General features: G+C 35.3%; 2 protein-coding genes across 2 annotated transcripts; both read right to left on the minus strand.

The window, feature by feature from the left end:
* Positions 1–31,109: 31,109 nt before the first annotated feature.
* On the minus strand, positions 31,110–31,915 carry LOC124542729. The gene has a single exon (XM_047120639.1). The coding sequence runs from the start codon at positions 31,913–31,915 to the stop codon at positions 31,130–31,132; it is 786 nt and encodes a 261-aa protein (XP_046976595.1). The 3' UTR covers positions 31,110–31,129.
* Positions 31,916–46,616: 14,701 nt separating this feature from the next.
* Positions 46,617–47,724, minus strand: LOC124542673. Its single transcript, XM_047120598.1, has one exon. It carries the CDS (start codon positions 47,550–47,552, stop codon positions 46,782–46,784), a length of 771 nt encoding a protein of 256 aa, XP_046976554.1. The 5' UTR covers positions 47,553–47,724; the 3' UTR covers positions 46,617–46,781.
* Between the last annotated feature and the right edge of the window lie 24,365 nt (positions 47,725–72,089).

The raw sequence follows: 72,089 nt of genomic DNA on the forward strand, positions 1-72,089 counted from the left end.
TCATAGTCGAATATTATAATCAACTAGCTACCCACCCCGGCTTCGCACGGGTGCAATACTGATACTAAATATACTACAGAATTTGTTTATATACGACATCACATCGCAAACTTCTAAAATTATCAGTGTTTCTTTACTATATTGTTCATGTTTTATATACACAAACCTTCCCCTTGAATCACACTATCTTTTAAAAAAAACCGCATCAAAATCCGTTGCGTAGATTTAAAGATATAGGGACAGAGAAAGCGACTTTGTTTTATACTATGTAGTGATGGAACTCCTATACGGCTCGCAGTTAGGGTGCGATATGGGGCAGAATTTCTTACTATCTTTAATCAAATTTTGTGTATGTGATGTGATGTCATATGATGTACAAAATATAGTTGGTCTTTTTCAAAGTTTTTTTGCTGAGTTCGATTACAGCTCTTTCGAGGGATCCTTGTAGTTTACGCCGCGTGACGTATTAAATCCGCATTTTCGAAAGTCTATTTTTGCTTTATTCGCAAGTTTCCTTTGAAATTGTCCTCGAAGTAGTTTCTGACTCATATAAAGGTAACGTTTAATCTATCCATATTAAAAAAAATTAGTTAGTCAACATCAGCTTCACTTAAAATCAAAAAATAAATAAAATTTTAACAAAAAGAAAAACCGACTTCAAACAAAACACTATTTTAAAACAAATGAATATGCACGAAAAAGTAATAAAAATAATTGCGTATTCAACATATTTTTTAGAGTCTTCCTAAGTTAAATGAAATGAAAAATATTAGACTATTTAAAAGTCGATTAACGATTATATCATGTAGTTATAATTATTGTTATATTTGGAGTCGGTGTCAGCCAATAAAACCCTACAGTATATCTAGCAAAAAACAATACGAGAATACTTTGACAAATATGTTTTTTACAAATTACCTTTTACACAATAATATACTGGATCAATCAAGGGGCTCGTATCGCTTCTTTCTTTTGATTGTTGGGGCAAGGGCACCGTGGCTGACACCGGCTCCAAATATACCAATAACTATAACTACATGATATAATCGTTAATCGACTTTTAAGTAGTCTAATATTTTTCATTTCATTTAACTTAGGAAGACTCTAAAAAATATGTTGAATACGCAATTATTTTTATTACTTTTTCGTGCATATTCATTTGTTTTAAAATAGTGTTTTGTTTGAAGTCGGTTTTTCTTTTTGTTAAAATTTTATTTATTATACATTAACCAGCACCTCACTAGAATAAATCGTGCCCTTTTTTATAATGTACGAGAGGAGGGCCGCCGCAATGGATGGCGTTATCGGACTTGAGAGGGCCGAATCTATGCACGACGAAATAAAGAAACTGCAGCTCAGAGGATACGATCACAGTATGATATACCGAAGGTTTTTGTAAAAGCACAGGTTTGAGCTCAGAATCTCAGTTTACGAGTAAGGACATTATTTTTAAATTACTTATCGTTTTTTTTACAATAATAGCACCTGAAAAGGTGTATTTCTTAATTTTTCTGATCGTTTTGTTGTATATTTATGTTAATTGTTTTCATATTAATTATAATGATTCTAGTAAAAATATTTGCAGCAGTGTAATACATAGCGACCAGACAGTATATATAATAGGTGTACGGGCTGATACGTGCCCTATACACCCTTGGTTGATAGTTAATAATTGATATAAGTTGATATGCTTGATAATTGATAGAAGTTGATATGTTTGATAACTTTATTTGATAAAATGATAAATTGCTAATGATATAATGATATTGAGACCCGTGAGCACGCGCGGCTGCTCGTTGCGGACTGAGGTATAAATATAATTCGCCGTTGTAGCGCGATTTGCTGACGCTACAAATCAGCGTGTTAGCCCGTACATGCTCCCGGGCCGAAAGATAGAGGATGATGTGGTGAACTAATACTACTAACAAGATGATGGGCATTTTTGCTTAATCTAGGAAAAATGTTAAGAAATTAATATTGTTAACAAGATGATAGGCATTTTTGATCATTCTAGAGAAAATGATACAAAAAAATAATAAAAACACGAACAAAAATAACATTTAACATTACATTCAAAGTATATACATTATACATTGCATACACCGTTATTACACCCCGGTATCGATTGTGAAAACGGACTGAAGCACGGGTGAGGTGCCTCTGTTTTGATGGATTTTACGCGCACTTGTTTGCAACTTGCTTTCACTTATCACCTCATCACTTTGACACTTTAAATGCTGGCTTGGCATTTCACTATCACTTATCACTGCTGGACCGCTCCCGCCTGCCGACTCCCGGCGGCGAGCGCGTCTCACACGCCTCCAACCGCCGACTGCGCCGACCACTGCTGCCACCGCCACGATCAGATAAATGAGGGAGTAGTGATGAATCATGATAGGATATTCCCTCAATCATCGGCTGGTTCCTTTTCATGCTGTCCAGTTGGTCTTATATAGCGAGTAGTTGTTTCTGATCTAATCTTTCTGAACTAGTACTGGCAGGGGACTCGGGAAGCGAGATGTTTATTATATGGTTGATAGGCGCGATTTCTGGTACGACTAAATCCGTCTTTAATCTGAGTTTGCTCATATATTGACTACTTAAATGATAAATAAATTTTGATAATACAGCCTGGACCGACTGTCAATAACCCCGTATGACTCAGCTGAATGGCGGTAATATGATCTTCGCACAGTAGCCTGAGGTGACTTGTATTGCAATAGAAATAAAAATATGTGTTCATTGTGTTTGTTTGTAAAAGAATATTTTTACAAGGCTCTGTGATAGTTTTACAGATGTTTGCATTCTCTTTCTCGCATATAGTTTGATCGTTTTTCATATGATAGATAGGCTTCTTAAGATGGCATAAGAGAATTTCAAAATCTTGCTCAATACACGTTTGTAAATCATTTTCTGCTACGGACAAAAATAAATCCTTGTTAAGATTCAATTTTATGAATTTGCTGATAGGTACAATGCTGATCATGCTGTTTCCCAATTGTCTAGGAATGGGAGTAACTTGAAACATTTCGTACGAGTCTCTTCCTATTAATGGGATTCGAACTTCAAATATAAGAAACTTTTTTGATAATCGTGCTTTAATCCTTACAATTTTGTATAATTTTGATAAATTCATGTGGTCAATCGGTAATGATAGGTCTTTAGGGAGTTTTGCTGATATGATGCTTAGCTCGTGTTGTAATTGCTCAGATTGGAAGAGGTGTACGTCATATTTTCCATGAAATACCTCAGTGAGCGTGTTTAAAAGTTCATCCTGAATATGTTTTAAATCATACAACATGTTGTTAGCGATCATTGCTGAGAGAGTGAACTCGTTGATATAGGACCTGTTTTGAAGCTCTGATTTAAGAATATTTATGGAACCCGCTAAGTGTATAAGTTTTTTATTCACTATTTTGTGATTCTTCTCCATTAGAACTTCCGCCTTCTTGATTAAATTCAGCTTCAACGACGCAGGTTTGATTTTTCCATAACTGTGCTAAATGGTTTTGATTTTCTCTTATTTTCATAATATCTTGTTCATATTTCTCCGCGAAATCATTGTCCAATATTCCAAACAATGAATGGGCAATGTTACCGACACCATTGATAAGCCCGCGACGAAATCGGCGCGTGCGCGGTATCTTGCTGATCTAGCCATAGGCTTATTGTAATTCTCTAACTCGGAATAGCGATGATGTAATTGATACAGGACACCGTCACATGCTGAATGAACACCTATGTTTTCGCATATCGCTTGTAGATATTTTATGTATTTGCTAGAAGCCTTCATACCTTCCCAGTATGAGCTGGTGTCGTAATACATAATCAGGCGCCACTTATCCTGAATTAAATGCATAGTAGCCATTCTATCGCAGTATAAGCCGCGGTTATTTGATAGCGATGTTGTGTTATACTGTATTATACCTTGTGTGTTTGCTATTAAAGTCTAATTGACAGGTGTCAAAAAAGTAACACTTTGTGTGTTACTTCGATCTTTTATTTTAAAATAATAAGCAATTTGGGATTTATTTATTTACTTCATCCAAATTATGTACATGTGAGTTACAATACCTGCCAGCAAGATATATTCCTTATTTATTCACTGATATAACCACTGTATTTTAACTACGATTCAAAATTCAAAAATTGAAAGTTAGAAGACAAAGAATGGACTCATTAAAACAGTCTTTCTCTGCTATGTCTGAGATGTTTCACACTAGAATGTAGTATAAGTAAGCACATAGTATATGTCGAGGTCTGCAGTCGAGGAGGGTTCCCCAGCCCTGAGCCCAGGAACGGTGGTAAGGAGCCCTGAGACAAGGCTTCCCATTTCTCGTACAAGAAGAGCGGTTAAGAAATAACTATCTGGTACTCTGTCACTCAATTACTCAAATTCAACTGCACTTTTTCATATTTCACTACTGTACTCTAATGCTGTATAAAATAAACATTTATAACTGTTGTTTAAAATGTAGTTTCAACGTAAATTTATTAAATTTCTACCCACTTACAATTTTTAATGTAAACGAGTCTTATCTGAATGTGTACAATACAAACGAACTTCACGCATATTATAATGCCATAGATTAGCGCTAATGTACTATTTCTTGTTGTTGTTATTTTATTATTAGATATTTTTATTTTTTATTTCAATGTACTGATATTTCACTCGTTTATTATTGTTTTTAATTGTTTTGGTCTGTATTTTTTAACTAAAGTAATTATGATATCATTTTAATTGTTATTACTTATTTCATTTATTTTTTCTTTTTTGTTTTTTAGTACTATTTTTTTTGTATATCTTACCTTTGAATGACCTCGCTATAATGAATAACTTGTAGTAAGGTGTTCAGTTCTGTTTTCGTCATTTTAATTTATCATTGTTTTGTATGTAATCTTAGTTTTAAAAACAATGAATGAAAAAAAAAATGAATTTTAACAAAAATTACTTATTACCTATATTATAAGTGATAACTGTAGTACTATAGATATAACATAATCGGCGTAAATTTTTCTATTTTAATTAGTTTTTTAATTTCTTTTTGTTTATTTTTTGAGTGGGTTTTTTGACTCGTTCAGTAATATTTTGTGTCTTCTTTTTTTGTTATATGTTGTTGTATAACTACAAACCTGTAACTTTAAGGTAATTATAACAGGACTTTGTTGCTGGTGGGACATTGTACACTTTATAATTATTTTTTTATATATTTATTATTTATTGTAATTATTATTTTTAGTTATTATATATAAATATATATTTTTTTTTTTACTATGGCATGTCAAGATATAAGCCTCGATGATTCTTTTTTCTCAGTGTCTTCGTCTAATGAATTGAGCACAAACTGTAGCTTTCACCGGCGCGCGTGGCTGTCTGATGGCCGGAGGGTGAACACCTGCACTGCTTCACGTGCGCCGATTGTTTTATATATTGTTTATATTCCTTTGTTTTTTTTTTCTCGTATTTTTTTATTTTATTTCTTTTTTTTTATGATTATTATGACTTTATTAAGAAATATATATTTCTTATATGTATTATACAGATATCAGTTTATTTTTTTAATTTTAATTCACGTAATTATTATTATGTTAATTCGATGTCTTTGTCGCTGCCCGTCACAGCGATGAATACGACAAAAAGGTGACCATTGAAAATCAGCATTGGGTTTTTTTTTAGAACCCATATTTCGCTGAATGGTCCGCCTGTTTGGGACACGGCATATTTGCAGGCTTTCCATATGTACATGTCTACGCACATAATTGTTTTTGGATTTATTGTCATAGTTTTAGTTAGTTCGTAGATTTTTTTTTTTTGTTTCTCTTGTTCCTTTTTTATTGTAATACCTGTGCCTGTGTTTCAAATAAATACATTCTTCTTCTTCTTCTTCTTCTTCTTCCCACTCTTAATGAAACACTTGATTCTGTTTTCTCGGATGTATTGAAAAACTTTAATATTATACACATCAATGCTCAGAGTATTCCTGCACATTATCCATATATGTTAACTTCTTTTGATAACAGGAATATCCATGCTATTCTGATATCAGAATCATGGCTTAAACCATGCTTGTCCTCTTCATCTTATGTTCTCCCTGGTTTCCAACTTATTCGGAATGATCGTCCTAATCATACTGGTGGAGGCGTTGCTATTTATCTTCGCTCCCACCTGTCCTTTACGATCATTGGCACGTCTAGTGCTCAAGCAACACCAGGAGTAGAATATTTAATCATTGAACAAGCATTTTCGAAAGTTAAAATTTTACTCGGTGTGTTTTATAGCCCCAATTCAATGATTGACTATTTTACTACCTTTGAATCCCTTCTAGACCAGTATATTCCACTGTATCAACATTCCATTATAATGGGAGATTTTAATACGTGCCTTTTAATATCTGACTCTCGCTCTTCTCGGCTAAGATCACTAGTCCAATCTGTCAATATTCATATACTCCCTCTTTCTACAACTCACTGTTTCCCTAACTGTACCCCGTCTCTTCTAGATCTTATTCTTGTTTCTTCCACAGATTATGTCGCTAAGCATGGCCAATGCTCCGCTGAAGCCTTCTCCTATCATGATTTGATTTATCTTTCCTACAGAATACGCCCCCCTAAAGCCAAATCGAGAATCCTTCTGCAGCGCAATTTTGGTGGTATGAATTTAGAGCATTTAAGGAAGGATGCTTTAAAAATTGATTGGAATGATGTTGTCACTTATTCTAATATTAATAACCGAGTGGCAAATTTCAACATACTTCTAGTATAATTATATGACAAACATCAATCACAATCATATGACTATTCGACCTGTTCGGCTTTGGCATCTTCCTGCTCCCTGGCTTACGCAGGACATTAAAACATTGGAACACAAAAAAAACATTGCTAAATCAAAATACAAGGCCGATAGTTCTGACGAAAATAGAATCAGCTATAAAAATATTCGGAACCGTTGCAACAGGTTGTGTAGACGACGTCACATTCATAAATAAATACTCGATGAAGAAGATACTGGCTGAGTTTGGAAATTTCTTAAATCTATTGGAGTTGGGAAAGCACGTCAATTATGACGTGTTTTCCCAACATGATTATTAAATCATCCTAGTAACATTGATTTGAATCAGCTTAATCAGCACTTCTCGTCTTCTTGCTTTATCGATGATGCCACGAAATTAAATACTAAAAATCAAGTTCTAGCTTTACCCACTTCTAATGATCCAGCTTTCATTTTTTGTCATATCACTGATAGTGATGTTGAGAGAGGTATTGTAGAGGTGAACTCTGATGCTATCGATACTCCATTAGTCGTAAGATGATTATCCCCATCATGGACATCCTAGTTTTTTTTTTTTTTATTTTTTTTTTATTATTCTTTATTGCACAAAAACAAGTACAAAGGGCGGACTTAACACTATAACAGCATTTTCTGCCAGCCAACCCAGAATATTGTAGGAGAGTAGTCAGTAGGGTGTGCACAGAAGTAAAAGAAAGTTGTAATAATAATAAATATATATATTAATAATACAATACATTGCGATGTTATACATAAATATACATATACATAATATACATAAATATACACAAACAGATACATAATATATAAGTACATAATTATTTAATATATATACATAAATATATACATACATATATATATATGAATCCAATTATGATAAAAATATTGATGAAAATACATCACACAGTGTTGACAGACGACAGATAAAATTGTTTTACTTGGCGCTTGAAGGAATCGCGCGATGGAGCTCTACGAATATAATCAGGCAAAGTGTTCCAAAGCCGGGCTGCAACTAGAGAGAAAGAGTTGGAAACAAAGCCAGATTTATGGGAAGGTATGAAAAGGGTAAGAAATTGAGAGGATCGTAGGGGCTTATTATGAGTAGAGGAAAGAAGAGAAAATTTAGAGGATAAGTAAGTGGGAGCATTAGGGTCAGTAAGAATAGAGTAGAGAAGACATAGAAGCCGAGTATATCTACGTTCTCGTATAGGAAGCCAGTGTAACTGTTTCCTAAAACGAGAAACGTGGTCGAATTTGTGTAAGCTAAAGATAAACCGAATGCCAGAGTTAAGGAGACGATTAAGTTTATGTAGGTGTTCTTCCGACAGATCTAGATAACAGGAGTCACCGTAATCAAGAATTGGGACCAAGAGGGTAGTAACAAGCTGGATTTTAGTTTCCATAGGCAAAAAGTTTTTTAAACGCATCATGGAATGCATAGTGGCGTAAAACCTACGAGAAACTTCTTTAACATGTTCCCCCCAACTGAGTTTACTGTCAATGATAATGCCGAGGTCTTTAACACTGCTGCTGAACTCTATTGGTATATTATTATATCGTAGGCTGGGCAGAGTCAGAACATCTAATTTAGCTAACTGTCTCCCGCTGCCTATAATGATGGCTTGACACTTGGATGGATTGACAGTGATACCATATTTAGCGGACCAAAGAGAAATGCGGTGGAGATTGTCATTTAGGGAGTTAATGGCCGCGGCAAGATCATTGACAGTAGAGTGTTCGTAGAGCTGCAAGTCATCGGCATACAGGTGGTAGTGCGAAGTTAAAATTTTAGTGATGGCGTTTATAAAAACAGAAAATAACAGAGGAGATAATATGCCGCCTTGAGGAACGCCGGCACTCACTTCGCACCAATCAGATTGTAGCTGACCAATGCGTGTGGATTGCCGGCGCCCTCGAAGATAAGAAGAAAACCATTCAACGGTAGAGTCTGACAAGTTAGCATGGGAAAGAAATGCAAGAAGGAGGTCATGGTCTACTGCATTGAAAGCATTGCTAAAGTCAATTAGCACGAGCACTGTGAGTTGCTGGTTTTCCATGGCGATACGAATATCGTCCGTGACCTTTAACAATGCTGTTGTTGTGCTGTGACCTGGGCGAAAGCCCGATTGGAGTGGATTGAATAAGTCGCATTTATGAAGGTAGCAAGAGATTTGTTGGTGTGCAATGGACTCCAGGATTTTGGATAAAAAGGGGAGAATTGTTATAGGACGAAAATGAGAAGGCAGCGAAGGATTTGATATTTTAGGGAGTGGGAGAACAAAAGCCTTGCGCCACATCTCAGGAAATGTACTCGTGGTAAAGGAGAAGTTGACGATATGAGTTATGGAGGGAATTAGAAAATTAAGGATGAGGGTAATCATAATTCGACTTACTCCATCGCAACCAACCGCCTTAGATTTGATCGAAAGAATGGTTTTCTTAACATCATTCTCCGTTATAGGAGAAAAGCTGAAAGGTGGGGAAGTGATTCTAGGCAAGCCATGTATTTCAGAAAGCGTTGAAAGTTTAGTTTGCAAGTCGAGGACTGGAGGTGAAGAGAAGTGAAGATTGAGATTGTTTAAATCGAATTGAGATTGATCAGGGAAAGCTTGAGACTTGCCAATACCGAGGGTATTTAAAAATTTTAAAGCTTCCTCGGGAGAAGATTCACGTATTTTGTCAAAGATATATCGGCGTTTGAGCTTCCTACACAACTGATTGCAGCGATTCCTTGCAGCTTTATAAGCTGACCAGTTGAGAGCGCAACGGTCCCTCTTATACTTACGGAAGGCTTTATCCCTCTTGGCTCTCGCTTTTCTTAAATCGTCATTAAACCAAAGGTTTGAAAAATTTTTTATTTTAACAAGGCGTAGAGGCGAGTGTCGGTCGAATAATTCAATCAATTTAGAGCACAGAAAATGCAACTTCTCGTCAATTGACGACAACACCTCTATCTGCGTCCAAGGAATAAGAGTGGCATCGTCCAATAGCCTGTCGAGATCTAGATGACAATAGCTTCGCAACAGCAGCATCTTGGGTTTGGGCTTAGGTGGTCTGAATTTAAAGGAAGCGAATATTAGATCGTGGTGGGAGAATTCAGGCGCTGAAAACTGACCAAATTTAGAGACCAAGTCACCTTTGGACGTTATAATTAAGTCTAAGAGACTATCGGGTCCGTCAATTGGGTGGTGTGTTGCAGCGAGCGGTAAAACCTGGAGGTTAAAGGAGTCTAGTATAAATCTGAGCTTTGACGACCGATAATTACTCTTGATCAGACAAGTGTTGATATCCCCCATTACAATAAGATTAGTGTACTTAGGCATCAGATTCTCGAAGAGGGACTCAAGAGAAGAAAAATAATTGATATTGGGGGGACAATAGACCACTCCAAGGGCTATTTTGGTGCCTACATCTATCTCGATGAATAAATATTCAGAAGATGCGTTATACTGGGAAGTAGATTGACAAATAAGTTTGTAAGGGATGTGACTTTTTAAATATATTGCAACACCCCCACCAGTTTTTCCGATTCGATCATTCCTGATTAAGATATAATTAGGTATAGAAAAAGAAGTAGAATGAAGAGAAGGTTTTAACCAGGTCTCGGAAATAAAAACAGCATGAATGGATGCCTGGTTAAATGTAGAATAGAGATCGGAAAAGTGACTTGGAACACTTTGCGCATTGATGTGACAAATATTTAAATTCTTACGAAAATGTGAGAATTCATTAGACAGTAAATCTCCTAGTAATTGAAAATTTTCATCAGTACTGAGAAAAGAAATGTCGTCATCATCATCTCTTGCAGAATAAAATGATTCGGAGCTTGAATTCATAATGCATATACGAAAAAAATATAATATACTAAATAAAATATATATTTATACAATAATATATTTATATATAACAAATATATTTTAATATAATTATACGAAATCCAAGAATTAAAAAATCTAAAATAATTCAAGTAAATTGACTAGACTAATCATACACATTCTGCTGGCTCACAACAATTCACTTAAAATACGTAACTAAAAAGAAATACTAAAATACATAAGCAAAAAAAAAATACAATGCATGTTAAGGTCGAGAAGCCATGTATCTAAGTGAATTACAAAAAAAGTTTGCTCATCCCAAAAAAACACAAAAGTTAAAATGGGTTACTAATAATAATAGTTGATTAATAATGATAAAAAGAAACAGATGTAAATAAAACTTTGTAAATAAAAAATTTCGTAATAAAGGTAAAAGTAGATATTAAAAAGAAAAAAATAATAATAATCTATCAAGCACATGAAAGTTAAAATACAATCGTTTACCATAATGACATGACTATATAAAAAAAAAAAAGTGATTTTATCCATTTAAATGTAGCTAACGAATACAGGTTGAGAAACATGTATATAATATAAAATAAAAAAATGTAGAAAGAAACACTTCTAATAAAGTTCGTTATCTATATCTATAGAGTAAGTGCGGCACATTTATATATGAGACAACATCACATACATTACTCTGATCCCAATGTAAGTAGCTGAAGCACTTGTGTTATGGAAATCAGAAGTAACGACGGTACCACAAACACCCAGACCCAAGACAACATAGAAAACTAATGGTAATCTACATCGACTCGGCCGGGAATCGAACCCGGGACCTCGGAGTGGCGTACCCATGAAAACCGGTGTACACACCACTCGACCATGGAGGTCTTCGATTTTTCGATTTTGGAATACATGTTAGTTTTTTGCGAATATCTTTAAAAAGAAACAGTATAGTTCGACCAAAAATGTGTTAAATAATTTTTAATTTTCTAGATATCGATCTATTCCATATTACCTGCAGTATCTCAAATATATCGACCTTCCTCTATATATTAGACATAAAAAAAAAGTGTGCCAAAACACAATCATCCAAGTCACTAGCGATTGACTATATCTAATAGTCTTCAAAACGCGCCTCAGGTGTCAACTTGTCAAGTGTCAACAGTATGGAATTGATAAACAAATATACCCACTATTAACCAGGGACTTAAATATCGATAAAAACACAGTAACGTTTTCTCTGCAAGTGCAAGATAACGTTATATTTGAGAGAAACGATACATAAAAACGATATTTTGCTATGCTTTGTATGTGTATAACGTTTAAATTACGTTACGATACCTTTCTAAATTAAACGTTTCTAAAATATCGTTATAAAAAATAATAACGTTATTATTTATTGTTCTATGCCATCTCTTTTACTCAATGCTGTTTACTCTCATTTTCGTAGTTTTTATCGAAGCGTCGTGTCTAAAGCAATAGCGTACGTTTTGTGATCATCAGCCCAGCAATTTAACTGAGACAAGATTTGACTTAAGCAATCCGTAATATCGTAGGTAAGATAATTTAATCAAATATCTTTTTACAAGTAACTAGTGACCAGCTGTGAGTTTAATTAAAGTAATTTAGTTTTCAATATCCTATATGTCTGTTTTTTACTGGAGATAGAAGTTTTTCGTACTTAAATAAATATTTTGTTAGGAGCTAATTTCAAACACCTATCGTTAATAAACGGCAGATTGATATTATATTAGAACCAGTTAACTAAGCCAACTTGATAACTTTACTTATTAAAAAATCGCTCGCGTTTGCTTAACATTTATTAGTTCCTCGCGATCCTAATGTTATATAACGTATTCATACCTTATTAATATTTCTTTTGCAAACAATTTTTCGAATATCTGATTCAAATATAGATACCATAGCAATACAAATATTGAAAGAAAACTGAATTGAAAGAAAACGCAGGACGAACACTAGTTATTATAATCGAACTAATCAGAAAGCATGAAAAAGTAAAAAAAAAATTTGTATGTTATTCTAAACTAAATAATAAAAAAAACTTATTACCGAACAAAATAATAGTTACAGTAAGAAGTAGCATATTTTAACGTCTAAGGTCCAATTGGTTTTATAGAACTTTTATTCTATTTAATTATATAATTTCTATAAACGTACATGGTTCTGCAGGAACAACAACAAAAATTTAGGAATGAAGCGAAGTATTTCTCCTGATAGAATTTCTCCGGAAGCAAATAATCGCCCAATATCCCCATCGCTGTTACGGCCTACGAGATCCAATACAGAAGAGAAAAATAAGAATAAAACACGTTTTAGCGTCCAAATATTTAAGCCTGAATGTTGTACTACGCACATATGTGACGATAGAAGAAATGAATACTTTGTCCAATTACTAACTGAAGAGCTCAAATATATTAACCCATGTATGAGAACAAGATGCTACATCAAAATACTAAAATTTTTAAATGAGTTGAAAAATTACCATACAAATCAAATAGATTTAACGGACACAGAAATAATTTAAGCTACACATTGTAATCGATTCGAACCAATTAGAAGCAATACTTTATTTTAAAAATTATTATATTATTATTTTCATTCTTAACTGGATTAAAATAAATAAAAGACGAAAGCTAGGCGGCTAACATTTTTTTTATTATTTTAAATGAGTGTTCATTTAAAATAATAAAAAAAATGTTAAAAAATTTAATGGTTTTTAAATAATTTATCAATATTTATAAATAAAGCAGTTACCTAATGTAATGTAACATTCAGTTTTATTACACTTACATGTTTTCAATAATCAACTAAGAATGACTTAAAAAAAAGTTAGTTGAAAAAAAATTGAAGAAAGATATTATTTTTTAATTTATAGTTATTTTACTTAGCAACTGTGAATCCCGTGTAAACAAAATTCTGTTTTTTATATTGAGTGATTTACTACAATAGACAAATATATGATAACATAGGGTGAATTAACATATATTAAATTTTAAAGGACAATTTAATTAAAAAATTCAACACTAAAAACATATGAAAGTATCGTGACTTTTATCTAAAAAAATATATTTTTTTTATAACTAGTTTTATTGCGGCTTCGCTCGTTTTTATTTACATTTTAACAATCAATATTCAAGTTACTAATTAAATAAATTTACAACAAACAACAACAACAGCCTGTAAATTCCCACTGATGGGCTAAAGGCCTCCTTTCCCTTTGAGGAGAAGGTTGGGAACATATTCCACCACGCTGTTCCAATGCGGGTTGGTTGAATACACGTGTGGCAGAATTTCTAAGAAATTTGCCACATCCAGTTTTCCTCACGATGTTTTCCTTCACCGCTGAGCACGAGATGAATTATAAAGACTAATTAAGCACATGAATCAGCGGTGCTTGCCTGGGCTTAAATCCGCAGTCATCGGTTAAGATGCACGCGTTCTAACAACTGGGCCATCTCGACTCACTAAAAATAAATTTATTAAAAATAAATTAACGCAAAATTAGTGTTTAATAGAAAAAAATTAAATATATTTAATATATTCATTAGAAATATTATTTTTTTCGTTTTAAACTATTATAGTAAAGTTCTAACAAATCTCTGAAATAAATTGACAGACCGCAGTACTCATTAGTAACAAGCACTTAATCGTAAAAAATATCAGCTGTTCTATAAATTGAGGTTACTGCTATATGTCCAAATTTCAAATGTTAATATTAAATTGCAATTTTAATTTAATTGTACTTTATTCTTTATATAATTTGTAACAACACACAAATAAAATATCTTCTATTATATCGTCTTTTAAATTCATTCGCAAATTGGAAACTATGAACTTTAATGCCGAAAAAAGTCGTTCCACACTAACTTGCGTTGCTGGTGCACTCAATGCAACACGCGCTAATTGATATAGTTGTGGATATATGACCTGTTTTTCAACCGACTTCAAAAAGGAGGAGGTTATCAATTCGTCTGTATTTTTTTTTTTTTTTTTTTTTATGTTTGTTACCTCATAACTTTTTACCGGGTGGACCGATTTTGATAATTTTTTTTTTGTTTGAAAGGTAGTGCTTCCCGTGGGGTCCCATTTTTTTTTTATTTTTTTTCCGATGATGGTATCCGTATGAAAACGACATAAGTCTTAAATTTGCATTATGTATATGCGTGACAAATAGGTGAATAACTCAAAATCACGTTAACCAATTTTGATGATTCTTTTTTAATTATAAAGGATATACTTTAAGGGTAGTTTGGTGAAAGTTTGGTAAGGTTCTGAGCACAGGATCCATGACAAATTAAGGAAACGGGAGGGAACGGAACAATTCTGAGGAGCACGTTAGCAATACTCGGTCGAATCTTTTATTTATGGGTTACTTGGATATTTGAATCACCTTCCGGAACGTGGTTATGTTCATGTAATTGTCATAATCGAATATTATAATCAACTAGCGACCCGCCCCGACTTCTCACGGGTGCAATACTGATACTAAATATACTAAAGAATTTGTTTATTTACGACATCACATTGCAAACTTCTAAAATTGTCAGTGTTTCTTTACTATATTGTTCATTTATTATATACAGAAACCTTTCCCTTGAATTACACTATCTATTAAAAAAAACCGCATCAAAATCCGTTGCGTAGTTTTAAAGATATAGGGACAGAGAAAGCGACTTTGTTTCATACTATGTAGTGATGGAACTCCTGTACGGCTCGCAGTTAGGGTGCGATATGGGGCAGAATTTCTTACTATCTTTAATCAAATTTTGTGTATGTGATGTGATGTCATATGATGTACGAAATATAGTTGGTCTTTTTCAAAGTTTTTTTGCTGAGTTCGATTACAGCTCTTTCGAGGGATCCTTGTAGTTTACGCCGCGTGACGTATTAAATCCGCATTTTCGAAAGTCTATTTTTGCTTTATTCGCAAGTTTCCTTTGAAATTGTCCTCGAAGTAGTTTCTGACTCATATAAACGGAACACTTAATCTATCCATATTAAAAAAAAAATAGTTAGTCAACATCAGCTTCACTCAAAATCAAAAAATAAATAAAATTTTAACAAAAAGAAAAACCGACTTCAAACAAAACACTGTTTTAAAACAAATGAATATGCACGAAAAAGTAATAAAAATAATTGCGTATTCAACATATTTTCTAGAGTCTTCCTAAGTTAAATGAAATGAAAAATATTAGACTACTTAAAAGTCGATTAACGATTATATCATGTAGTTATAATTATTGTTATATTTGGAGTCGGTGTCAGCCAATAAAACCCTACAGTATATCTATCAAAAAACAATACGAGAATACTTTAACAAATATGTTTTTTACAAATTACCTTTTACACAATAATATACTGGATCAATCAAGGGGCTCGTATCGCTTCTTTCTTTTGATTGTTGGGGCAAGGGCACCGTGGCTGACACCGGCTCCAAATATACCAATAACTATAACTACATGATATAATCGTTAATCGACTTTTAAGTAGTCTAATATTTTTCATTTCATTTAACTTAGGAAGAGACTCTAGAAAATATGTTGAATACGCAATTATTTTTATTACTTTTTCGTGCATATTCATTTGTTTTAAAACAGTGTTTTGTTTGAAGTCGGTTTTTCTTTTTGTTAAAATTTTATTTTCTTCCCAAAATTTCAAAACACTTTCCGACGACTTAAGAAGTGGTTCTTCTAAAAATACTTTAAATGATGCCTTAAGAGTATTTATTATTTCGCCAGTTGGATCGCTTCTTCTAACTAGAGTTGAAATATTGTAAACATGTTTCTCAATATAGCTAGCATTTAGGTAATCCTCCAAATCCGTACTTGAACCTGCATCTTGAATGTTATTTGAGGTAGATGACATATTTTCCATTTCCACTCTTGAAGAAACATCAGCAACCTTCTGATTAAAGATAATTTTCTGGATATTTAAATATAAATTTATTAAATTAGTTTTTGCAATACTTTGCTGTTCATCAGTAAGTGTAGAATTTACTCTAGGATCTAAAAAGAGAGCACTTGTGAAAGCATTATTGTCAAACAATACAGTTTGTCTCTGTTTCATATGACAAATAAGCTGTCTAGATAAGGGAGTGTTAATTTTTTTTAATTCAAATTTACATTTCATCCACTCGATATAAAAATCACCCATGGTAAGCTGTTGTTTTTGCAAAATTTTAGTTAGCTTTCTTCCTGGAAGCATAGATTTTAAAAATGAATCAAGATCATTCCAGGTCTCATCGGGTAAGAATAGGAGTTCACTTGTTGCACATATATCTCTTAGGTTTAAAACATTTTCAACCATATCTATGGTAGAATGCCATCTCGTGGAGCAATTTAATGTAGGTTTCTTCTTCATTTTTTCTTTTAAAATCATAGTGAATGTTGGTGTTCTAAGCCGTTTTACTATGTCTCGTGCACTAGTTATTACAAGCATCTTGCATTGCGAGTTGTAATGTATGGGCCGCGCATCTGACTACTGCAATGGGGAGGTTATCCTCATCATCAACAATGTTAAATTGAAAATTAGTTATAGATTGTACAATTTGGTCATTAAAATAATTTTCATTTATATGATTGACGTCATCTGCGTCCGATTCAGAATCAGTGTTCGTATTGTCATGTAATTGGCTAGAACTGCTATAGATATCGCTTTCTTCAAAATAATTATTTTCATCTTCCATCTGATTAGCTTCAGCCGCAAATAATTTACTCATTTTTAATAGGTTGGCACCATTGTCTGTAGTGATACAATAAATCTGTTTGTTGTGTATTCTAAAACGCCGCAATATATAAATCAATTTTTCTTTTAAATGTTCAGAAGTATGTCGTTTAAATAGTTCAATTACTGCAAGATTTTTTAGTATAATTTGTCCATTCTTAATAAACTGAGCATTTACTCCCATAAAACTACGATTCGACAATGATGCTACATCTACTTTGAGGCATATGGGTAAATTTCTCATCTCGTTAGCTAAATTTGAACGTAATTGTTCAGCAGTATCTTTGAGGGTATTTCGTACATTTTGTGAGTTGATTGAAACATTAATATTTGGTATTAGAGATATTATATTCTGAAATGCTTGGTCATCTATCATTGTCAGTGGACGTCCGTGAACTGTCACTAAATTTGTGCACTCTTGAAGTAATTTATCCTGCATACTTGATTTTGGTTTCTTAACCAAAATGTCATTTTCTTTATTTAGCAATAAGACTTCATTAAATTCCTTCTCGTGATATTTGCTTAAATGCTTTAAAAGATTTGCACCATGTAGGGTCTGCAAAGAAATACAATCAAATAATACAGGAAATTTCTATGCATATGCCTAAAATATTCATGGCGACTTATATTTGCACCATTGATATAAGCAATAGTTCACCTCCGAAGATCCTCAATACATTTACTTATGTATAAAGATAATATTATATTATATATTTGAATAACGAAAACCTCATTCGAATATGTTCAGAAGTTTTTGAGAAAATCGCGAACGTACAAAAGTACAGAATAAAAAGTAAAGTAACAGCCTGTACATTTCTCACTGCTGAGATAAGGCCTCCTCTTCCATTAAGGAGAGGGTTTGGAACATATTCCACCACGCTGTTCCAATGCGGGTTGATGGAATGCACATGTAGCAGAATTTCGATGAAATTAGACACATGCAGGTTTCCTCACGATGTTTTCCTTCACCGCCGAGCACGAGATGAATTATAAACACTAATTAAGCAGATATATATAGTGGCGCTTGCCTGGGTTTGAACCCGCAATCATCGGTTAAGATGCACACGTTCTAACCACCGGGCCATCTCAGCTCAAATACTTCTACATACATATGGATCGTATACAGAACTTCCTTTTTTAAAGTCAGTTAAAATTGTTCAAATTATATCATATTAACAAAGCATCGCTCCGTTATGTGACATAGCTGATTTAAATTAATTGAAAACTAATTGGTATAGATTTGGTAATATTTTTCAGGTGTAGATACAAATAAGGACAAGTTTAATCTAGGGAACCGGAAGCAGTATTTTATAAATAATAAAATATTAAATTTTATATTTATTCAAAATGTGAAATAAAATATTTAATAGAAACACTAAATAATAGTATGAAATCAATTAATTTTATTTATTTTTACATTGTTTTCATAATAAATAATTTTATAACAAAAACTTTATGAAAAACAATGAATTTGAATGACAATGAAAACTACACGAAATAAATAACGACTTTAAAACATATGTAGATAAGAAATACAGTAGTACGACAGAAATTATAAAAAAAAAAATTAATAAAATTTCGGTACACTGCATTCAGTATTACTATATTATATTACTAGCTTTTGCCCGCGACTTCGTCCGCGTGGAATAGTGACTTCCGGCAGAAAAGTATAGATAGCTGTGCCTGTGACTTCGTCAACGTGTAACTCCTTGTGTGTTATTAAATTAAAATGTATTGGTAATATTATTTTCATCACGTTCACATGGGGCTTAAGTACCTATAGAACCAAAATACTTTAGCGCAAAGCTTCCGGGTAAACTATATTGAAAGTTGACCCGTCCGGCACGTGAACATAAAGATTTCTAGAACTGCTAACACGGGAAAGAGCAACGTATAACTGACCATGAGAGAAACAACTGACACCGAGATCTACTCCGGCAACATGAAAAGTCTGCCCTTGAGCCTTATTAATTGTCATTGCATAACACACCGAAACTGGGAATTGCGTCCTTTTAAATTGGAATGGAAAATTATTTGGTATTAAGGGTATTCTGGGAATAAAGACGGTTTCTCCTGCACCGCAACCTGTTAAAATTTGAGCCTCGATTATATTTTGTTGCAACTGGGTTACTTTTAGTCGAGTTCCATTGCAAAGTTTTGGTGGTCTTAAATTTCGGAGTAGAATAATCGGAATGCCAATTTTTAAACAAATTTCGTGAGAAGGAAGTCCGGGCATATTTAAAGAATTTAAAAATTCTATCGGGTAATTAATAGTTTCTTGTTCATCGACCATTCTATTTATTGATCTATAAACTTTGCTTTCCCCCTGTATGTTCGACAGTATTTTGTTATTAATCTCAGTTGCCTGCGAGGAGTTAAAATAGATCTTTCGCATAGCCAAGAATTGTCCCTATTCAATATATTTGTTACGTCACCGTAAACTGACGATATAAGATGTGATTGAGATTGCACTATACAACATAATTCAGGCGTCAGAATAAGTTTTCCTTGGTGTAGTTGTGGATAGGTACCTTCACCAATCTTTAATAATGTATCAGAAAATTGACTATCATCCGGGTTATCTCCAGTTCTCACTCGCATGTTTATAGTCAAATGCACCGACTGTATATCACGCCACAAATAAGAGCTTTTCAGGCAAGCCCTAACCTCATCAGCTCGGGTTCCCCGTGGTATTACCGGTAAGGTTTGTCGGAAATCACCACAAAATAAAACCGTGATACCGCCCATTGGTCGATCATTTTGTCTTATATCCCTTAAAGTTCTATCTACTGCTTCTACTGCTTTTCGATGGGCCATCGTACATTCATCCCATATGATTAAATTACACTCGCGTAATACCTTAGCTTTGTCACTATTTCTTGAAATACTACAGGTTGGACTTTCCGTGCAATCTAAATCAATTGGTATTTTGAACATTGTGTGAGCCGTTTTACCTCCTGGTAGCAATGTTGCAGCTATCCCGGATGAAGCTACGGCAAGAGCTATTTTACGTTGATTTCGAACATAAGCCAATATTAATTTAGTCAAAAAGGTCTTTCCAGTTCCTCCAGGTGCATCTAAAAACCATATTGTTCCCAAATTATTTTGGACACTTCTGCACACGCGATCATAAACTGAACGTTGTTCTGCAGTCATTATTGGGATACCGTTTTCTAATGTTGTCAGCAGTTCCATTAAGTTGTAGCTAATCTCTGCGGAATATTCCCTATTAGTTACTTCTCCGACTGAGGTTGGTGTTGGCAAACCATATTCACATAGTGATTTACCGCCAACTGCTGTTAACTCATCCTGAAGAGCTAATAAGCACTGATTTATGGCAAGATCACGGAAATTATCATTAGTTGTGCCTTCATCGTTGTTAGATATATTTCTAAGAAAGTCTTCTGAAAATTTGTTTTTATATTTTTCCCATAATTGTACAGCATCTGACAAATTACAAAATGTGAGTAATGTTACAAATAAATTACGTAACCGTCTTGGATTATCACTAACACAGGATTCTGCTAAAGCGTCATCCCAATGCTGATCATTTTCTAGCAAATGACGCGCTTGGCAAGCTGCATGATAAGTGGGAAAAACAACATCGTCTACTTTTCTCAAATCTATAAATGATTGTTTGATTGATTGAGTGGTCCTCGCACAGTATGTAATAATAATCGCAAATAGAAACACTCAGCGTTGTTAGGATGAACGGCGTATACTCTGCCAAGAACATGTTCTTTGAAAATACCTGACTCACCATCTACAGGCCTGCCACGGCGTCTTCGATTAAAGACACCTCGTTGCTTATCGTAGGTATAATACGATGGAACTTCCTCATATAAAAGAGATTTTGCAAAATCATCAGTTTGGCAAAGTCGAAAGAATGCTAATAAAGTTGTTTGTCTAGGGTTCTCTAACCGTTCTGTGACATTTTCGGCGTTGAAATATATACGTTGACCACCTTCAAGATGAACATCCAGATGAGTCACAGGTGGAAATCTTTCATGAATGTTGAAACTTAAGATCCGCCACACAGCTTCTGAAGAACTTATATATCTGCCTGACTGATATCTTGTAACTTCATCATGTTCATTTCTCAAAGCAAATGTAGCTTGGTCACTGCCCTTATTAATGTACTTACAAATATATTTTATTGACTCTACACTATTACACATTTCAACATTTATGTGAGCTTGAAATGCTCTGGACAACACAGGAGAATACGGAACGACCCACCTATTGTCTAAAATAACCTGTTGTCCAGATACTCGCTTTTCAACAGTGAAACCACCAGTATCTCTTGAACGGCGACGATATAATGGGTATCCATCATGTCCTGTTACAGTTTCATCCACTAAGGCTTTTGGATATCTTTTAGTGCAACGACCGTCTTGCATGCAAGGAGAATTTCCGTTAAATACACCACATGGACCATGTATCATATGAGATTTAACAATGTCGTATAACTTAGGATCTGCAATCGGACTTGGAATTTCAGCACTGATTAAACTGTCTACATCATTAGGTCGAACCTTATCTTTTAACCAAACCAGGATATGTGCGTGGGCTAAGCCGCGTTTTTGCCATTCAACACTATACATGTAACATAATACTTCTCCAAAAATGTTATCTTTGGCAAGTAGATCTATCATTGATTTTAATTTTAAATGAAAAACTCTTGCGATGATATCATGACGGTCATGCGGTGCTTGACCCTCAAGAAGCTCCCGAGTGATTTCATCCCACTTAGGATTGGTAGTTACAGTAATAAATAAGTCGGGACGTCCATATTTTCTCACGTAACAAAAAGCATCTTGAGTACGTTCGTGCATGTAGCGTGGACCACCAGTAAAAGAAGAGGGCAAAATAACTAAACGGCCCATATTCACCGTATCATTATCTTGCTGCATGGCGTCGCGAAGGTGCACGTATTCTTCAGCGCGCAGCTGCCTTTGATTAGATCGTATGTAAACTAATCTTTCGGTTTCAATTTTTGCGTACATGTCTACAATAAACTGATTGAATAAGCCACGAAAACGTTGCAAGTATACAAACCTATTCCGTCTTACTTGCAAGTGGTAACAGTAAAATTGAAGGCATGAAATCTTTTTATTATAAATAGGTGCGCCTGTACGCGGATCAGTTTGGTATAAAGCAAAATTATAACCATCTTCCCCTCGACAATATATCAAAGGATATTGCAAACTGTCGTAAGCTCTGTGGGTTTCGTAAATACGTTGCAAACGATTGTCTCTAGAACGGATAACGATATCACGCCTATCACATTCCTGGTGAACCAATACCACAGCAACTTCATTCGTGGATGGAGCATTGTAACGCCCAGGGTGCTCCTGCGTTGGACGCCTATCGGCATTTATAACAATTTTAAAATTGTTATCATGATCTCCAGGAAGAGCTTCTAATGCCGATTTAAAACTGCATACATACGAATTAACCTGATGCAACATGTTCTGAAGTTGTGAAATGAGTTCAGCATTTAAATTCGGGAAATATTGATTTCTTATATTCGACTGTTCGTCGTAGTCGGATACAAAATATATTTGAAGAAACTTAGGTTGGTCTTCAGGCAAAAGAGATCCTATCAAATGGTAAACTTGACCTTGTATCTTAAAAGTAGGCATGAAAGGACCTTCGGAGATTTGTTGCGCACCAAAGGATGCCATCTGAAATGCACTATTATAATAATAATAATAATAATAATAACTCTTTATTGTACACACACACTAAAAAATAAATTTTACATTTAATAACACAATATATGAAAAAAGAAGAAATGTACAACAGGCGGTCTTATCGCTTAAAAGCGATTTCTTCCAGACAACCAGCGTGGAGGAGTTAATGTGAAAAAGCGGAAAGCGGGTGTACTGCACAGGGTTAAATACTTTATGAAATTATATTTATACACAAATTATTACACTAGACAAGGAAGATACACTGCACAAATACCTTAATATATATCAAAACATATAAATATACATACATACAAACATACATACAAACATACATACATACATACATACATACATACATACATACATACATACATACATACATACATACATACATACATACATACATACAAACATACATACATACATACAGATATAGACAGCATGACATAAACTTATGTACGAGTACAGACGAATACAAATACATATGAATAGCTAGTAGCAATGTAATTGACAGAACATTTAAAGTCCTAAATAGTATTGCTTAACCTTAATTTTAAAAGATTCAAGTGATTTCGCTTGTCTGATGTGAACCGGAAGGGTATTCCACAAGCGTGCTGCTTCAATACAAAAGGACTTGCTGTAAAAAGTAGTGGAGTGACTGCGAATTTTCAATGTAAGACGTTCACTGGAACGAAGCGATCGATTGTGGGAGTCACAGAGAAATTCAAAGTTTTCCTTCAAATACAAAGGGAGAATAGGACTAAATAATATTGAATATAGAAGAGAAAGTATGTGCGTGCTCCTGCGAAGGCGTATGGGAAGCCACTTGAGCCCTTCACGAAACTCAGAGACGTGGTCATACTTGCGAAGACCAAATATGAATCGAATACAGAGGTTTTGTAGACGCTCAAGTTTATTCAGCTGATCCTCCCTTAAGTCTAGATAGCAGGTGTCGGCGTAATCAAGGATAGGATGAAGAAGAGATCGTGCAAGAGCAACTTTAGTAGGAATAGGAAGAAAATTCCGCAACCTTCGTAGTGAACCGATGGTTGAAAATATTTTCCTGCTAACTTCACATATCTGTGGATCCCATGACAGAAATTTATCAAATATTATACCCAGGTTCTTGACAGTTTCACTGTAGGGGATAATGACACCAGCAAAAGTAATTTGCGGCACATTCGAGTAATTAATCCGCGAACTGAGCTGTTGACTTCCGATAATTATAGCTTGCGATTTGGATGGGTTAACCTGCAAACCAAACTCTCTGCTCCATCTGTTAATACGTTCGAGGTCTTTATTTATGGTACCTATTGTACTAGGCAGATCTTCTAAGCTTGTGTGCATGTAAATCTGGAGATCGTCAGCATACAGGTGGTAGGAAGAAAAAATATGTTTAGTAATAGAACTGATAAAAAGTGAAAATAGGAGTGGAGACATCACGCCACCTTGCGGAACACCGGCTTTGACAGTAGTCCAGTCAGAAAAAGTATCGTTAAGTCTCACTCGATGCCGGCGACCGTGCAAGTAAGAATGAAACCAGTCAATCGTTAAAGGCGATATGTTAAGAGAGCGCAATACGGCAAGCAAGATGTCAAAATCTACACTATTGAAAGCATTACTGAAATCGAGTAACGTCAAAACAGTGAGTTGGCGCTTGTCTTTAGCCATACGAATATCGTCAGTGATTTTTACTAACGCTGTAGTCGTACTATGGCCGGAGCGGAATCCGGATTGAAAGGGATTGAAAAGATTGTATCTACAGAGGAAGAGGTTAAGTTGATTATAAGTTAGACGTTCAAGAACTTTAGAGAGGAAAGGAAGAATAGAAATAGGTCGTAGATCAGAAAAGGAGGTCGAGGTGGGTTTTTTTGGCAAGGGAATGATTAAAGCATCTTTCCAACAAGAAGGAAATGTGCCACTCTCAATGGAAGAATTGAAAATATTTGCTATTATAGGGACTAGATTATCTATAATAGGAATTACCATTTGACGACTAATGCAATCAGTACCAACACTGTTAGACGATACGGCTAGAATATTCTTCTTAACATCACTACACGTGAATTGACTGAATTGAAAAGAGGGAAGATCAGTAGTTATGGAAGATGAAATTTGAGAAATTGTATTTAATTTTGTGGTATTATCAATAGTGACAGAGCAGGAAAAATGCTGATTTAGCAGATTTAAATTTATGCATTCAGAGTGTAGATCCTGTTGTTGTTTCCCAACTCCTAGGGATCTGAGGAAATTCCAAACTCGGGCTGAGTCATTTTCCTCAATAACTGACTTATAGATGTGGCGTCGACGTTCATCCCTACACACCCTGTTACAGCGATTCCGAGCTCTCCGGTACTTCTCACGATTTACATCACTGGGATCAAGTCTAAAATTAGCTTTGGCTATATCCCTTTTCTTTTGCAAAGATTTCACTTCGTCAGTCAACCATGGTGCCGGTAGATGCTTCAGTAGCACTGGTCGAATAGGAGCATGCTTGTCATAAAGTTGAGTTAAAAGGATATTGAAAGCATTTAATTTCTCATCAATTGATGAAGCATTAAGCATTATATAGGTATTATAAGTGCGAATGTTGTCTAAAAACTGTTTAGATTGCACATGTTCCCCCAAAAGTAGTGATTTCAAAGGTTCCGGTGGGTCTTCGAATGAAGGCAAATTTATTTTGCCTCCAGAACAACAGAAACCAGCCGACTCCTTACTCCACTTTGAAGCATTACAAAAAGAACATACCACGTTCATATCGCCTATTACAGAAGATGATTTGTAATCAATTGTGAGGTTATAAGCAAACCCACTTTTATATTTGTCGGACCATGCCACCGTATTTCTAGGTTGGTCTTCTATGTATACATCTAAGTTATTAAGACTATGTCGAAATCTGTCTGCAGTAAGACGGGCCTCTCGCTGTTCGTCCGTTTCAAGAGACCGAATATTTTCGATTCTTAATCTTTCATTAGACAAACTTATTAATCGTTCTTGTCTCAAAGAATTGTAATGTTCGCGTACCGACTCTAGTCGTTGTTCATGCTCATGTTCATCTTCGAGAGATCTAATAATATTGTGGTGCACCCTATCATTTGTCAAACGGTCTTCATATTGAGTAAAAGTTTCAGATTCTCGAGATAAAATATGACGTTCGCGGTCAGCTGTGAGACGCAATTCCCTCTCAGTGGAGGTTTCTGACTCGCGAGACAATATATGACGTTCGCGGTCAGCTGTGAGACGCAATTCCCTCTCAGTGAAGGTTTCTGACTCGCGAGACAATATATGACGTTCGCGGTCAGCTGTGAGACGCAATTCCCTCTCAGTGAAAGTTTCTGACTCGCGAGATAATGCATGCCGTTCGCGGTCAGCTGTGAGACGCAATTCCCTCTCAGTGAAGGTTTCTGACTCGCGAGATAATGCATGCCGTTCGCGGTCAGCTGTGAGACGTAATTCCCTTTCAGTAAATGTTTCAGACTCGCGAGATAAAGTTTGTCGTTCGCGGTCAGCTGTGAGACGCAATTCTCGCTGTGAAGCAGTTTCAGCTGCTCGGGATAACACATGTTGTTCTCGGTCAATGGTAAGCCTCAGCTCTCGTTGAGAAAAGCTTTGAGACGCCCGTGATGTAGCTCGTCTCTCTATGTCAGCTGCTAATCGCATCTCTCTCTCTGAAGAGCTTTCATTGGCTCGAGAAGTTGAGGCACTAACTCTCATAGAGTTTAACCGATGTGCTCTTTCCTCTGCCGATTCTTGAGAACGCGCATTTCTCATCCTCTTAGCATCTCTCGAATTTCGAGATAAAGATGGTCTTTTTTTAGGTGGCATTGTGTATTTTCAATCAACAGTAACCAAAGCTACCTTACACTTACGAAACCTATTAATATTATATAATAACTAAATATGGTATATAATTAAACACTACTTACATATATAGTAATAATTATATGATATAGTTTAGTTTAGTTTATTCTTTATTGTACACCACACAGTGAAATAAAAAAATACAAATGACAAAGATATGGCCTAGATATGACAGGCGTACAATTTTGGCGACCTTATCGCTACATAGCGATCTCTTCCAGGCAACCAACAGGTGTAGGATAGGTCATAGAATATAAGGTGGGTGGTGCTCTACTAATAAATAAAATAATATGAATCTCTTAATAAAACTATGAAATAAATATAAATATAGAATACACAAATTATATATCCATTACTAAATAATATTGTCAATACATATAAAATATATATATATATATATATATATATATATATATATATATATATATATAAATCTAAATACAATGAGTAAGAATATAAACGATGTCTTCAAACATAACGGAAAAATAAATAAATTAACAAAATAAAAAACAGAAAAAAGAAATCATTATCGTAAAGGAACTTGAGTCAGAAAGTGATTTTTTAAAAGTTTTTTAAAAATAAATAAGGTTTTGGCCTCCCGAATATTTAAAGGAAGGTTGTTCCAGAGCGTAATAGCCTGAATTGTAAACGATTTTTTATAAAAAATAGACTTATGTTCGGGCACCCTTAAAATCAGTCTCTTCGTAGAACGAGGGTGTTTTCCGGGTTTTCCTAAAAATATAAATTTTTCCTTCAGGTAAGGGGGAGTAACAGGGTGAAACAACACACAGTAAAGTATAGACAGGACATGCATATTCCGGCGAAGTCTGATGGGTAGCCAATTGAGACGGGAACGAAATTGTGATACGTGGTCGAATTTTCGTAATCCAAATATAAACCGAATAAAGGTATTTTGAAGTCTCTCAAGTTTATTTAACTGGTCTTCAGTTAAGTCCACAAAGCTTGTATCAGCATAATCCAAAATAGGAAAGAGTAGAGTTTGTGCAAGCATAATTTTGGTAGGAATGGGAAGAAAATTTCGAAGACGACGCAAAGAACTCAGCGCGACGAACACCTTCCTGCTGATTTCATTCACATGGCGAGTCCAGCTAAGAGAATTATCAACGAAAACTCCAAGGTTTTTGACAGAATCGCAATAAGGAATGACAGTATTGTCAAACATTATCAGAGGCAAGGAAGACCAGTCGACTTTGGATAATTGTTTCCGGCTGCCAATAATTATGGCTTGAGATTTACTAGGGTTGACATTAAGACCGAAAGTTTTACTCCATTCAAGAATGATATTGAGGTCATTATTCATCCTTGTGATTGCCAACGGAAGATTCTCCACAGTCGACTGGGTGTAAATTTGGACATCGTCTGCATACATGTGGTAGAGAGAAGAAAGGTTGTGAGTAATAGAATTAATGAAAATAGAGAAAAGTAACGGTGACAAAACGCCGTCCTGTGGTACGCCAGCATAAATATCGCACCACGACGTGTAAGTATCATCAGTACGAATACGTTGCCGACGACCACGAAGATAACTGTGAAACAAGTCAATGACTGCAGGAGACACGTTAAGAGAGCGCAGCTGACTCAGCAGGACATCAAAGTCAACACTATTGAAAGCATTGCTGAAATCCAACAAAGTCATAACAGTGAGCTGTTTACTGTCCATGCCTAATCGAATGTCATCGGTAACTTTTATAAGGGCAGTAACCGTACTATGTCCTGGGCGAAAACCAGATTGGAAAGGATTGAGCAAGTTGTTCTTGTTTAGGAAGAGATTTAATTGGAAGTGAATTAGTTTTTCAAGAACTTTTGACAGGAAGGGTAATATAGAGATAGGACGAAAATCAGAAAAGGTAACAGGATTAGCTTTCTTTGGCAGTGGTAAAATATTAGCGCTCTTCCATGCTTCAGGAAATACACAGCATGAGACACATTCATTTAGAATATATGTGATCACGGGAGCGATAATATCAAGGAGAGGAATGATCATAGTACGGCTAATATTATCGGTACCAATGGCATTAGATGAGACGGACAGCACGCTTTTCTTAACATCACACACCGTGAACTGACTTAACACAAAAGGAGGATGAGAAGGAGTTGAAGTCATAGAAAGTGAGTTGAGAGTACGTGATTTAGCTGAACTATCAAATGAGTTCGAAGGATTAGAAAAATATTGATTTAGGAGTTCTGTATCAATATTAAGAACAGATGGATTATGAGAAGATTTACCAACTCCAACAGTCTCAAGAAATTTCCAAACTCTGTGAGAATCGCTATTCTCGACTGAAGCATGAATGTGGCGACGTTGTGCATCCCTACATAATGTATTGCAGCGATTCCTAGCTTTAATATACTTACTACGATTTTCGTCAGAGTTATTTAATTTAAATTTACTTTTAGCAACATTTTTTCTGTGAATGCTAGTTTTTATGTCTTCAGTTAGCCAGGGTGCAGGAAGATGTTTCAGCTTTACTTGGTGAATTGGCGCATGAATGTCGTACAATTGATTGAGCAACGAACTAAAGACATCAACCCCTTGCTCAATACAAGACGCCGACTCCACTGCTGACCAATCAATATTACGCGCATCAGCACGTAGTTGTTCAACATCCATTCCAGCAAAATTACGCCGCAGAAGTATCTTAGGCTTAACTTTAGGAGGGCGCAGTTTATACGAAAGAAAAATTAAATCATGATAGGAAAAGGCATCGGCAGAACACTGACCGTGCTTGGAAACGAAATCAGGAGAAGACACAATTATAAGGTCAAGAAGAGAAGGAGTGGAATTTGGATATCTGTGGGTCGCTGAAAGGGGAAGAATATGCATGTTACACGCTTCGCAAACAGATACAAGCTTATGAGCTCTGCTGTCATCCTTCAGTAGACATGTGTTGAAGTCGCCCATTAATATGGTGTGACCATAATTTGGGACAAATGTTTCTACAAGGGCTTCGAAAGAGGAAAAGAAATTCGTTAATAGAGAGGGACTGTAAAAAACGCCAAGTAAAATTTTTGTCTGGCTTAGAGAAACTTCTACTAGTAAGTGTTCAGCCGAATCAACAGGAGGTGGCTGACATGACGAACTTACAATTTTAAAAGGAATGTAGGATCTAAGATAGATCGCCACACCACCACCAGTCCTGTTGCTTCGATCATTACGAATGAGATGGAACCCTGGCAAAGAATACAAAGTAGACGGTAAACAGGGCTTAAGCCATGATTCCGATACTAAAATCGCATGAATATCACGGGACTCAAAAGAGGCAAGCATGTCAGGATAATGGGCTGGAATACTTTGGGCATTTATGTGTACTACGTTAAGATTTTTCACACAATCAGAAAAGAGAGAATTAAGATTGGCGTTAAGAGGAAGGGAAGAAATAGCACTTTGAAGACTTAAGTCACTCAATGACTCATCACCCGAAGATACCGAAAGAAAAGTATCACTAAGAATACTACAATCTGAAGACATTGTAATTATAAATATATAACAATAAAATAAAAAAATAAAAGTTAGAATAATTAAAATATATATGTATGTATATAAAAATAAATAAATAAAAAACTAATAATTATAATTTTAAAATTAACTTAAACGTAAAACTAGTTTACTTAATTTACTGTTACTGTGCCCGATATCCACCGGCGGCATGAAAGAGACCAAAAGTATAACAAAACGTAGTTCAAAAATAATTGTTTAAAAAGTAAAAGTTGTAAAAGTAAAAAGAAAAAAAAAAACAAGAATAACAATTAAAAATGAATCAAATGGTGTTTTTGTACCTTATTAGTTTAGTTAGAACATATCTTAAGAAATAATTGATAAACAAAAGAGGTAAAACTGAAGTAAAATTGAAGTATAATAAACAAAGTTCAACATATGATAATATTAAATCCTTAGCTAAGTAAAAAATAACATTATAATTAAACAAAGCAATATATCTACGAGGCCTGCGGCGGTAATTAGAAATATTAGATAAACAGTTGCAAATAAGACGTGTAAAAGTGAACCCGCGTCGCTCGTTGATAATGCGATTACTATTGCAAATAATCAAACATCAACCTTAGTGATATAGTCGCAGTGTTGATTTTTTAAAAAGTAAAGTAAAACGAAGGATTGATATACTGTTATAACATTAATAGCTAGGAAGTTAATCAGTATGAGACTTATAACAGAGATTACACAAGTGAAAGGTTAAATGTAACTATTTTCTGTAGGGCTTTCTGGGCCTAACACTTGGTTTCGGGGTAATCGAAGCCACTGAGGTCTGCTTCCGTACTCCCACCTGCGTGAAGGATGCCGGTTCGGCTGACACGGCGTCACCTGCACTGTTGACGCTGCCAACCACCTCCGGGATAGCGTTGACTTCAGCCACTGTGACGACACGATGGTGCTTACCGTCAGGACCGACCACAACAACACAGCCGTCTTTCGTCCAGCTGCGTGATACCCCGAACCGTTTACGAGCCGCAACAAATGCTTCGTGCCGGCCCTTCGTCAGAAATTCGGATAATGTGATACCGCTGCCCTTTAATTTGGATTTGCCGTACCATATCTTGTTGCGGAGCCCCTGATCAAAGAATTTAACGCAGATGGCACGATGCTTGTCACTATTATTTGAACGACCCAAGCGATGGCACCTCTTGATATTGCTGACTGTGACTTCTGCCAAGGATAGCCGCTCATTCAATATCTTGCACACAATCTCAGCTGGATCTTCATTGTTGACCTGGGGCACACCGTGAAAAAGCAAGATGTTTCTTCTGGATCGAACTTCCATGTCCTCTTGCTGCCTGGAGAGAATCTGAAGCTGCACCTGCAAGTTCTCCAGCGCCGTCATCACAAAAGTTCTGAATGCACTAAATTGCGCATTTATATTAGATGACGGACTAGCTGCAGGAATAGATGCCCGAACTTCCCTCTGGAACTCATTCATTTGAGCTGTGAACATTGTAGCTAGCTGCTCGATCGATTTCTGGAGCTGATCCATTATACTTGTTCCAAAAATTAGTGGTAGTGATGTGGCAAATATTTCATATAAGTTATTTAGAATTGTGTTAAAACAATTATTTAAACTTGAAGCCGGTGGATATTTGAACTCACAGGTACATTTTTTTTTATTATTCAACTAGTAAATGAAATATTAAATATTATTTAAAAACGAGACTATTTTTTAATGTGTGTACTCTATCGCGCCTACCCACGAAAAAAAAGAAAGAATGATATACTTATATAGTAATAATTATTTTTATATGATAATTACGAAAATAAACTATTAATATAATTAAACACTACCACAATAACTAAAATGCGTACCTACTACTACTTCACATAAAGAAATAAAATTTTAACTAATAATATGCTTAGACTAAAAGTCGCGCTGAAAAGCACGGTTGGTAAATAACAATTATTGTCTGTCAATAAGGTCGAACACTCTAAACGTCTATTCGCATCAACAGCCAAATATTGTATGAAGCTCGCGCGCGGACCCGCCGCCTTTTTATACCTCCCGCGGTGTAGCGCGTCTAACGCGGCAACCGATACACAAAAATAATCCTTATGGCATGATTCTGTATTCACGCGCGATGACTTATAGCGTATTTCATGTATAACTTTGGTGTTTCTACACCGATTTACATGATTCTTTTTTTTATTGAATAGGTAATAATGTGAACTTTTGTAATTAGGGATGACAATGCTCTCATATTGTAAACGTAAGAGTAGACAAATATAGTCAGAAAGCGCCGAATTGCTAAGCTTCCGGAAGTTTCACGTGTTATTGTGAGTCAACTATGAAAGATAGACATATGCTGTCGAGGAATTTATTTTTATATAATAATTTAAGAACATTTGTGTCGTACATGATTTCTATGTAGCTTTAACCATTAAGGCTGCACACGCGACGGAAGCTTAAAAAATGGAGTAACTTCTCCCGTTTTCCCAATATTTCCCTTCACTGCTCTACTCCTATTGATCGTAGCGTAATGAAAAGTATACTATAACCTGCCCAGGAGTAGGAAGAATAATTGTGCCAAATTTCGTTAAAATCCGTCGAGTAGTTTTTGTTTCTATAACGAATATACAGACAGACAGACAGACAGACAGACAAAAATTTTACTGATTGCATTTTTGGCACCAGTAGCGATCCCTTATCATCCCTTGATAGTTTTTTTTAAATAAATTTCATGTACAGAAATGGCCTCTCTACAGATTTATTATAAGTATAGATTATATTAAGGATATCGACAGAATTAATCGCACTTTAAAATTTAAATCTGAAATGTTTAAAAATTAATGATCGATGAACTATTTAAAATGCTTAAAAGCCGCAATGGCCCTGTGGTTAGAAGGCGTGAATCATAAACCACGATCGCAGATTCAAACCTAGGCAAGTTTCAATACATTTTTATGTTTCATTGGTCTATACTTCATTTTGTTCTGGGTGGTGGGAAGGACATCATCATCAGAGAGTGAATTTATAGTGATAGATTCTATTTTTACAAATAATATCAAAACCATTTGTCACTTTTAATATTTCGTAATTATTTGTAACTCATACCATAGTTGTAAAGCGACTAAATGAACCGCGCATGTCACAACATGCCGCGTCCTGCATACCTACGTCCCACTGTCCGTGGATTTTACTTTTACGTTTAACTTTGTGTAAAAGGTAGTATAAAATATAAAACAAAAACAGGTTACGAAAGGCGCAAACTATACGTTAATATCTATTACATTTGATTTTACTTACCTTCAAAACTTTTTGGCATCCAACAACTAAACATTTCGCAGTTTTATTAGTTTCATCGAGATTAAAATGCCTATAGGCTTTATTAATTTTTTTACGGCCCATCTCCGTCACCTATTGTTATAATATAATGTTATAGTGTCAAATTGAACCAACAAATTATAGATTACGATAATATTAGTAATTAATTATAGTATTACGATATTATTAGATATATAGTAATACTTCGCAAGCGGTTAATTATTTAGAAATGACCATGCACTTAAAACGTTGCCAGCTTGCTTCACGAACCCAGCCTGACCTATCTAATAGGCCAATGAGATCCTAGCTAGTAAGTCGCGCGTATTCGCGCACTTTTGGAAGACAGTAAGTTTGGCAACGTCGCGTTTTTATCGTTATATTAACGTTATATTGCCTGTCATCATTTCGTTCTGTTATTTTTAAAACGATATAAAAAATATTGAAAACGATATGTATGCTGAGGTAACGATACCATTATAACGTTATTATATCGTTATGAATTATGTTATGAGTAACGTTTTAAGTCCCTGCTATTAACATGTAACTTGGATAAAAAATAAAAAATATTGTAATTGCTACGGGTACACTAATAATTAAAAGAAAAGAAAATATAGAATCATAATTACCCACAAGAAATGACAATTGTGGGACAACATCAATATCATTGTGATGGTAAAAAACAATTAAGTAAGTGTAAGTGAACTGTAACTTAAGATAAGCATTGTGTAGATTTTAAATAAATTTCACACATATGCATATTAATCGCAAATAATACGAACTATTATCGAAAGAATAGAGGGACTTCAGTATGTACTATGGGATGATTATAAGTAAAATAAATGAAAGTAAAACCAAAACAAGATATAGAATACATGTGATAACAACATACTATTGCTTCTTGACCAAATTTCGTCGCGTAAGTGGCCTTTTGCTGGCGTCAGGAAGAGCTGCAGGGCTGACTCGAGGCAGCACAGAGCTGGCAGGCTTGTCAACGGACTGTGTTGAAGGCGATGGACAGGGGAACATCTTCAGGCATTCATCGAAATCTTCCTGAGTTGTGACACGCCTGCGTTCGTTATTTGGCAATTTGATATATATGTATCCATTAAGGGTCCAGGTGTTAGTTATGCCAAATCTTTTTCTAGCTTTTGTGAAGAGAGATTGACGAACCTTAGTTAAGAATTCACTCAGCACAACTGGAGGCGATTTCAATTTCTTTTTATTACTCCAAATGAGACTTTTAACTTTTAAGTCATTAAATCGAACAACAATAGGTCGAGGAGCCTTCTCAGACTTGCTTCCTATACGATGGCAGTACTGGATCACACCTGGCTGAATATCAGGGATGCCCATCAACACTTGAATTGTTCCAAGGACAGTTGAAACCAAGTTCTCACCTTCAGCCTCCTGAATACCACCGAACAGCAGAGCATTTCTTCTAGAAGTGTTGTCGATGTCATCAATTTGTGAAGATAAATTAGTGACAAGTGTCCTTAGGAGGTCCAGGATGTTCCACACTGAGGCCTTAAACTCACTTGCAAGTTTATCAAGACTGTTCCTATTACCTTCAGTGCTACTTGTGGGTTTCAGCTGTTTTTCGAATTCTGCCATCCTATTACCAAGCGATTCTGCTATGTTTTTATGAACTTCCAGTATATCTTCCACTCTTGCCATTGTATTCAAATATAAATAATGTTTTATTTGTGATGTGTCAAAAATTCCTTGGGAAAGTTTGTAGAGCCAACAGGTAAATGTAATTATTATGCAATTAAAGACATAAGAACCACAATAACTTATGTAAAGTAGCCTATATATGTCACTTATGTAAAATTTTACTTTTTTAGTTCCTATTATTAAAAATATATTCAATTACTCAATTTCTACTGGATCATTTCCCTCTTCCTGGAAATATGCCCAAGTTATTCCCTTACCTAAAGAATTAAATCCCTCCCGCTTTTCCGATTACCGTCCTATTTCCATACTTCCTTTCCTATCTAAAGTATTTGAACGTATTGTGCATCGACAATTAAACCTTTTCCTATCTAGACAAAACCTCCTTAACCCTTTTCAATCTGGTTTCCGAAAAGGTCATAGTACGACTACTGCTTTAGTCAAAATTACCAAGGATATACGCCTTGCTATGGATAATCAATGTCTAACAGCGTTGATCTTCCTCGATTTTAGCAATGCCTTTAACAATGTTGACCACGAGCTCTTACTAGCTACATTATGCTTTCTTAACATATCTCCTGGATGTGATTGACTGGTTTCAAAATTATCTTTGCGGTCGCCGGCAACGAATTCGTGTTGATGATTCCTTTTTCAATTGGTGCACGATCAAGGCCGGTGTTCCGCAAGGTGGCGTGTTGTCTCCGCTCCTTTTTTCTATTTTCATTAATTGCATTACTTCTCAATTATCTTCTATCTATCACCTGTATGCCGACGATCTCCAAATATATAAACAGTCAAAATTAATTGATTTGCCTAAAACAATACAAACATTAAATAAAGACCTTGAATCGATTGTACTTTGGAGTAAATCACATGGACTTAGAGTTAATCCTTTAAAAACACAGGCAATTATAATCGGCAGTCAAAAACTAGTTGCCCGCATTTATTGGCCCAATATGCCTAATATAATTGTTGATGGAACACTTGTTCCATACAATGAAACTGTAAAAAATCTAGGCGTTGTTTTTGATAGTTTTCTGACCTGGATCCCCCAAGTAAGCGAGGTGAGCAGGAAAGTGTTTGCATCTATCGGATCTCTTCGCAGATTGCAAAATTTTCTACCGATACCAACTAAAATTGTGCTTGCACAATCTTTCCTGCTACCGATTCTCGATTACGCTGATACCTGTTATCTCAATTTAAGTGAGGAATTGCTTAATAAACTTGAACGCATCCAGAATCTTTGTATACGGTTCATATTTGGACTTCGTAAATATGACCATGTTTCAGAATTTCGAGAAAAACTCAAGTGGCCCTCAATCCGCCTTCGTAGGAATACTCACATTCTTTCCCTATCATGCAATATCCTATTTAATCCTACCTCTCCCTCATACCTTAAAAAGCGCTTTGAATTCCTGAGTGACATTAATTGTCGCTCACTTTGCTCTAACGATAACCTCATTTTAAAAATCCCCTCCCACAATACATCCTTCCATTCTAAATCCTTTTCTGTGGAAGCTGTACGGCTCTGGAATTCCTTACCACTTACCATAAGGCGTGCTCAATCCCTAGCAACATTCAAACGGTTATTAAAAGCAAACTTCTATCCCCCTTAAATTTTATCTACCTGTTTCCTTAATATGTATTATTTTTATTTTTCTATTTATTCTAAACTCCTACTCTGCGATGTATCTGGCTTATATTTTAAATTTATTATTTCATGTTACCTATAGACATATTTAAACTGTAGTATAAATTATACATATAGCTTATTATATATTGAATGTAGTATATATATGTTTACTATGTATATATTTAATTTCGTATAAGTAAGTTTTTCTCTTATATATGTACACCTGAAACGTTTAATTACTGATTACTATGTCCTACGCAACATAGTTGCCTGGCAGAGATCGCTGCTTAGCGATAAGGCCGCCAATTGTACATTTAGATCAAGTTTTGCAATTACTGTATAATTTATTTATTCTTTGGTGTACAATAAAGAATACTTACTTACTTACTAAAGTCATGAAAAATAACATCACACAAGTAGCCACGACTGAAAAATTATATTTTTTCTTTACATTTCTTGATTTTTTAGATTTTTCTTCATGACTTTGAGATGGCGAATTTTCAGTTTTGCTTTGATTTTCTTCTTGTTTGATAGGTAGAATTGATAATTTAATGATAGGTCTCTTCATATATCCGCCCTTAGTTTTGAGTGTTACAACACGAATGTATCCATCGTTTCCAGGGTGTAGTTCCACTACGCGACCTAAGGCCCACTTCCCTGGCGGAAGGTGGCCGTCATTGATAATTACGATGTCTCCCACTTTGTTATTTTCGTGAGGTTGTTGCCATCGGCTGCGTGCTGAAAGACTGGTTAGATATTCTTGTTGCCATATTTTCCAAATATCCTGAAATATTTTTTGAGTTAAGTGCCATCTGGTTCTAAGGTCACTTTCAGTCTCATATATTGATAGTATAGGGCCGCTTGACAAGAAATGCGAAGGCGTTAAATAATTTAAGTCCTCTACGTCTTCTGTCAATGGACACAAAGGTCTTGAGTTTAAACAGGCTTCCAGCTGCGCTAAGAGTGTGCTAAACTCCTCATATGTGAGTTTTTGGTCGCCAACCACTCTCTTCAAATGATATTTTAAGCTTTTAACGGCTGCTTCACAAAGTCCGTTAGCTGATGGCCAGGATGGGGCATTAAAATGCCATTTGATAACCATCTCGGCTACCTCAGATTTGAAGTCCTCATTGAAAACCTTAAGGAGCTCTTCATATTCTTGCTGTAACACCTTGTTTGCGCCGACGAAATTTGTGCCGTTATCACTCTAAAACTGCTGAGCTCGTCAGATTGGACACTAACTCCAGATGAATCGCCTTCGTTGCCATGCAGGTAAATACTGCTATGTAACCTTTGGGACATTTGCTTTTATAAACACGTGACCAGTGTAGTCCACTGCCACATGATAAAATGGCCTTGAAGGATTTGCTCTTGCTGATGGAAGATCGCCCATAATCTGACAGTGCTCTCTCGGTTCTTGTCGTAGTTACAGAATACAATAACGTAACCTCCTTTTAACTGCCCGGTTACCACCCACGATCCAATACTTTTGGCGTTAAATGTGCTGACGTTAATCTCGCGCCTCCGTGGAACGTCATATTATGTGATTGATCTATAAGTAGTTCGGCCAAGCGACTATTGCTAGGAATAATGATAGGATTTTTCATATCAGGATCAAGGTTAGCGTGACGTAATCTGCCACCTACTCTTAACAACCCATCTTGATCAAGATAAGGATACAATTCACAGATTTTACTTTTGCTATTTATTTTGTTTCCGGTCGCTAAATCGGCCACTTCCTTAAAGTATATGTCCGCGCGAAACCACGAATTTAAGAAAAACACGTGTCCAGAAATTATTATTTTAATAATTTAAAACTGTTTCATTGTTAAATTAATAATTTATAGTGAATTTTGAAATGTTAAATTAGTCTCAAATATTTTAGAATTTGTAAATAGCTGTTATGTTAAGTGAGTAAGTCTACCCACCTATTTTTGTTATAAAAGATCAAACGCCCGCCGGTATCGACACACTTGGTCGAGCCGTCGGAGCGATCGGACCGTCTCATATTGGAATAAATCAGAGAGGATTAATTCCTGAGTTTTATTTCATACCACCGAAGATGGTTAAAGATCGAAACCCTGACACTCGTTACGTCAGCTATGCTGACGTCATGTTTGACATGACAAACGGGCTGGGGTATGCTGCTCCGTTATATATATTTTGCTGACTCTTCTTGATAATAAGCATAGTTGATTGCTTCAGTTCATTTACTGATAAATAACTGCTATATTTCTCTTTATTTTTATTTATTTATTTATTCTTTATTGTACACCACATGATAACCACCACATTATAATATGAAATGGTTGTATGAAAGTTGGGTAGGTGGTGCTGTAATATACATATATTGCATACAAATATCTACATGTAAATACTTTGTATGGGTATATGTATATATATATATACATATACCCATACATACATATACATATATAAACATATTCATATCAATATTATAGACTAATAAATAAGCACTAATATAAATCGTCTCTATGCAGATTCAAGATAAAATTTCTTTAGGGAATTTTTGAAAATTAATAGTGTTTTAGATTTTTTTATATTTAATGGTAAATTATTCCACAACTTAATTGCCTAAACGGTAAAAGAGTCACTGTAGAATTTTGTTTTATGTGCCGGTATTTTAAGTGTTAAACTCCGGGAAGATCTCGGAAGAGAAGGATCGCCTAGAAATTCAAATTTCTCCTTTAAATAAGAAGGAGCCCTTAAATTAAATAACCCACAGTACAGAAGAGACAAAATATGCAAGTTCCGGCGAAAACGAATAGGGAGCCACTTGAGCTTTGAACGAAATACAGAAATGTTCATATTTGCGAAGGTAGAATATGAACCGGATGGCGAGATTTTGAAGTCGCTCAAGCCTATTGAGTTGGTCCTAGGTCAGATTAGTATAGCTTGCATCGGCATAATCAAGAATAGGTAAAAGGAGAGAATTTGCTAACATAATTTTGGTAGGAATTGGTAGAAGGGATCGAAGCCGTCGTAGCGAGTTCAGGGAAGCGTAGGTTCTTCTGCTCAGTTCTTTCAAGTGATCTGACCAAGATAATGTTTGGTCTAAATACACCCCTAGATTTTGCACAACGGAACAGTAAGGTAAACAGGTACCATTGTACTCAGTAGACGGTATATCAGTGTACCTTAGAGACCATGCCCGGACTACCAATAATAATGACTTGTGATTTCCCGGGGTTTATAGCAAGTCCGTACAGTTTACTCCATTGGTGAATTTTCTGTAAGTCGTAATTCATGTCCTCAATCGCAATGTGAAGATTATCAAGCGTAGTGTGGCGATAAATTTGAATATCATCTGCATACATATGGTAGGAGGAAGAAATATATTGAGAAATGGAATTAATGAAAATAGCAAAGAGCAAGAGAGATAAGACGCCACCTTAAGGTACCCCTGCCTGGACATTACACCATGAGGAAAACGTCTCATTAAGGCGTATACGTTGTCGACGGCCTTTGAGGTAACTCAGAAACCACTCAATCACTGATGGATATATGTTAAAGGAGCTTAACAAACTCAGTAAAACATCGAGATCTAATTTTAAAGAAGGCACTTCCTAATTCAAATAAGGAATTTGTGTGATTTTCATTTGTTTTTGTTGTTGTTAAAATGAGTGAATCTAAAGAAGAAATTCGATACATTTTAAAATTTTACTATAAAAACGGTAAAAATGCAACTCAAGCCGCGAAAAAAAATTGTGATGTTTATGGACCCAATGCAGTATCTGTGAGAGTAGCGCAAGTTTGGTTTAAGCGTTTTCAAGCCGGAAATTTTGATATCAAAGATGCATCTCGCTCTGGTCCCCCTGTTACGGACAAAATTTATGCCATTTTTGAAAAAGTGGAGCAAGATCGGCATATTAGTAGTTACGATGTAGCTGAAGAACTGGCAATTGACCACAAAACGGTTTTGACTCATTTGAATAAAGCTGGGTACACAAAAAAGCTCGATATATGGGTGCCTCATGAACTCACTGAAAGAAACCTAATAAACCGTGTACTCATTTGTGATTCTTTATTACGACGTAATGAAACCGAACCATTTTTGAAGAAGCTGATAACTAGTGATGAAAAGTGAATCACATACGACAAGAACGTGCGAAAAAGATCGTGGTCAATGGCCGGTCAAGCTTCACAGACTGTGGCAAAACCCGGATTAACTCGCAACAAGGTAATGCTGTGTGTATGGTGGGATTGGAAGGGCATCATTCATTATGAGCTGTTACCGCCCGGCAGGACCATCGATTCAGAACTGTATTGCGAACAAGTGATGAGATTGAAGCAAGAAATTGAGAGAAAGCGGCCAGAATTGATCAACAGAAGGGGTGTGGTTTTTCACCATGACAACGCTAGACCTCATACATCTTTAGCCACTTAACAAAAATAACGAGAGTTTGGCTGGGAGGTATTAATGCATCCGCCGTATATTCCTGACCTTGCACCTTCAGATTTTCATCTGTTTCGGTCTCTGCAGAATTCCTTAGGCAGTGTCAGGTTAACATCACGAGAGGACTGCCAAAACCACTTGTCGCAGTTTTTCGATCAGAAGCCCCAAAATTTTTACAGCAATGGGATCATGTCACTACCAACAAGACGGCAAAAAGTTATGGAACAAAATGGCACCTACATACTTTAGTCAAATGTAAATAAACTATAAAAAAAACTTTTTGAATTTTCATATAAAATACGTAGAAACTTTTCCCCCAACCTATTATTACAGTGATTTCGTGCCTTCTTTTATTTATCGCGATTGAGGCCAGAATTATTATATTATTATTTTATATTTCAGTTTAGCTCGATTTTTCGTCTCAATGAGCTTCTTTAGATCTTCCGTCAACCACGGTGCAGGGAGATGTTTTATTCTAACAGGTCTTATAGTGCATGTACATCGTATTACCCTACAAGCAAACTATTGAAGCCTTATATATACCTTCTTGTCAATAGAATCAGCAGCTATAACAGCAGACCAATCCAATTGACAAGCATCCTCGCGTAGACGATTTACATCCATTCCTCCAAAATTACGTAGCAGAAGCGTTCTTGATTTTGCTTTGGGAGGACATATTTTATAAGAGAGAAAAATTAAGTCATGGTAGGAAAATACATCGGCAGAAGACTGACCATGCTTAGAAACTAAATCAGGAGATGAGACCATAATGAGATCAAGGAGGGGGTACAGCCGGGAGAAAAGTAGGTAGCTGTGAGGGGTAAAACATGTAGATTGCAGGATTCGGTAATTGTTATTAGCTTTTTACTATTAGCTTCGCCTTTAAGTAAACATGTATTAAAATCTCCCATTAAAATTGAGTGGCTGTAATTAGGGACAAAATTCTCTAGCAAATTTTCAAAACTAGGGTAATAATTAATAAGAGAGGTGGGGTTGTAGAATACACCAAGAAGAATTTTAGAATATGCAAGACTGACTTCAATAAGCAAATGTTCAACTGCATCGGGTAGAGGAGGTTGAGCAAACGAACTGATTACATTATAAGGAATATATGAGCGTAAGTAGATCGCAACCCCACCACCCCTCCTGCCGACACGGTCATTGCGAATTAATTGAAAGCCAGGTAATGAATAGGATGTCGAAGGAAGACATGGTTTCAACTACGATTCGGAAATAAGAATAGCATGAATATTACGGCAGTCAAAAGAAGCAAGCATATCAGGATAATGAGCCGGAACACTTTGAGCATTGACATGGATAACATTAAAAATTTTTTATTTATTTTATTTAAAATACTTTATTGTACAACACATTACACGACAATGGGTAATAGAGAGACAAAAAAACAACAAATGGTGCGCAAAGGCGGTCTTATAGCGATCTCTCACAGACAACCTTTGGTGACAGGAACTTAAGACGAGAGAACAGGTAAGTGCAAATAGAATTAATAGTTAAGAGATAATAATTATAATTTAAGTAGACTAATATTGCAGTATAATAATAAACTACACACAACTACATCCAAATAATACACATATAATAATATAATATACATATAATATATATCAATATATATACATAATTATAAACTACATATTATTTCATACTTACATACATTCTTGGGATATGGACAGATAATAGTTTTTCAAGCGATGTTTAAAGATGGACAAGGATTTCGATTGCCGAATATCGTTGTGTAGTGCATTCCAAAGTTTGACGGTTTTCAGAGTAAAAGAGCTACTGTAAGTTTGTGTCCGGCTGCAGGGCGTTACAAGCTTATTATCGTTACTAGAACGCAGGTTGAGTATACTGTCACACCCAAGAAATTTGAAGCGTTCTTTCAGGTAAGGTGGTGTATGTTCAACATATAGCAAAGAGTAAAGAAGAGATAAGGCGTGCAAATTTCGTCGAAGCCTGATTGGCAGCCACTTTAACTGAGACCGATACTGCGAGACATGATCGAATTTACGTAGACCAAAGATAAATCTAATGGCTAAATTCTGCAGTCGTTCTAATTTGTTTAGAAGGTTCTCAGTTAAGTCAGTGTAGCAGGCGTCGGCATAATCCAATATTGGAAACAGGAGCGAATTGGCTAAGTTGATCTTAGCCTTGATTGGCAGTAGATTTTTCCATCGCCTTAAAAAACCAATGATGGCATACATCTTACGGCTTATTTCTGCAACCTGAGGGACCCAGGAGAAGGAAGCATCCAGAATTAGCCCAAGATTTTTAACCGTTTCTTGCAGTGGTAATATGTGGCCATCAAACATTATTGGAGGTAGATTTTTGTCTTTAATCCTCGACAGAAGCTTAACACTGCCAAAAACAGCTACCTGTGACTTCCTCGGATTCACTTGGAGCCCATAAGATCTACACCATTCACAGATTTTTGCCAAATCATTATTCAACGTTGCAACAGCCTTGTCGATACCGTCCAAAGGAGCGGTAACATAAATTTGAAGATCATCAGCATATAGATGATAGGAGGAAGAGATAAGTGTGGAGAGAGTATTGATGAAGATAGAAAAGAGAAGGGGAGACAGTACACCACCTTGCGGGACACCAGAAGGAATATCTAAATAAGTCGAGATCTTACCATTCGCCTTTATGCATTGCTGTCTATTTAATAGGTAAGAGCGAAACCAATCTACAGCAGTAGGATCTATGTTTAGAGATCTTAGGATTGCCAAACATATATCGTAGTCAATACTATTAAAGGCGTTTGAAAAGTCTAGGAGAGCTAGAACAGTTACAGATTTATTATCAATTCCACAGCGTATATCGTCACATACTTTAGTGAGCGCAGTAACTGTACTATGGCCTTTTCTAAACCCAGATTGGAAAGGAGAGAGGATTTTGTTAATTGAGAGAAATTGGTTCAGTTGTAAATGAACAACACGCTCCAGCACCTTTGAGAGAAAAGGAAGAACAGATATGGGTCTAAAATGAGAAGGTAAAGAAGGAGTGGGAACTTTAGGAATAGGGATCACTACAGCTTTGCGCCATAGAGATGGGAAAGTACCAGTTGATAAGGAATAGTTAAATATATGACATAAAGCAGGTAAAATGCTATTAAGGGTAAGGATAATCAGACTTCGACTTATTCCATCACAACCAGTTGAGTCTGATTTGATGCTAAAGATGTGCTTCTTTAATTCGCCAATGGTGACAGAACTGAATTGGAAGGAAGGATTATAAGGGGGGGGGGGGGCAGTGTATTGAGATAATTGATTGTATTAAGTTTGTCTTGTGCATTTATAGAGGAAGAAGAAATGAAATGTTTGTTAAGATCATTGAGATCGAAGTTAAAAGAAAAATTTTCCCGTTGACGCCCAATTCCCAATGATTTTAAAAACCGCCAAACTTTGGATGTATCGCTATTCTCAATAGCATTTGCAATAAACTTACGCTGAGCATCACGGCAGAGCTTATTACAACGATTTCGCAGCTGTTTATATTTTTCCAGGTTACTGGTTGTCGCATTTCTTTTATATTTGGCCTTCGCAACATTGCGTTTGACCATGAGTGTTCTAATGTCCTGAGTTAGCCAAGGTGCTGGTAAATGCTTAAGCTTTATAGGTCTCAACGGAGCATGTTTATCTAATAAATCAGTTAACAAAGAATTAAAAATACTCATTTTTTCGTCAATTGAGCTGGCATTATAGATAGCAGTCCAGTCAATATTGTTCAAATGACTCATAAAATTGGTGTTATTGATCTTTTGGAAATTACGCCGCATCACTATTGTTGGTTTTGCCCGCGGAGGCCGAATTTTATAGGATAAATAAACTAAGTCATGGTAAGAAAAAGCTTCAGCGGGGAACTGACCATGAGTGTCAACATGATTAAGAGAGGAAACAATCATTAAGTCCAACAGCGAGGGAGAACAATTCGGAAAGAAATGAGTTGCATTCGTTGGGAGTACATTAAGGTTGCAGCTATCAACTATATACTTTAAGCGTCGGGCACGTTGGTCATCCTTAAGTAGGCAGGTGTTGAAGTCGCCCATAATTATCGTGTGATCAACGGATGTACTAAATTGCTCTAATAAATTTTCAAAATCATTAAAATAATTAATATTGAGTGACGGACTGTAAAATACGCCCAGTAGTAGTTTGATATGTCCGAATAAGACCTCAATAAATATATGTTCCGATGACTCAGAGTATTGTGAAGGAGATTTATTTAAAATTGTAAAAGGGATGTGGCTGCGGAGATATATAGCTACACCACCGCCACCTTTACCTATGCGGTCATTCCGGATCAGGTGGTAGCCAGGCAAACAGTAAGAAGTTGAGGGTAAGCTTGGTTTCAAAAAAGATTCGGATACAAGAATGGCATGAATATTTTGACTATCGAAGGAAGACAGGAAATCAGAGTAATGTGAAGGAATACTCTGCGCATTTATATGCACTACATTAAAGTTTCTAGAAAAACCGGAGAGATTTGATTCTAAAAGAGAATTTAGAGGAAGAGAAGCACTATGAAAACTATCATCACTTGATAATACTGAGTCGCTATAGTAGGTACTATTATCATTCAAATCGCTTACGCTGTAAAGGTTTGAAATCATACTATTCATATAAATAAATAATTGATGTATATAAATATATATGTATTAATTAAAATAATATATATAATAGAAAAAATAATTATAATAATACTAAAATACCAAATAAATCAAACTACTAATATTAAGTTCTCGATAAGCTACTTCTCCATCCCGCCAGCAATTTGTGAGTAAGAAATTACAAAAAAAAAAAGAAAAAGTAAAACAAATATACCTAATATTATTATGAACATTATCACATCACATCGGATATGAAATTAAGAAATAGAGAAGTAATAATAATTTAAGTAACATAATAAATAATTTTGTAAAGGCAACACAACGTAATCAATAAAACACAAAACACGATTTAAATCCTAATAGTAAATGTTATAAAAAGAAAGAAAAAAAAATAATAAAACAATACTTAATAAAATAATGCTAAGTAGATATTATTTAAAAAAAAAAAGAATGTTAAATAATGCAATGCTATATGACAAACTGCAATAGTCCAAAACCAATTACTAAACGCAAATCAAACGTCAGATTGATGACATTAACATTATACCTACAGTTATAAAATTATACCGACATGTTTACAAATACAAGTTAATACTAAACGGAATCCGAAATATAATTATAGTAATATGATCAAAGTAATGAAACTAAAATAGAATAACTAAACAACTTATGCTAATGAATAGTAAAAACAAATTGAAGGATCGAGGACGAAAACGCGGTCTAACAATACTATAGCTTACTTTTTAATGGTTCTCTTGCTTCGTATGGCCAGAGTTGAATTGGCAGATTTTGGATTTGAATCGGTGGAACTGGTTCCAGCAGCAGCTACAGCAGCAGAGTTAGTTGCCAAGGGAATGTCATTCGGTGTGCGATTGATTGCGTTGAGCTCTGCTGTTGTGACAATCCGGTGTCGTTTACCGTCTGACCCGGTAACGACAATAACACCATCCTTCGTCCAGCATTTAGAAACTCCGTACTTCTGTCTTGCTGCCATAAACAGATCATGCCTCTCTTTAGTAAGGAACTCCGACAGAGTCACACCAGTATTTTTAAGAGACGTTTTCGAGTACCAGATTTTATTTCGAAGCATTACGTCACGGAATTTTACAAGAATAGGTCGAGGCTTATCTCTGGAAGAGTGATCTAATCGCTGACAATGACTGAGCTTGTCTATCGTGAATTCTGGTACCTTAAGATGTCCTGACACGACATTTGACACTACCAATGGCAAATTCTCTTTTTTATCCTCGGAAACTCCATGCAAGAGAAGCATCTTCCTTCTGCTTCGCATCTCCAGCTGGTTGTATTGCTTCGATAGGAGTTCCACTTGCATCTGAAGACCTTCCAATGCAGACAGAACAAAGATTCTGAAGGCGTTAAATTGGGCTGCAATGTTGGAGTTTGGACTCGTAGCCGGGATAGGACTCTGAAGAGATTTTTGAAATTCAGCCATTCGTGTATTAAAGTGTTCGGTCAGGTCCTGAATTGAGTGTTTGATGGACTCCATAGTGCAGTTACTAATTTATAAATATATTTATAATATATATTTAAATATATGCTCAATGTTCTCGGTTTTAGTGGCTATATCAGTGCTATGGAGATTAGCTGGCAGGTAGGAAACAAACTTAGCACATTTCTACTTGTGAATTATTATTCATCCAATTTATATTAATAAAATTTATAAGAGCTCAAATAAAAACGTGTTGTCTTTTTTTTGACACCTACCCGAAACATGACACCTACCCGAAACATTTTTTTTGGACAATCTGAAAAGTGTGAACTAAGGGTGACATTAAGTGAAGGAGGAGATGTACTGTGGAAACTTTCTTCACCGGACATTTCGTCAGACGACGACAGAGACATATAAAGGTCACTTTGTATACTGCTGTGAGACGACAAAATAAATAATTAAATATAATTACAAATATAAAAGTAAATATAAAAATAAATAAATTAAAAAATAAGATGAAAAAAAAGAAAAAAAATAATACAAAACAAAAACCTTAATAAAAATAATAACTAAATTAAGTAATCAAAAATAGAAATATCATAGACTACCTACCAGCTGTACTGTACAAAAATTAAACATACGATACACTTTGCATAGACCAGAAAAAAAACAACGATAGCTTAATTAAAGAATAATACAACTAAAATATGTTATCTATTAACATTAACTCTAACAAATTAATACAAATATAAAAGCAGTAAAACAATATCTATTCAGTTAAAATTTCGGACTCCTTTTTTTGCTGTAGGCTCTCACTCCACAAAAAAGTAATTCTGAACGCAACTATAATGTCAAACCGTCACTGTCAATAATCAGTATTCAGATGTCAGTCGAAAGCAGTATTACCTTATATAATATTATAGTTTGTTATTGTGAAATGTAAATATATTAAGGTATAAATAAAAGTAGGTAAAACCATATCAAAAATAATAAAGAAACTAAAGTTAATTACGTTAAAATGAATGGAGAACTCGATAAAAAAGAACAACACCTACAGCAAAACAACGCGCAGAAAAGTGATAAGAATATATACAATAATTAAAGCGACCTGGCGGAAAATAAAGGAGTCAGGCTATTTCTTCACAGTCCTTTTGGTTCTCGTTATAGTTGGCTTCGAAGATTTAGAGACATTTTCATTCGGAGACATGACGTAAGCATCGAAAGTGCTGGCATTGGAGCTGGGGACTGCATCTAGATCAGGCATGCTTGACAAACGATGTCTTGTTCCATCCGCGCTCAGGACAAAAATGACACCATCACGAGTCCAGCATTTTGCGACTCCGAAGCGTTGGCGAGCTGCTACGAAGATCTTATGTCGTCTTTTCGTTAGGAACTCGGATATAGTTACACCAGTGCCCTTCAAATTTGATTTTGATGTCCACACCTGGTTTCTGAGGGAGAAGTCCTTAAACTTAATGAGAATTGCTCGTGACTTGCCCTTTTTCGGATTACCCAGCCTATGGCAGAGAGTAAAGTCACTAGATGTAAGTTGTGTAAGAGCGAGGTGTTTATTTAACAATTGAGCAACACAAGCAGCCGAGTCTTCTTTATGTTCCTCCGGGACTCCATGCAGTAGATGAATCTTTTTCCGGGTGCGCATCTCCACATCGTCTTGCTGCTTAGACAGGAATTATACTTGAAGTTGTAGATTTTCTAGGGCAGTGAGCACAAATGTACGAAAGGAGTGGAATTGTGAGTTTATGTTTGAAGTGGGGCTCGCAGCAGGGATACTCCCTTTCAATTCACGCTGGAATTCATTCATTCTGGCATTAAAAATTTGAGTGAGCTCGTCCAGTGTATGTTTTATTGACTCCATAGTGCCAAAAAAGTGATGATGTTTTTACACTCGCCTTAGTGCCCACTCCTGATATCACCCCGTGGCACTTTAACCTGGGTTGCCCTAATATTTGAGCAGCACGTTCTGTAAGCGAGGTTTGTGACCCTTGGTCTATAAGGGCCCGCATGTTGACAAAAGTCCCATCATATTTTCGTACTTTAATAATTGCTGTAGCTAAAAGGATTTCTGGTATGTCACGTTGCACCGAAACATGCGAGTTGCTTTGCATTTTTTGCGAGGAGTCAGGTTTCAAACCATTTCCACTGGATGTTGCTTTGGCAGCATTAAAGTTATTTGTTTGACCCGATTGCTTATATGCTTCATGCAAAATTGTATTATGCGCCGCGTTGCATTCCAAGCATCGTTTTTCTGAAATATATTGCTTACCGTTATGCGAATAAAGACAGTTTTCATACATTATTTTTTGAGACAGTTCGACGTTTTAAGTAGGGTGTCATATTTAAAAAATTTTACAATAATAAATGCAATGTTCATTACTTTTGCAAATTGCGCATTTATAAAATTTTGTGAAATTATTGTTTTTATTATTAGGATTTTGCGAAAATAAGCACGTAGTCATCTCCTCGAAAGTTAAATTGGTCAAGCCTAAGATGCGCCTAAGGTGATGTTTGGTGGACTTGACTGCAGACTCCCAAAGTCCTCCGAAGTGAGGAGTATATGCAGGAATAAAAGAAAAGTTTATACCTATATCAATGGAACTCAGTTGCAAATCTTGAGAAAGAAGGCTAGCCAGCTCGTTGAAGACACCTACAAAAGTAGTACCGTTATCAGAGAAGACGTTACGCGGCATTCCTCTCCGAGCAATAAAACAGCTCATCGCGGCTAAGAAAGCTTCTTTCGTGAGGTCAGAAACAAGCTCAAGGTGGACTGCTCGTGTTGCTAAGCACACAAACACACAAATAAAACTTTTAATGAGTCTACAACCCCTACCTTTACGATCAGCTATCATGATAGGACCGGCGCACAGTGTGGTATTTCAACGATCTGGGAGGCAAAAAATATTTTGGCGGTCAAAGAGGTTGTCACTATGATATTATGTTAGCATGTAGTATTGTTTTTTATTACAAAGTAAATAATAACAAAAAACGTAATATTTTTGAAAAAAAAATAATTATAATAAAAAAATTCTCAATAATTAATCTACAACAATATTTTAAACAGAAATAATTGCATTTTCCCTAAATGTTTTGACACAGATCAGTCAGAAAATGAGTTATCTTCTTGACACTTAACTTACTAACGGAAGCACAAAATAAATACATCTATAATTTAAATCTATTTTTACATAGCATGACATGCCGTCATAGTGACGTATTTATTAATTTTGACATAAATAAATTTATATTTAACTTTAAGCTGACAAAGGATACAATGTACCTGCCACTTAAATATAAACGACATATAGCTTACAATATATTTGATCCAATTGTAGACACTACAATTAAAAAAAATATTATACCCTTGATTAGTAGTTGTGCTACTAACAATAATAAATTAAAAAACTAAGCAATAAGACAACGGATAAGCACTGTATATTATTAGTATTGTACATCAGAATATACAGAGCTTATCCAGCAAAGCTAAACGAAATTGAATTATTTTTAAAGTACTATAATATTGACATATTTTGTATTAGCGAACATTGGATCTTGTCACATCAGCTACCACCTAGTATTAATAACTATAAATTGTCAAGTGCGTTCTTTAGAAAATTAACTAAACATGGAGGATCATTAATATACACAAAACAGAATATACATTGTAAAGAACGAAAAGACATTGTGGATCTTTCAATAGAGCGCACTGTTGAAATGTCATGCGTGGAACTCGAGCATACTATAGCTATGTGCGTATACCGACTTCCACAATCGGATTTTAACCTATTTGAATGTGTGATGGAGGACGCCCTTAAGCGAGTCTGTACTGGGCGAAAGAATATAGTTATTTGTGGAGATTTTAACATTGACATTTTAGTGCAATCTTCCATAAGTACTAGGTTCATAAATTTATTTCAATCTTATAATCTAAATAACATATTTTGTGAACCTACAAGAATATCAGCGACTTCCGCAACCTGCATAGATAACGTGTTTTGTAGTTGTGAGGCCGTTAATAAGAAAATCTTATCAAACCTTACATCAGATCACTTTGGCCAAATGGTGTCAATAGGTATAAAAAAAATCAAAAGAAACGAAAAATCACTTGTAGGCCAATTACTGTAAAAGGTTTAATCAACTTCAATAATGCTTTACACTGTAGCCTTCCAAAATTGAATCTTAGCTCAAATGATCCCAACTCTTTATATAATTCTCTTTTACAAGTAATTAATAACGAATTCAATAAAATATTTCAGTTAAAACCTTTTATCAAAACAATGAAATGCAGTTCTCAGACTGGGCCACTACCGGTATCTATATAAGTCGAAATAAATTGTATGAGCTATATGAACTTAAGAAATATAATCGGGATTGTAAATTTATCAATTTTGTTAAAAAATATTCCAAGTTATTTAAACAAGTTTGTCAAACAGTTCGTTCGTTGCATATTAAAAATAAAATCTTAAAATCTAATAATAAAATGAAAACTATTTGGGATATTATAAGTTCGGAAACAGGTAGGTTGAAGTTTGATGCAGGTCAGTTATCTCTTAGTATAAAAGGCAAAATTGTAGGCAAAGATCTAGATGTGGCCAATGAATTCGAAGAATATTTCTCTAATATTCCTCTGAATATTACTAAAGGACTTAATGCGTCTCCTAATGACGCTTTAGACCTACTCAAATGTTATGTTCCCCAGAATGAGTTAGAATTTTCTTTTGAGAATATAACTCCGTACGAAATATTAAAAATATTTAAAACATTAAATCTGAAAAAAACCAGTGATCTATGGGATTTATCAGTCACAATTATTAACAATGTAATTGTTGACTTGGCTCCTTATTTAGCTATCATCTTTAATAAATGTGTACAATCTGGTATTTTTCCTGATATGTTGAAATTAAGTAAAGTAATCCCATTATTTAAGTCCGGTGATAAAAATGATCCAAACAATTACAGACCGATCTCTATTTTGCCAGTATTAAGTAAAATTTTTGAGAAAGTCATGCTTAATCAATTGCTATTATACTTTAACTCGAATAAGCTGTTGCATTCTCCACAGTTTGGTTTTACTAAGGGTCGCTCGACTGCTGATGCGGGTGTAGCATTTGTTAAGCACATTTATGATGCATGGGAAAAGTCACAAAACGCTATTGGAGTTTTTTGTGATTTATCAAAAGCTTTCGATTGCGTTAGGCACGATATTCTCCTAGAAAAGCTTAAATATTATGGTATCAGGGGCCCTGCATTGAAATTAATTTCCTCCTACCTTAGTGAAAGAGTTTTGAAGGTTGTGGTTAATGGTGCAAAATCAAATGGCGCTGTGGCGCAAATGGGTGTACCACAGGGTTCAATTTTGGGACCTCTCTTGTTCTTAATATATATAAATGATTTACCTTATTTCGTAAAAAATACTTGCGATATTGTACTGTTTGCAGATGATACATCCCTCATTTTTAAACTTGATAGAAAAATAAACAACTATGACGTTGTAAGCAGTGCTCTGTCGCGGGTTCTTGGTTGGTTTGACATAAATAATTTAGTACTAAATGCTAAAAAGACTAAATGTGTTTTGTTTTCCTTGCCAAATGTCAAATCAAATCCTTCTGCAATAACTTTGAAAAATGAAAGGCTTGAGTTTGTTGAGTCGACGGTCTTTTTAGGGATAACCCTTGACTCCAAACTGCAGTGGGGCACCCATTTGTATGCCCTGGCAAGAAAACTAAGTAGTGCCATTTATGCAATAAAAATAATTAGAAAACTTACGGACATAAGTACTGCTAGACTAGTTTATTTTAGTAATTTTCACAGTATTATGTCATATGGAATGTTGTTATGGGGTAATGCAGCAGAGATTGAAGTTGTTTTTATTCTACAGAAAAGAGCTATCCGATCTATTTACAATATTAGCTCCAGGACATCATTACGCGAAAAATTTAAAGAAATAGGTGTATTAACGGCTGTTTCACAATATATTTATGATAATATAATCTTTATACAAAAGAATATTAAAAATTATTCTATCAATGCTGATGTACATACTATTAATACAAGAAATAAGAATAAACTTGTAACCCCCAGTTTCCGTTTGCATACGGTAAATAGAACGTTTTTGGGCAATGGTATACGCATATATAATAAGATACCGGAAAATATAATCAATTTACCATTTTCAAAATTTAAAAATATTATTAAGACTAAATTAATAAATAAATCATACTATTCATTAAAAGAGTAATTTTTAGAAAGAAACGCCTGGAGTTAGGCTCGGGTTCCATCATAGGACGCTAATTACTGTCAATAACAGCATTGTAAATGTGTTTATTTGAAAAGAGCAACTATGCGAGTTTCTTGCCGTTTCTTCTCGCTAGAAGCTGCTTTCCGAAACGGTGGTAGTATTTGATTATTGACGATTCAAAAACGCTTCATTGTGAAGTTTACTTGAATAAAATTGATTTGATTTGATTTGATTTGATTTGACACAACTCAGAATCATCAGCAGTTCCCTCACTATCCGACTCTGATGCCTCATTGCCACCGTAAGATACCATCGGAAGCAACATCTCTAGGGTTTCTTTTAAGAATGGTTTATTCTTCTTTCTTGAAATATTCCTCATTCCTGTTATTACAGGATCGGAAGTCAGCAGTAACCTGTTGAGCACATCTTGATTGCAAGACACCCTTGAGAATTTTCTCGAAAAATTTTGACGAAATAAACGAAAGTGTCTATTGCGTGCCTCCGCAGCTTCTTCTGACAGTTGCCCGATTGGAAGTAAAGCTTGCTTAATTACATCAGGACCATGGATCAATAATTTATGCATTGTTGGGGTCATAGGACACCATGAATAAAGCTGCACATACAGTTCTGCTGTTTTCTTTGTGTAGCTAGCAAATTTCTCCAAATTGATTTTATGCCCACTTGATATTGTTTCTAAAATCACTTTAAAGCGGTATATTAGATTCAAATCGATACCTGTTATTTCAGCCACCAGTTCAGGATTGCCAAAAAACCTTCTGCTTGAATTTCCATCATTAGTATTACCGAAACCAGGCTTAGGAATGTCCACTAATAAGCCCATTCTAACCCGAAATTCCTCTTGGATTTCTGTCTTCCTTTGGTGAACAATAGATACATCATACAAGCATACCTGCGCATTACTCTGACCTCTTAGCCTCCTTCGATGTTACGAATGTACATGCTATCCTGGTGTCTGAGACCTTCTTTAAACCCTCCTTACCCTCAACTTCTTTTGCACTCCCAGGATTTCATCTCGTTCGTAACGATCGAACTGGCAAAGGTGGGGGCGGGGTGGCGATCTATCTGCGTAGCCACATTCCTTTCTCTATTTTAAGCAAATCTCCCTCCGCCTACTCGGAGTCATCTGAGCACATATTTCTGGAAGTACTATTCGGCAAGCTAAAACTTCTTTTGGGGGTTTTTTATCCCCCATCACTCCAAATTAACTACTTTCACAATCTTGAAATCTTACTTGAGACCCATTTACCTAATGTTGACCAAACTATCATAATGGGTGATTTTAACACTTGTTTGGTTAAAAACGATTCACGTGCCAAACAACTCAATCATATAGTTACCAGCTCTAATCTTTATCTTCTTCAAACTAATCCTACACATTTCTTCCCTAATTGTTCCCCTTCACTTCTTGATCTAATGATTGTGTCTTCTCCCGAGCTTGTCAGTACACATGGTCAGCTCTCAGCAGATGCGTTCTCATATCATGATTTAGTCTACCTGTCATTTAAGATCCGTCCTCCCAAAATCAAGCCAACGGTAGTCATGCGCCGCTCTTTTAAAAATTTTAATAATGCAAACTTTATGCAAGACTTGCAGTCTATCGATTGGGATGCAATTCATAATGCTACTACAATAGATGAGAAGCTGAGTATTTTCAACTCGCTTCTCATTGAATTATTTGACAAACATGCTCCCCTCAGACCAATTAAGCTTAAACATCTTCCGGCACCGTGGCTGAATGATGATATTAGAACGCTGATGACCCAACGTAATGCTGCTAAGTCCAAGTATAAATCTAGACCGACTGAACAAACCCTAAATACATATAAAAGACTGCGTAATAGGTGTAATAGGGTTTGCAGAGATGCCCAAAGAAAATACGTGCATGCTTCTATAAATAATAGGAGCACATCAGATGTTTGGAAATTTTTAAACTCAATGGGTATTGGTCGATCCAGGGTAACCATTTCTCCTGACACTGATCTAAATTCCCTCAATAATCATTTTGCCAATATTGCCTCACAAAACTAAATAAAGCGTCAACCATTTCCCTCCTTAAGTCACGGATCAAACCCAACTATCCCAATTTCACTTTTGAACCTATAACCACCGATGACATTTATAAGAATGTAGCTTCTATCTCATCGGATGCCACTGGTAGCGATGGTATTAGTCGCAAAATGATTTTACTTGTCCTCGACGAAATAGCACCTATTATCTGTCACATTTTTAATTACTCTCTTTCCTGTATGTCTTTTCCTAATGTTTGGCGCTTTGCTCACGTTATCCCTGTTCCTAAACTCCCTCACCCGACCTTACCTTCACATTATCGTCCTATCTCTATCCTCTCTTTCTTGTCTAAAATCCTTGAACGTATTGTTCATTCCCAACTTAACCTTTTTCTAACACGACACAGCATCCTAAGTCCGTTCCAATCCGGCTTCCGACCTGGCCACAGCACTGTCACGGCACTTGCGAAGGTTTTTGACGATGTCCGGTTCGCAATGGATCAAAAGCATGTTACTATATTAGCCTTATTGGACTTTAGTAACGCTTTTAATACGGTTGACCATGACATCCTGTTGGCCGTATTAGAATCCATAAACTTGTCGCCAAATGTTGTAGAATGGTTCCGTTCTTACTTGTTTGGTCGACAACAGTGTATTGGAGCTGGGGACCGTCATTCCTCGTATTGCTGTCTTAGTGCTGGAGTTCCTCAGGGAAGTGTCCTTTCCCCTCTTCTGTTTTCCATTTATATCAATACTGTCACTGAACTTCTAACTCTTCCCTTCCATCTTTACGCGGACGACCTACAAATCTATGTGACGACTCCAGTTGACGACATTACAGCGGCTATCGATAAACTGAATAGTAACCTCAAGATAATTACCGACTGGAGTCAGTCATTTGGATTGTCGGTCAATGCTAGCAAATCGCAGCTTATTCTTATAGGAACGACGAAACAGCTTACCAAAATCGATTCCAACAACCTTCCAAAAGTTATTTTTAACGGATCCACTTTGACTGTTTCGAATACTGTTAAAAATTTGGGGATCATCGTGGATAGCTCTCTATCCTGGCGGTCTCATGTAGCGGAAATTAGTCGGAGAATCTTTGCTAGTATAAATTTCCTTAAAAGATTTAAAAACCTTCTGCCGACTAAGACAAAGATTTTACTAGCCAATAGTCTGTTACTGCCGGTTTTGGACTACGCTGATGCTTGCTATCCAGACTTGTCGGAGGAATTAGTTGGTAAGTTGGATCGTCTTCAAAATCTCTGCATTAGATTTATATTTGGACTTAGGAAATTCGACCATGTCTCGCAGTTCCGTTCTGAACTCGGATGGCTCCCAGTAGGGCTTCGTCGCAACCTACATACTGTTTCTCTCCTATACTCTACCCTATTCAACCCTTACTCTCCTCTTTATTTAAAAGAACGTTTCTCCTTCCGTGCTGATCTTTCCTCAAATATAAATCTACGTTCACAAGATGATAATAAATTGAACATGCCATTATGCAAAACACAATCGTATTCCAATTCATTTACAATAAAAGCAGTTACATTGTGGAATTCTCTTCCATTTGAAATTAGACAATCTCAATCAATATGTATTTTTAAAACTCGCGTTAAAAACTTCTACTTGTCCTTAACATAACTTTTATTTTATTTTTGGAGGTATTAGGTACATGAATTATGTGATTAATTGTAGGTACTATGTGTGTAATATCTTGTTAATCATAATTATTATCAATATCATTTACTTTATTTATTTATTTTATATATGCATGTATCTTATATGTATATGTATATATAGTTGTTATGTATGTATGTAGGTATATTTATTGTGTATTTATATTGCTTTGTTGTGATTTATTTTGCACTAGCCCGTTGAGTTTGCAAGCTTCTTTCTTTAGGGTCGTCTGGTAGAGATCACTGTTCAGTGATAAGACCGCCCTTTGCACGCTTTGTATGTTAGTGTTAAGTTTGCTTCTTGCTGTATCTGTGTGATTTTCTTTGATTGTATTATGTATGCAATAAAGTTATTTATTATTATTATTATTATTATTACATCATCTCTTTTTTTGTTGAGTCTTCCTTTCTTCAGTGGCATTCGGTATGCTACATGCAACAAACTTTCAAATATACGGATCCTGATGTGCAAGATAGACAATCCGAATTGCAGTGCTTCTGGGTTAACATCTCTTGTTTTCGTTAAATCATTGAAATCCTTTGATGTTAATCCGCAAATATAACATCGCAAAGTAGACTTGGTCTGCATAGCAGCGTTACATACTTTACCATCTACCATGGTGGGCATCATTACGTATGTGATAGAATAATTGTTGTTTTGCACAGATATCAGTCGATTCCTTCACGAATCGTATCCGTATAGGTCGACAATAGCGCGGCGATGACGGTGTTGGGTTCTGCCAAATCACTTTGTTATTTGCGAGACATATGAGCTGTACTGGCACAAATGAGCTTTGAAATAAATATGCATCTGAATCGGCAATATTCCTGAATGTCTGCTTATATGCCTGTTGTGATCCATCACAACCCCATTTGCATCTCATTTCTAGTGCGTTCCGTTCTTCGTCATTTAATGTGTCTAAAACTTCGCCCAAATGCATCAACAATCGCTTTGATGTATGATCAAGTAACGCTTTAATATTTATTTCAGCACAAGTTTCTGTAACATTAATTGATTCCTTGTCCGGATAGCATTCCATTTTAGCTTTCTGTATAATGCTATAACAAGGATATATTTTTTGTTAGCATTTATTATCGTTTCATATTGACTTTTGGAAAGGTTAGCTTGAACAAACAGCGACAACGCTTGTGTAGGCGTCATTTGAGTTCTTGTTTGGTCTCTTTTATCACATTCGGAAAACGCTCGCTTGTATTTCGTGGCCCGTTTCGGTGAACTAATTATTTCTTTTAATATTTTGGCAGCATCCCTCTTGCCAGAAGCTGACAATTGTATCTGAGCAGCATGAGTCAGCACATTCAATTCTACAGAGGTTCTTAATTCCTCAGTTTTTTGCCTTTTGCTTCTTTCACCTGATTCTTCGAATTTTTTTTCGGACGCCCCGGCCGGCTAGTTAATTTTGGAATCGTAAATGTACCTCTCAACCAATCTTGATTCCTTTTAATGAAAATTTGCTCTTTATTATATGCCGCAGCCCATCTAGACTTCATTTCGGACTTGAAGCGTGAAAAATTTTGCTTAATATCCTTAATTTGGTCAGCAGTGTAATCATCATAATCAATGAGATAATTTTCGATGAAATCCAATTTTTCATTGATATTCGGCAAATTTTGTCGCTGCATCAACTCATATAACTCCAATCGAGTCATGATTTTGACATTGGACGGCCCTACAATAAATAAATTTTCTGAAGATACAAAAAATAATATGTATGAAATAAATAACATTTTCACATTAAAAAGTTTGGACACCCTGTTTTCCAAAAATCAAGTGATTCCGTGACCGTTTTAAACGAAATCTTATACGTCAATGATCAAAGTTTGTTGTACATTCTTTTATTTTGTCGGGAAACCCCGGGAAGTATTACTTACTATCCTCGATATTTCAAAATATATGCAAATTATGATATTGTAAAAGGGTTACGTAAATAATATTGTCCAACAGTCATAAAATAATCGACCCTGTTAAAAATATTTGTTAAGTGTAGACACTAACCTGCCATAGGATAATCCATATCACTTCACTTGAAATTATAATCCAAAACAAAAGAATTGACTATTACAAGTAAACGATTTTTTTAAATAAAACACAAGAAAAATATTTCTTAAATGACAACGAAATTCCGACTGACCACACAAGTAAATTTTTGCAACTAAGATAAAAATAATGACAGTTTGAGGTGCACTGGTAAGTAAACATTTACGAGATACTTTATACTTCTACCCACATTAAGTTTTGTGAAATGGACTTATTGCCGCCCAGATCATTCAAATACCATTCTGTGCGGCGTAATCCACCCCTGTATCTAAAAAGGGAAACTCTAGGTGAAGGCACTGCTCTGGTAGGTTACCCATAATCGGTCGAATTGTATTAGCCTTAATCCTACAATACCTAACGCAATGATGTGTAACCCTTTTTCCTAAGTTTCGTCCCCCAATAGGCCAATAGTGATGACGAATAGTGGCAAGTAGCAATTGAGGTCCGGCATGCATTAGTTTGATATGGTACATGTTAAATAATAATTTACAAATGTGGTGAGAGCTTGATAAAAGAATGGGGTGCTTAACGTTATAATCGTAAAATGAATTTTTAAGTCTGCCTCCTATGCGAATTAATTTTGTATCCATGTCTAAGAACGGCGATAGGGATAACAATTTATTTTTTGCAGGTAACGGTTTACCTGAAATTAACAATTTGTTTAAATAAAACTAGTTATACCGGATTTGAATCGCGTATATTAATTATTTTTGGCATCCCGACGTTTCGAGCACTTTACAGCGTTCGTGGTCACGGGTAGACTAAGGTGGCATTTGTCTATTTGAGGAACAAAGATATATTATTTACAACTACCGCCAACGATTTCTCAATTGGTATCTTGAGTAACGTTCCGGTTGCACGCAGAAGGCACTGACTGTATCTTTAGATCTTGCAGTCTGTTGGATTTGGGATTTTAAATTTTTAATAAGTGGATCCCAGGTGTTAGAAAGTCTCCAACCATCTTCTCTATTGAAGTTCGGATGTTTTTGAATTTCAATAGCCTCGCGTATCATTCTAGGAATGAATCTGTGTTCTTTAGCGAGGATCTGTGGTTTATCAAATCGAATAAAATGGTTGGGTTTATCCAGAGCATGTTCACAGACTGCAGACTTTGAAGAACGCCTATTTTTGACATCTCCTATATGTTCCTTGACCCTGGTACCGATACTCCTCTTTGTTTGGCCTATGTAAGATAAACCACACTCACATTCGAGTTTATATACTCCCGCAGTTTGTAAAGGAATGTTACTCTTGATAGGTCTCAAGAACTGGCTCACTTTCTTATGAGGCTTGTAAACGGTTTTAATCGAAGCTCGCTTCAAGATGTTGCCAATCCTGTCTGTAACTCCCTTCACATATGGTAGAAATGCAGGTTGTCGCTCAACTGTGGGTGGCTTGATACGGCTTCTGCGATGCTGGCGAGGCACGGGTAGCTTGTTCTGGTGGAGTGCAAGCTTGACCTGACGTAGCTCGTCCTCTAGGTGTTCAGCATCGCAGAGATGGTGGGCTCTCTGAAACAAAGATTTGCCAACGGTAGCTAACTGACTAGGGTGGTGTTGCGAGTCACCATTGAGGTATTTGTTGGTGTGTGTGGGTTTCCTATAAACTGTGTGACTTAATGTATTGTCAGGATTCTTGATAATAAGGATGTCAAGGAAAGCTAAAGAATTATTTGCCTCTAATTCCATAGTAAATTGAATGTTTTTATTTATAGAATTAAGATGTACTAAAAATGCAGATGTTAGATCACTAGGTAATATTGTGAAAGTGTCATCTACGTACCGTTTATAAAACCTAGGTGTTATTGGTCCGGAGCGAAGAGCCCTCTCCTCCAGGTCTTCCATGAATAAATCGGCGACCACGGGGGATACTGGAGAACCCATGGCTACCCCGTCAACTTGTACATAGAATTCATCATTCCACAACAAATAACCGGATTTGAGGCAGTGATGTAACAGCTCTGCATATTCAATAGGCATGTTGTGTGTCTGTAGCTTCCTCTTGACAATTTCGATGCAGTCTTGTATGGGTAAGCATGTAAACAATGACTGGACATCAAAACTAACCATTTTCTCGTTGTTGGTTAATTTAAGGTCTTTGATTTCACCAACAAACTGGTAAGAATCCTTGACATACGCCGCAGTGTGTCCTCGGAGGGGTGATAATGTCCTTGCTATGTACAAGTTGACGGGGTAGCCATGGGTTCTCCAGTATCCCCCGTGGTCGCCGATTTATTCATGGAAGACCTGGAGGAGAGGGCTCTTCGCTCCGGACCAATAACACCTAGGTTTTATAAACGGTACGTAGATGACACTTTCACAATATTACCTAGTGATCTAACATCTGCATTTTTAGTACATCTTAATTCTATAAATAAAAACATTCAATTTACTATGGAATTAGAGGCAAATAATTCTTTAGCTTTCCTTGACATCCTTATTATCAAGAATCCTGATAATACATTAAGTCACACAGTTTATAGGAAACCCACACACACCAACAAATACCTCAATGGTGACTCGCAACACCACCCTAGTCAGTTAGCTACCGTTGGCAAATCTTTGTTTCAGAGAGCCCACCATCTCTGCGATGCTGAACACCTAGAGGACGAGCTACGTCAGGTCAAGCTTGCACTCCACCAGAACAAGCTGCCCGTGCCTCGCCAGCATCGCAGAAGCCGTATCAAGCCACCCACAGTTGAGCGACAACCTGCATTTCTACCATATGTGAAGGGAGTTACAGACAGGATTGGCAACATCTTGAAGCGAGCTTCGATTAAAACCGTTTACAAGCCTCATAAGAAAGTGAGCCAGTTCTTGAGACCTATCAAGAGTAACATTCCTTTACAAACTTCGGGAGTATATAAACTCGAATGTGAGTGTGGTTTATCTTACATAGGCCAAATAAAGAGGAGTATCGGTACCAGGGTCAAGGAACATATAGGAGATGTCAAAAATAGGCGTTCTTCAAAGTCTGCAGTCTGTGAACATGCTCTGGATAAACCCAACCATTTTATTCGATTTGATAAACCACAGATCCTCGCTAAAGAACACAGATTCATTCCTAGAATGATACGCGAGGCTATTGAAATTCAAAAACATCCGAACTTCAAAAGAGAAGATGGTTGGAGACTTTCTAACACCTGGGATCCACTTATTAAAAATTTAAAATCCCAAATCCAACAGACTGCAAGATCTAAAGATACAGTCAGTGCCTTCTGCGTGCAACCGGAACGTTACTCAAGATACCAATTGAGAAATCGTTGGCGGTAGTTGTAAACAATATTTCTTTGTTCCTCAAATAGACAAATGCCACCTTAGTCTACCCGTGACCACGAACGCTGTAAAGTGCTCGAAACGTCGGGATGCCAAAAATAATTAATATACGCGATTCAAATCCGGTATAACTAGTTTTATTTAAATGTGTAATAATCGCGAAAATTTAACAATTTGTATTCTTCGGGAAATGACTCCCGTTGACTATTTATTTATTTATTTATTTATTTATTTATTTAAGCACACTTACAACATACATATTACAAACATTTTTATTGAAATTTAAAAGTTATATTAAAGTTTGATATGTACGTCAATTACAAGTGTACATAACATTCATTGAGTATGTATATTTATTTTATAAGTAATGATAGTTACAGTTACAGTGCAAATTTAAAAATTATTTATATTATTTAATTAATTCAGAATAAATATACAAATTAAATTAAAGTAAAATAAAAATAAAATCAAAATCAAATAAAAATAAAGTTAAATAAATCAAAATTGAATTAAAAATTAAATCAAAATAAATTAAAATTACATAAAAATAAAATCAAAATTAAATTAAAACTAAAACTAATCATGCGTTTTATAGTAATTAAATAACTTATTTCTGAAGATAGTGGGGGAGTCGTTAAAAATGTCAATGCCAGGGATTGATTTAAGGATATTATTATACTCGTTGCATATTCGTATCAAGGGGGCTTGATTGCCAACATGCGTTCTTAAACAAGGAGTGTAGAATATTTTGTGAGTATTTCTGGGTGTTCTAGAAGGAACAGATATAAATAGTCTTTCAATAATTTCTGAATTTGTTACTTTATTGTTTATAATATTATGTAAAAATTTTAGATCAATAATTTCGCGCCTACTCCGTAGTGAAACCATATTAAATTTTGCCAAACGGTCCTTATATAATTGTCTATGCGAAAAATCTTTTTCAAGGTAAGCAAGATGTTTGGTAAATGCTCGCTGTATACTCTCAATGCGCTGAGAATGAACATTGTAAAAAGGTTTCCAGATGATACTGGCGTACTCAAGATTGCTGCGTACCAAGGCATTGTATAGAAGTATTTTAGTGTCTTTAGAAAATCCATGGGTGTTTCGCTTGATAAAGCCAAGATTTTGTGCAGCTTTAACAACTATATTATCAATATGCGTCATGAATGTTAAACGGCTGTCAATAGTGACTCCTAAGTCTTTTATTTGTAATATTTTCTCGATTAATACATTGCCGATGGAGTACCTAGAGACAAGCGGTTTTTTCTTCCTGGTAAATTTCATATGAAAACATTTGCTGACGTTAAGAGTCATATTATTAGAACAACACCATTCGTTAATACTGTTAATATCATTCTGTATTAAGTTTATGTCCTTATTCGATTTTACTGTTTTGTAAATTTTTAGATCATCTGCATAAAGAGAATATTTACAATGTTTAATATATTTGGTTATGTCGTTGATGAAAACGAGAAATAAAAGAGGACCCAAATGTGAGCCCTGCGGCACCCCGCTTTTGGCAAAGTAAATCTCGGAGTCAAAACCAGTGACCAAAACTGTAAGTGGCCTCTGCGTTAAATATGATTGAAACCAGTTAATCAAAGAACTGCCAAGGCCATACTGATACAGCTTGTTAATGAGTATTTGGTGATTCACTTTATCAAACGCGTTGCTAAAATCGGTGTATATACAATCAATTTCATCACCCTTATCTATTGCCAAAGCCAGATCTGATGTAAAAATAGTTAAATTTGTTGCAATAGATGACCCATTTCTAAACCCGTGCTGTGAACGTGTAAAAATATTTTTAAAATGATTATTAAGTATGGGATAGACAAGGCTCTCAAACAATTTGGAGAAGCACGACAGTATTGAGATTGGACGGTAATTCTTAATATCTGAACGATCACCTTTTTTGTATATTGGTATTATTCGAGCTTTCTTCCACTCGTCAGGGAAAATACCACTTTTCATGGAAGAGTTAAAAATTATTGTCAACGGCAGTACTAACGCGGAGCTGCATCTTTTAATTAAGAGTGGAGGAATACCGTCAGGACCGGCGCCTTTAGATAGATCTAGAGATTTAATTTTTTTTGCAACCTCAGCTTCACTAAATATTATTTTAGTAATGGTTGTTATATTAGTGTTATCCAAATTATTCTGATTTCTCTTGTTCATAGCTACTGTTTCTTCAGGGTAAACGGATGAAAAATGACAAGCAAAAAGATTAGCGATTTCTATTCCCGAGTTAGTACTTTTATTTTCCAAAGACATAGATGAAGGCATATAATGGATTTAAATTTCGTTTGCTTTTATTAAAATACCAAAATAAAGTTGGATTCCTAGAAATATTTTGTTCGACATTTCTTTTGTGTTTATTATAACAATTATCAAATAATCTATGACAGCGATTACGCAAAATTTCAAATTCAAGTTTATCTCTAGGATTGCTATATTTACGATATCTGAGACGTAACCTCTCCTTTTCTTTGATTAGCTTAGTGAGATTATTCTTAAACCAAGTAGGATATTTTAGGTTTCGTAATTTCCGCTTAGGTACTAGTCGCTCTATAATTTCATACAATATGCTGTAAAAAATCTCAACCATGGCATTGACACTTTCACAGTTGGAAAATTTTTTGGCCCATTCTATATTTCTTAATTCATTTACAATTTTTACATAGTCAGCATTTACAAAATTGTATTTTATACATTGTTTGGGGCGAAGGTATGTTATTAGAGGGTACGAAACATTTATTAGTAGATTAGGATGATATGTATCCAGTTTACTTAGTAACTCAAGAGGCCTAGAGACAGTTATATTAGACATATTACTAATTATCAGGTCCAAGAGTCTGTTATCACTATTTTTAATATTATTGTATTGGTGTAGATCGTTAGTAGATAAGAAATCAATTAATGAATATCCGAGTGGGTTATTATAATTGGAAGGAACCATGTAAGAAAAATCAGCCCCAGTGTTCCATTCAATAAAACCCATATTAAAATCCCCTATTATAATTACATCATCAACCTGATTTGTTACAATGTCAATATGATCAAATAACTTCTTGGCACTTTCTACTTTTACAGGTGGTGGTAAGTATACAATACAAAAAGCGATTTTTTTAACAATTTGATTACTATTAATATCTAATACAATCCACATGTTTTCATCTTCAGTCTCCCAATTAGTGACCCTACATGACGAAACATCCCGCGAAACAGCGACCAATAAACCTCCTCCGTCCTTTTTTGAGGTTTGAGAACATAAACGATCCTTTCTGTATACTACATAGCGTGAGTCAAATAATTCGTTACTCGAAATTGATGGGTTCAACCATGTTTCGGTAAAAACAATAACTTTATAATGCGTATTGAGAATGTTTTTAAACACATCGTTCGTTTTTGTTCTCAAACCTCTTACATTTTGATAGTATATGTCTAACATTGTGTCAACCAACTACCATAACATTAATATACTTAATGAGTTTAATTAATTAGTTTAAGACTGTCTTCATTTTTAATAAGCTTAGCTTGACTAAATTCATCCTTACGGACGAAAATTTTCCCATTTCTTGTCCAAGTGAAGCGATAATTCATTTCTTTAGCTTTAATACGTGCTGCTGCGTGAAGCGATTTATTCGCTGGGGTTAAATGTTCAGAAACATATATCGGTTTGGAAGTTCCCCCGATTCCTAGGTGATGTGAGTTTAATTTTTCTTTAGGATTCTTTTTGTTGAACTGTGTAACAGCCGCCAGAAAGGCATCACGATGTCTTGAGCTTTGCAGTTTTACAATAACTGATCGTGGTTTCTCTCTGTTCTTATTAAACTGCGCGACTCTAGTAACATGCTGTATTTCATCCACTTTCAGAGGATTGTTAATAGTTTTACCTAATTGTACAACTACATTAGCCAAATTTTCATTTCTGTTTTCTGGAATACCATTAATCTCGATATTGTTTTCTCTCATATGCACTTCAACAATATTTAATCCGGATGTAATGTCCTTAACCGAAGATTTAAGATTTTCGTTTTCCCTTTTTAATTCGTCCACTATTTTAGATTTTTCTTCAAATTTTGCTTTCATTTCTTCATACTGAGTGTTTATAAAGTTTATTGATTCACAAAATCCTCTTATTTGTTCATTAATAGTGTTAAGATGAGTTGTTACTGAGTTTTGAATTGTGGAAGCCAACTCTTGTTGAATAATATTACGTAACTTACATTCTGTCAGGTCTACACTTTCGATATTGTATTGAGGCGTGGAGCATTGAGGCGACTTACTAAACTTTTTACGTTTAGTAACATAAGTAACATCCTGCGTTTCGGTGGAAGGTTTACTAACATCGTCGAATAGTGCGATTGATCTAATTGGTGTATGCATATTTCCCGTTTTTGGCTGTTTATTTAAACATTCAGGGCACTTCCAGCTATTTTTTTGATGTAAATCCATTAGTTTAAACTGACTTAGAGGTATATTGCCACATTCGATATCATACTTCGCTTTGCAATTAGTGCAAGTAAGAAATTGATTCTGTGGTAATTTGTTTCTACAACCTGCACATATTGCGTATGTCGTTGAATAAGACATTTTTATGAATAAATTATCGTTTTAAAAATATATATATATAGTGAAAAATATTGTTTCGTTTCCGATGAGGATTGAACTCAGGTCTATCAGTTTGGGGTAGTTTGAGTCCAAACCGTTGACCACGGGGCCAAGACTCTATTAGTATAACTCAGTGAATTTTGTGTACCGTATATACTCAATCCTGTTACAAAGTTACTAACGAATGGTAGATGGACAAACCATTTCAACAGAACACCCACAAACTAAAAATTGATTCACTGTTTTCTTTTTATTTTATTTTTTATGGCATTAACTTAAAAGCAATTAATTTTAACACGTTTGGCAAATTGTTAGCACTATTTTTTGCACGATAGTGTAGTTTTGTTATTCAATTGTAATATATGCAATATTAATATTATCTTTATATCATCCATAAAATGGTCTGCTATACTGATCACTGGGTATTTTCACCATGAACACTATTAATTTCAATCACTACTAGTTCGAGGAAGTTTCTAATGACTGGCACTGTAACTTTTATATACTTTAACTACAAATAAAGAATTTTATTTTACGGAGCTCTGCTTTAACGTCTGTACTCGGCAAGTGGCGCCATCGATTTTCTATTCTATTCTATTGACTATGACAGGAGTTTAAATGACAAGTTACGTTTTTTACTCAGCTGTAATTTAAAATTGAAATAAATATTTGTATGTAAAAATATGTACCTGTGACAGCCCTATTCCTGCCAGCTACTATATATTATTGCACAAAAACAATCATCTGCTCATCTACTCACTTCTAATAATATTCACTAAACCTAATATTTTCACTTACAATTTTTGACAACTTTAACTGGAATGGACTCAATAAAAAAGACACTGGATGACTTGACTGAACACTTTAATATGAAGATGTCTGAATTTCAAAAAGAGTTGAAATCAACTATTCCCGCTACTAGTCCAACTTCAAACATCAATGCACAATTCAACGCATTCCGATCCTTTGTGCTAGCGGCATTGGAGAATCTTCAACTTCAGGTGGAGCTGTTATCCAGGCAATCCGATGACATGGAGATGCGGTCAAGAAAGAAGATCCTACTTGTGCATGGAGTTCCTGAAGCAAAAAATGAAAATATTACCGAGAATCTTGTCAAGGTATTGTCAGATCGGCTGCAGCTTCCTGAACTGACCTCTGATAGTATCCGTACTTCTCGTCGCTTAGGCCGATCTAGCCCTGAACGTCCTAGAGCCATCCTGGTCAAATTTAAGGAAACTTCACTCCGAGATAAGGTTTGGTTTTCAAAGAAATGTTTGAAAGGCTCTGGAGTGACCTTGTCGGAGTTCTTGACTAAGCGTCGGCATGAGGCTTTCCTGACTACTCGGCAACGCTTTGGCATTAACAAGTGTTGGACGAGAGACGGTGTTGTTGTTGTTGTGGGGTTTGACGGGTCGAAGCATCGAATTTTTTCACTTGCTGACTTGAACGCGGTTCCCAGTTCCAACAATGACACGGAAGTGCCCTCCACAGCCAGTGCTATTGTTCAAGCTTCCAAGGATAACAAGTTGTCTCAATTAAGAACAAGGAGGAACGTGAAAAAATGATTTAAGTAACTTTCTTAAGACTGTTATACTCTTTGTTATTTTGAGTCCATAGTTTATTTATGATTTCACTTTTTCTTATAATTTTAGTCTTTTAATCTTAGATTTTTTTTTAGTTCTTATTTTATTGTTTTTAACTTAATTTTACGATAACTTATTATTTATATGTTACCTAATTTTACAGTTTAATGTTGTCATGTCAGAATGACATGTTAAATTGTTTTATGTCAAACGTCATTCTGCCTAATGAGTAACCATAGACAATTATTTTTACTTTAATTTCTTTTTTTTTTCTAGTGGGTCACATAAGAATTTTATTGTTTAATAAATATTAGATACTTTTGTTATTTATCTTATTAGGTATATATTGTCTTGATAAACTGTTTTCATATATTTTTGTTTTGTTTGGTTTAGTTATATAACAATTTGTGCAATTAAATAAAACTATTTATAACGGATGAATCGCGTATATTAATTATTTTTATTTTTAAACATCCCGACGTTTCGAGCACTTTGCAGTGTTCGTGGTCACGGGCAGACTGCAAAGTGCTCGAAACGTCGGGATGTTTAAAAATAAAAATAATTAATATACGCGATTCATCCGTTATAAATAGTTTTATTTAAATGTGTAATCATCGCGAAAATTTAAGACAACAATTTGTGCAATTAGTTTATTAAATTATCTTACGTCGATTTCTGAAGATTGCTGGCGGTTTGGGTATGTGCAATTTGATTTTTATTATAGATATATAATTTTTATTATTATTAATTAATTTTATGTTATTATTATTTTATTTTTTATTTTTTTTTATTATAAATATTTTTATTCTGAATGTCGTCCCACAATGATAGTATAGACAGTAATTTATTTATATCTTTGTCTTCTAATAACTCTTCTATTAGCGAAGATAGTTATCACAGTACGTCCCCTGAACCTCTTAATGTCACTCTTGACACCTACTTCTTAGACCTACAGAAGCATTTTAACGTCATTCACATAAATGCACAAAGTATTCCGGCCCATTATCCCGACATGCTTGCGTCTTTTGATTCCAATAACATTCATGCCATTCTAGTATCTGAATCCTGGCTTAAACCATCGCTTCCTTCTACTTCTTTCTCCCTTCCAGGCTTTCATCCCATTCGCAATGACCGCATCAACAAAGGTGGTGGTGGCGTAGCTATTTATCTTAGGTCCCACATTCCTTTTACTACAATTAGCACGTCAAGCCAACCCCCCTCTGCGGATGCGGCAGAGCACATACTTATTGAAGTTATCTTTTCCCATACAAAAATCCTTCTTGGTGTCTTTTATAGCCCATCTCTCCTTAATGATTATTTTGACTCATTTGAAACTACTTTGGAAAATTTTATGCCTGTTTATGATCATACCATAATTATGGGTGACTTTAACACCTGCTTACTGAAAAACGATGCTCGTGCTAAAAGATTTCAGTCGGTAGCAGAAGCTTGCAATATGCATATTATGCCCCTATCCGCCACCCATAATTTTCCAAATTCTACTCCGTCCCTACTTGATTTAATTTTGGTTTCTTTCTTAGATCATGTGTTTAAGTATGGTCAGTGCTCAGCTGATGCATTTTCATACCATGATCTCATCTATCTTTCTTATAAAATACGTCCTCCAAAAGCGAAGCCGAGAGTACTTCTGCAGCTTAATTTTGGTGGAATGGATATTGACAGTCTCCGTACAGATGCTGGTAAAATCGATTGGTCAGTAGTAATTGATGCATCCACGATAGATGAAAAAGTAAACATTTTCAACTCGCTTTTAATACAGCTGTACGACAGGCATGCCCCTGTTAGACCTGTTAAAATTAAACATCTTCCTGCACCATGGCTTTGTGATGATTTAAAAGCTATGATTGCCAAAAAAGCACTTTATAAAGCACGATTGAAGTCAGATCGATCAGAGGCCAATCGCACAAAGTACAATAAATTTCGTAATCGCTGCAATACATTGTGTAGAGATGCACAACGACGTCACATTCACAAATCTGTCGAAAACGGCGACACAACCAGAACATGGAAATTTTTAAAGTCACTCGGAGTTGGTAAAAATTCTCAAATTTCACTTTCTTCTAATATGGATATTGAAAATCTTAATAATCACTTTTCTGCTGCTAACGTAATGGATAGCGCTGATAAAAAATCTACGCTTGATACTCTTTCTTCAATGTCAACTCCAAATTATCCACCGTTTACATTAAATCAATTTACTGAATGTGATGTTAAAAAGAACATATTGTCTATCACGTCCAATGCTGTCGGCACCGATAGTATTAGGCGTAGTATGATATTACCTATCATTGACATCATTATCCCTGTTTTCAACCGACTTCCAAAAGGAGGAGGTTATCAATTCGTCTGTATTTTTTTTTTTTTTTTTTTTTTTTTTTTTTTTTTTTATGTTTGTTACCTCATAACTTTTTACTGGGTGGACCGATTTTGATAATTTTTTTTTTGTTTGAAAGGTAGTGCTTCCCGTGGGGTCCCATTTTTTTTATTTTTTTTTCCGATGATGGTATCCATGTGAAAACGACATAAGTCTTAAATTTGCATTATGTATATGCGTGACAAATAGGTGAATAACTGAAAATCACGTTAACCAATTTTGATAATTCTTTTTTTATTATAAAATATATACTTCAAGGGTAATTTGGTGAAAGTTTGGTAAGGTTCTGAGCACAGGATCCATGACAAAGTAGCGGAACGGAAGGGAGCGGAACAATTCTGAGGAGCACGTTAGCGATATTCTGTCGAATCTTTTATTTATTTATAGGTTATTTGGATATTTGAGTTACCTTCCGTAATGTGGTTATGTTTATGTAATTATCATTGTCGAATATTATTATCAACTAGCTACCCACCCCGGCTTCGCACGGGTGCAATACTGATACTAAATATACTACAGAATTTGTTTATTTACGACATCACATCGCAAACTTCTAAAATTATCAGTGTTTCTTTACTATATTGTTCATGTATTATACACACAAACATTCCTCTTGAGTCAAATCAAATCAAATTAAATCAATTTGAGTCAAGTTGAGTCACACTATCTTTTAAAAAAATCGCATCCAAATCCGTTGCGTAGATTTAAA

This window comes from Vanessa cardui, chromosome W (genome assembly GCF_905220365.1).
Source record: "Vanessa cardui chromosome W, ilVanCard2.1, whole genome shotgun sequence".
NCBI classification, from domain to species: Eukaryota; Metazoa; Arthropoda; class Insecta; order Lepidoptera; family Nymphalidae; genus Vanessa; species Vanessa cardui.

Bases quoted from the DNA above. Each gene is read 5' to 3' on its own strand.
- LOC124542729 (XM_047120639.1), bottom strand. From the start codon at position 31,915: ATGGATCAGCTCCAGAAATCGATCGAGCAGCTAGCTACAATGTTCACA.
- LOC124542673 (XM_047120598.1), bottom strand. From the start codon at position 47,552: ATGGAGTCCATCAAACACTCAATTCAGGACCTGACCGAACACTTTAAT.